The sequence below is a fragment of the Mytilus californianus genome, unplaced genomic scaffold, assembly GCF_021869535.1.
Source record: "Mytilus californianus isolate M0D057914Y unplaced genomic scaffold, xbMytCali1.0.p SCAF_8, whole genome shotgun sequence".
Taxonomy (NCBI): Eukaryota; Metazoa; Mollusca; class Bivalvia; order Mytilida; family Mytilidae; genus Mytilus; species Mytilus californianus.
This window is the reverse complement of record NW_026262734.1, coordinates 13,043,048-13,115,136: the sequence shown is the minus strand read 5'-3', so window position 1 is coordinate 13,115,136 and position 72,089 is coordinate 13,043,048. Positions and strand designations below refer to the sequence as shown.

General features: G+C 33.0%; 3 protein-coding genes across 3 annotated transcripts in view; 1 reads left to right on the top strand and 2 right to left on the bottom strand.

Moving 5' to 3' along the window:
- Nucleotides 1–21,181: 21,181 nt before the first annotated feature.
- On the top strand, nt 21,182–34,176 carry LOC127710646 (sodium/calcium exchanger regulatory protein 1-like). The gene is made up of 5 exons (XM_052216586.1): nt 21,182–21,599; nt 29,162–29,331; nt 30,987–31,097; nt 32,438–32,512; nt 33,925–34,176. The coding sequence occupies exons 1-4, from the start codon at nt 21,512–21,514 to the stop codon at nt 32,489–32,491; spliced, it is 423 nt and encodes a 140-aa protein (XP_052072546.1). The 5' UTR covers nt 21,182–21,511; the 3' UTR covers nt 32,492–32,512; nt 33,925–34,176.
- Nucleotides 34,177–49,597: 15,421 nt separating this feature from the next.
- On the bottom strand, nt 49,598–53,644 carry LOC127711172 (toll-like receptor 6). The gene has a single exon (XM_052217123.1). The coding sequence runs from the start codon at nt 53,610–53,612 to the stop codon at nt 51,528–51,530; it is 2,085 nt and encodes a 694-aa protein (XP_052073083.1). The 5' UTR covers nt 53,613–53,644; the 3' UTR covers nt 49,598–51,527.
- A 13,329-nt stretch (nt 53,645–66,973) lies between these two features.
- Nucleotides 66,974–72,089, bottom strand: part of LOC127710834 (fatty acid-binding protein, adipocyte-like) — a 19,587-nt gene continuing 14,471 nt past the window's right edge. The window contains exon 4 of the mRNA XM_052216794.1: nt 66,974–67,962. Within this exon, the coding sequence (XP_052072754.1) occupies nt 67,903–67,962 (60 nt within the window). The 3' untranslated portion in view covers nt 66,974–67,902. The remainder of the gene's footprint in view (nt 67,963–72,089) is intronic.

Sequence of the window (72,089 nt, the reverse complement as noted above, 5' to 3'; positions counted from 1 at the left end):
AGACCCCTCACAAATCTTGTACTTAGTATATAAGAATAACACGACGAATGTCACTAGTTGAGCAAGATCTACATACCCTTCCGGGCTCAAGAGATCATCCCCAGTTTTTGGAGAGGTTCGTGTTGCTCCAGATGTAGTTGTCTATGTATTGTTTAGCTTCCTTGTGTCAAGGAGTTTTGCAGTAATGGAAGTGTAAATAAACTTGTCGGTTTTAAGCGCAAGATATAACATATATAACCTGTATTATTAAAATATTCAGACACACCATTTTTATTGAGAGAGAAAATGAGTTGGATGCATATGTATAAATACGTAAACTTGTGAAGATGTAATAGTTATGATTAATGTATTATATCTGAAACGCGAAATGTAATGCTTTTTATGACTCTCTTCTTATCAGTATGCTTAAATTGTTTGTATTATATGACAGCAAAATAGTTTTGTTTAGATCTAATCATGAGTAGGATGCCGTCAAATCTTAATGCAATTCCACTTTCTAATTTCTGTTATTTTGTTCTAATTTCTGTTATTTTGTTCCTAAAATGGCTTTTATTGGAGTCATCTGGTTCAATGTTATTTTTTTTCGCATTTTGTGTTCAATGCGTATGCAGGCTCTTCAGTTTCTGATATCTCTTCTTAGCTGTTGGAGTTTCACTTTACTTCCGCTGATGTTAAATAATATTCAAAAGTCACTAACATTTTTTATCATAATACTTTTGTGAAAAGAGCCACTGGCTGTTCAAAAACAGATTGCATTAATCGTTTACTTTTGATGACATTTTTTTTTATTTCATTCAAGATATCATCATCAAATACATATGCATAAGTTTACATTTCACGCTTAATAATTTTTTTGTTATCTGAATTTCGTGGCGGTTCTTCTGTTTTTTTTGTTTTGTTTTTTTTTTTTTTTATATATATTGTTTCTCTATGTTTGCCTTTGGACAAGACAATAATCAATGTTTTTCGTTGTTCTTACTTTTCTCCGCTTGGGTTAGTCATTCTAATTATCTCTTTTAGTGTCATATTTGTCATAACACACGAAGATCAAATACATGGTACTGAACCGTATTCCGTTTTAACCTGAACTTGAATTTTTTTTTTCGCGATTATGATTTAGACTGATGGAAATTATGTGTCAATATTTGTTACACATAATATACACCCTAAAAAACAAACAAGTGAAATTGGAGCTTCTTATTTTTTGTTGTGATGTCTTCTACAATTCAGAATGTTTGGTTCTGTGGCCTCTGTGAAAACAGCGCCACCACCACTCCGTCCACATTAAGGATGTGTAAACAGCGCCACCACCACTCCGTCCACATTAAGGATGTGTAAACAGCGCCACCACCACTCCGTCCACATTAAGGATGTGTAAACAGCGCCACCACCACTCCGTCTACATTAAGGATGTGTAAACAGCGCCACCACCACTCCGTCAACATTAAGGATGTGTAAACAGCGCCACCACCACTCCGTCCACATTAAGGATGTGTAAACAGCGCCACCACCACTCCGTCCACATTAAGGATGTGTAAACAGCGCCACCACCACTCCGTCCACATTAAGGATGTGTAAACAGCGCCACCACCACTCCGTCCACATTAAGGACACACTGATTAATCGGTCTGGAATATGCTTGTCTACTTGGGCGATATACTCATGTGCAGGTGTTGCTGGCATATTGCTTAACAACTATGAAAGATCTCAGAAGAAAATTGAATTCATCTTTTTTTTTCTCGTTTTTCAACCAGTCTTAATTTTTCATTATAGATCAAAGTATAAAGAATAAGTATCGTTGATTCGCTTAACGTTTTTTGAATTTCAGCTAGATTGCATGGACATAATCACTGAACTTTAGAAGTTATTATTGAATAAATCTAGAAATAAATCATTGATAGGAACGAAACTTTATTTATGGATAATACTAACTGCTTTTTGTCATGCTTCTTGGAGTGACTTCAAATGACGTTTGTCTATAACAAAACAGGAAGCTTGGAGCAAGACGAGGAGTAAAATAGGATCCAATGAGACTGCCGTCTGTCTGCGCATAAACTAGTTGACAAAACGTAATGTATAATGTTAATGAAGTTGTTTTTATTTAATATATTAGTTGTGATTGTTTGGTTTAGTTTTCATTAAGATATTTCTATTCATAAGATAAGAATGTGTATCGGCATCGACTTTACTATATGAATCAGGTTGACATATATATATTTTTCACTAATCTTTGCTTTTATGACGAGGATAGCAAATGTGAGGTGTAGAGGAATCGAATGACTTATTTCTATGTTTTCCCTAAATCAATTTATAACTATGCAGTGAAGTAAAATAGGGGTTTGTCTATCAGAGTGCGAGTCAACATTTATAATATTTCTGCATAACCATCGAAGAGGTGTTTTCGATTAAATTAATGCGTCTGGGAGAAATCGTCCGTATTAGTAATATTTACATCAAATGATTAAGTACAGTTTTAACGAGATTCCGTAATTGAAGATTTTTATTGCATTAACCCTTTAGATAGACTTCTTTGTTCTTTATGACTATTCATGAAGCATTCATTTTGCATATTAAACACATGACACATACCACTTAGAAGTTGTGTAATCCATGATTATAATAAAGAAAAGTGCTGAAATCAATTGTTTGCACTAAATCAAACTTTCACCAAAAGTCTTGAGAGCGATGCATCTTTCCGATCTTTCAAACAGACTAGCTATAGAAACGAGATTTTTTGTTACACCAGACGCAATTCGTCTACAAAATAATCATTGATGAAGCCAGAATCAACATAGTTTAAAAGTCCAAACAAAGTATGAAGTTAAAGAGCATTGAGGACCCAAAATTCCTAAAGGTTTTGCCAAATACAGCTATGGTTATTCTATTCCTAAGATAGAAGGACCAGTCAATAAAATAGAGTTATGTCATATCGACGAGTCAGAAAAATGTACAGCGGTAATCTAGAACTGTTAAGACACTTTGGGTCTGATTCAGTCTGTTCTGTTTAGTATGTTCAGTAGCACCACGTGACACTTTGGATCTAATTCAGTATGTTCTGTTTAGAATGTCTAGTAGCCCCACGTGACACTTTGGATCTGATTCAGTCTGTTCTGTTTAGAATGTTCAGTAGCACCACGTGACACTTTGGATCTGATTCGACCAGTCTGTTCTGTTTAGAATGTCCAGTAGCACCACGCTACACTTTGGATCTGACTCAGTCTGTTCTATAATGACCAGTATCACCACGTGACACTTTGGATCTGATTCAGTCTGTTCTGTTTAAAATTTCCAGTAGCACCACAAAACACTTTGGATCTGATTCAGCCTTTGTTTAGAATGTCCAGTAGCACCACGTGACACTAGATCTGATTCAGTCTGTTCTGTTTAATATGTCCAGTAGTACCACGTGACACTGGATCTGATTCAGTCTGTTCTGTTAAGAATGTCCAGTAGCACCACGTGACTCCTTGGATCTGATTCAGTCTGTTATGTTTAGAATGTCCAGTAGCACCACGTGACACCTTGGATCTGATTCAGTCTGTTCTGTTAAGAATGTCTAGTAGCACCACGTGACACCTTTGACCTGATTCAGTCTGTTCTGTTTAGAATGTCGAGTAGTACAACGTGACAGCTTGGAACTGATTTAGTCTGTTCTGTTTAAAATGTCCAGTAGCACCACGTGACACTTTGGATCTGATTCAGTCTGTTCTGATTCGAATGTCCATTAGCACCAGCTGATACTGTGGATCTGATTCAGTCTGTTCTATAATGTCCAGTAGCACACTGTGACACTAGGTCTGTTTCAGTCTGTTCTGTTTAGAATGTCCAATAGCACCAGGTGGCACCTTGGATCTGATTCAGTCTGTTCTGTTTAGAATGTCCAGTAGCACCACGTGACACTTTGGATCTAATTCAGTTTGTTCTGTTTAGAATGTCCAGTAGCACCACGTGATACTTTGGATCTGATTCAGTCTGTTCTGTTTAGAATGTCCAGTAGCACCATGTGACACTTTGGATCTGATTCAGTATGTTCTGTTTAGAATGTCTAGTAGCCCCACGTGACACTTTGGATCTGATTCAGTCTGTTCTGTTTAGAATGTTCAGTAGCACCACGTGACACTTTGGATCTGATTCGACCAGTCTGTTCTGTTTAGAATGTCCAGTAGCACCACGCTACACTTTGGATCTGACTCAGTCTGTTCTATAATGACCAGTATCACCACGTGACACTTTGGATCTGATTCAGTCTGTTCTGTTTAAAATGTCCAGTAGCACCACGTGATACTTTGGATCTGATTCAGCCTTTGTTTAGAATGTCCAGTAGCACCACGTGACACTGGATCTGATTCAGTCTGTTCTGTTTAATATGTCCAGTAGTACCACGTGACACTGGATCTGATTAAGTCTGTTCTGTTAAGAATGTCCAGTAGCACCACGTGACTCCTTGGATCTGATTCAGTCTGTTATGTTTAGAATGTCCAGTAGCACCACGTGACACCTTGGATCTGATTCAGTCTGTTCTGTTAAGAATGTCTAGTAGCACCACGTGACACCTTTGATCTGATTCAGTCTGTTCTGTTTAGAATGTCGAGTAGTACAACGTGACACCTTGGAACTGATTTAGTCTGTTCTGTTTAAAATGTCCAGTAGCACCACGTGACACTTTGGATCTGATTCAGTCTGTTCTGATTAGAATGTCCATTAGCACCAGCTGATACTTAGGATCTGATTCAGTCTGTTCTATAATGTCCAGTAGCACACTGTGACACTAGGTCTGTTTCAGTCTGTTCTGTTTAGAATGTCCAATAGCACCAGGTGGTACCTTGGATCTGATTCAGTCTGTTCTGTTTAGAATGTACAGTAGCACCACGTGACACCTTGGATCTGATTCAGTCTGTTCTGTTTAGAATATCCAGTAGCACAACGTGACACCTTGGATCTGATTCAGTCTGTTCTGTTTAGAATGTCCAGTAGCACCACGTGACAGTTTGGATCCGATTCAGTCTGTTTTGTTTAGAATGTCCAGTAGCACCAAGTGACACCTTTGATCTGATTTAGTCTGTTCTGTTTTGAATGTCCAGTAGCACCACGTGACACTTTGGATCTGATTCAGTCTGTTCTGTTTAGAATGTCCATTAACACCAGTTGATACTTTGGATCTGATTCAGTCTGTTCTGTTTAGAATGTCCAGTAGCACAACGTGACACCTTGGATCTTATTTAGTCTGTTCTGTTTAGAATGTCCAGTAGCACCACGTGACACTTCGGATCTGATTCAGTCTGTTCTGTTTAGAATGTCCATTAGCACCAGTTGATACTTTGGATCTGATTAAGTCTGTTCTGTTTAGAATGTCCAGTAGCACCATGTGACACATTGGATCTGATTCAGCCTTTGTTCTGTTAAGAATGTTCAGTCGCACCACGTGACACTTTGGATCTGATTCAGCCTTTGTTCTGTTTAGAATGTTCAGTCGTACCACGTGACACTTTAGATCTGATTTAGTCTGTCCTGTTAAGAATGTCCACTAGCACCACGTGACACTTTGGATCTGATTCAGTCTGTTCTGTTTAGAATGTCCAGTAGCACCACGTGACACTTTGGATCTAATTCAGTTTGTTCTGTTTAGAATGTCCAGTAGCACCACGTGATACTTTGGATCTGATTCAGTCTGTTCTGTTTAGAATGTCCAGTAGCACCATGTGACACTTTGGATCTGATTCAATCTGTTCTGTTTAGAATGTCCAGTAGCACCACGTGACACCTTGGATCTGATTCAATCTGTTTTGTTTAAAATGTCCAGTAGCACCACGTGACACCTTGGATCTGATTCAGTCTGTCCTGTTCTGTTTAGAACGTTCAATAGTACCACGTTCCTGTGCAAACTAACGAACACTGACTTATCATAAAACTTCTTCATTGATTGCAATCGAAACATCAGAATAGTAACTGTTCACTCTTGTCGAAATATCAAAAAAAATTAAATGTATCAGTTAAAATCGCTGCTGCTAAAGCTCTTCGGACGCAACTTATTTGAAAATAGTCAATTTTATTTAAACTTTAAAAGACTTAGACTCAGTAAAACAATGTTTTGATTTTACGAGGATGCTTACGCTATAAGGAAATATTACATATATCATTAGCTAGATGAAAATGTTATAAAGAATGTACAAAGATTACATTAACTCGATTATTTTACGATAAAAATACATTGAGGTATATATTTTTTAAGAAACCTTGATGTAAAATAATTTATAATTCTTGCTTTTAGTCAATCTATCGACCAGTTAAGAATTACTGGGTTTCGTGAAAAAATGTAATGTCAATTCTACAAATTTTTTTACTTTGTACGGTACAACATCATTTTATGACACTTTGCACAGTGTTTTCGAAAACGTCCAGATTAGAACGTTGACACAAACTTCGAAAAACTTGTCATTACAGTTATTACATGATTGATACTCTTTACTTTGTCGGAAGTAAAGATTTATTGTCGGTTATATTTAACTTTTATTTTTGCAAAGATTATTCTAAAATAAATTTATGGTTACAGACAAAACGTAGTATAACTAGGTACCGATTATCAGGTTGTCTGCGTATTGATATTGTGAAATATCAGCTGCTAGTTACAATTTGAAGTTTTTTGTCGAGTGAGCGTAACGAACGAGTTCAAAAAGGATTTATATTGTGTCGAGCAGCTGATATTTTATAATATGAATATGCAGACAACCAGATAATCGATTTATCGGGTTGTATTTGCGTATTTTGTACTATAGAAACAAGCGTTTTTTTATTTCAACAGCAAACCGGAAGATGGATTAATAAGTTCGGTTCAAACTTATCCACGTCGGTTCATTCATTATAACGTCAGTGATATGTCCGGGTCAAAGTTATAAAGACCGGGTAGACGTATTTTACGTCACAAAGCCGTGATATGTACCGATTATCAGGTTATCTGCATATCGATATTGTAAAATATCAGCTGCGAGTCACAATATATATAGCTTTTTGTCGAGTGAGCACAGAGAACGAGTTCGAAAAGGCTTCATATTGTGTCGAGCAGCTGATATTTTACAATATGCAGACAACCAGATAATCGATTTATTGGGTTGTATTTGAGTATTTTCCATGACAGAAACAAATGTTTCTTTGTTTGACCAGCAAACCGGAAGATGACATGATAAGTTTGGGTCAAACTTATCAACGCCAGCTCATTCATTATGACGTCGGTGATATGTCCGGGTCAAAGTTATTAAGGCCAGGTCAACGTATTTGACGTCACAAAGCCATGATATGCAATTTATTTTAAGAGATGAGCAGAGTTATACAGACAGTGGGACGACCAATAAATCTCATTATCAGTTTGCGGTCCAATGAACTGCATATGCGTCCTTAGATGCGTTAAGGAGGTCATTACGTTACGAAAGGCTATTTTCGTCTATAATACTTAATCCTTTTGATCTTTTCTAGTGGCAAATAAAATATTCTTCAAATTGTTAACATATCGTTTATCTTTTCATTGTCCTCACAGATTATCTCTAAAACAAATATGTGCTGGACATGAATCAATCACCAATATATACAGGGATCACTATTTTTTTTTATTTTTGAAGTCGTTTTTTTTATATATATATATATATATATGTGTCCATTGGTGTTACCATTTTGATGTGTATATGCGAAATTTGACAGTGGATCGATACTATGACTGTTTAATTCGTAAGGATTTAGTGTATATTATCACATTATCGTGTTAAAATTTAAGTATTTCATTAACATTGACTTCTGCAACTGGGAACATAACAAGTTCTTTGATGTTTCGCAGACTACTTAAATGAATCTTGCAAAGTGGTAAGGGTAAACCAATTACCAAAGTAAATATAGTTTCAAGACATTGATATTCTGTTTCTGAGTTATTTAATTACACAATTAGTACACAATGTAGCACTACAACATATTTAGGTCTTTCCTCTTTTCCGTGGAAAGACCTTTTGATTTTGTTCTGATTATTATTCTTTTTATTACTTTTTCTTCTTATTTGTTGCAAAAGTATATAGTAATCATATATTTTTGGAATCAGCGTAAATTAAGCTATTACGTATCTGACAAAAAAATTGACATGTTAAACCAAAAGTAGGTATTTTCCTTTCGAATCATATGTATTTGGGTTTGAAAGACCTTCAGTTTGTTTTCTTGTTAATTATAACTTATGTGGTAAAATGATCTATTTTCTTAAATTTAATCTATTGATATAACTTTGCAAGATCAAAATGTATTGAAGCATAAAAACATCATTAAAAAGTGTTTGTCTTATTTAGAACGATATAACAGTATAAACGTGGGCAATACTAAATAAGTAGAACAGTTGAATGTTTTGTATTCGCAAGCATTTTAACAAAAGTGGTTTTCATCATCAAACTATGTATTATACGAGCATTTGTTTTTGTTGTATCGCCGATTTAAAATAAATCATCATTTTCCTTGGAAATGATTTTAAATATTCGACTAACATCTTTCTAAAGTTCATACTAACATTCTTTATATATTAAGAGATGGTCTTCCAAATAATGTGACGAGGTGTGCTTAACCTGCTTTGTCAATCTGATGTGGATTTTTAACGATTCTATAGATTAATGTCAAAATCGTCAGTCACAATCATTACAATTTGAGGTAAAGATAAACATTTAATTGTATGCACATGTCCTAAGTCAGGAGTTTGTTGTTCAGTAGTTGTCGTTTGTTGGTGTGGTTCATAAGTGTTTCTCGTTTCCCGTTTTTTATATAGATTAGACCGTTGGTTTTCTTGTTTCAATTGTTTCACACTAGTCATTTTGGAGCCCTTTATAGCATGCTGTTCGGTGTGAGCTAAGGCTCCGTGTTGAAGGACGTACTTTGACCTATAATTGTCTACTTTTATACATTGTGACTTGGATGGAGAGTTGTCTCATTGACACTCATACCACATCTTATTTATATTTAAGAATTGAAACACTCGAGCTCTTCACTACGATTCCCAAAGCTGTATTGATAGGTCAATATCATATAATCATTACACTTCATATAATTCCTTACGAAAAAACTCTTTGATTTATGACATTGAAAATCTATTTGTGTAGAACAAAAATGATTGATATTTCAGCACTATGAGGCCTTCATTACAAAAATTGCCCAAACAGATTTGAGGAAAAAAGACTGAAATCTAATCAACATACGTTTTACATTCACCATCATGAATGGGTTCGCCGATACGATGACTCGGTGTCTAAACTCACAAGCGACATGATTTTTGCTTTCTTAGCTCTGAAGATAAAAGTAAATATGGTGTCTTAATTTCATATTGTGATATTTTGACTAAAAGCGGTTTTGCTTTGAGGTAGATGCATACATTAGAAAAAGATGGTACTCAACCGACGCACCGGTAGCGCTCTTTTTGGAGTGTGTGCGATTACCTCAGGTTTTAATTTTTACCTTGATGTATATATTCAAAATGAACTTATTAGATATACAAGAATAAGAAGATGTGGAATAATTGCCAATGAGACAACTCTCCATCAGAGACCAAATTGCATAGAAGTTAACAACTATAGGTCATCGTACGGTCTTCAAGAATGAGCAAATCCATACCGCATAGTCAGCTATAAAAGGTCCGGAAATGACAAATGTAAAACAATTCAAAAGAGAAAAACTAACGACCAAATTTATAATGTACAAAACAATGAACGAAATACAAATATTATATACAGCAACAAACGACAAGCACTGAATTACAGACTCCTCACTTGGAACAGGCACATACAGAATGGTCGTCTCTAATTTACATAAAACATGACTTCAAATACATTTACAAGCAAGTGAAGGTTTAGTTCCATGTTCTATGCCCTTGCTTATAGATAATAAGCGTACTTAAATACTTTCCTGATTTAATAATCCTACTCTGCTTGAAGTTTTTATTGAATGCAAATATCCTACTGACCGTGTCAAATGCGCTACAATAGGTATACAGTTGGTACATGTATTAATGAAAGAATTACTATTTACATTGATTCAAATGTCGAACAATTATCGAAGGGTGGTCGAATAATATATTAAGTAATAAATGGCGTGTGCGTTAACGGTTTAGATATTGTTTGATATAAGTGTTCTTGTAGTTGTATTTTTGTTGTCACATTGACTTTTAATGTAATTTGAGTAGAAGATACTAATAATTTATTCCTTTTCTACGCGTTCTCACTTCGCTATGATTCTTTTTCGTTGAGAACACCCATCTTTCTATGCACCAGAAGAAGAAATTCAGAAACTATTTCACCAATGTGATATCTTATTTTCTTTGAATGAAAACCATGATATTTTATTATAACCAATGATATAAGCAGTGATCATGCACTAACAATCGCTGCTTAAAATGTCAAGGATGAATGTTTTATGATATAAGTATTTACCGTGTGGTCACTATAAAAAGCCAAGGAAAACAATCTTATAATGAACTATGCATGCAATTAACAAAAAATCTTATATATTATTAATTAATATATATTTCTTGCCAGTAACCTTTATGTACCAAAGTTGTCTGCAAAAGCTATACGGTTTTTAATACATTTGGGAGAATTTTCTGAAGTTTAACAGTAAATTGGCACCGTATTTTTGTGCGTATACACTTTCAAGCTTAAGTATATTATTTTGTTATTTCGTATTTTTGATACAATTATATTAAACCAAGTGCAATTCTAATACTTTGTTGCAAATTATTGTAACGGTTTTTATAAAATGAGCAAGTCAAACACCGTTTAAAAGTTTTGTAGATAGTGCCGATTTATTTTTTCTGATTCAGAACTACATTAAGCAATTTTAATTATTCTTTCTATACTTTTTTGCATCGTAGTTCCGAATCCGCTTTTGAATCTTTAACACAATAAATTCAGGTCGCAGATGCGCATAAAAGGTTGATCATTCTTACATTTTGATTGACAGCTAAATAGATTAGAAATACAAAAACTTTATATGTTTGATATAATGCAAGAGTTTGACAAAAAATGTTATCCAATCATAAGTTTGAAAAACAGAATTATTTACATTTTTTTATCATTTCGTTGATATTTCAGTGTGTATTATTTTAAAATGTATAATTATACTTTTGACATCCCAATAAAGTAATTGTTTAAATCAAAAATTCATTTTTTTTTCTTTGAGAATCAACTATAACTAATTGTAGCATGTATTGGTAGAAAGCTATAGACTTTAATATTATGATTAGTTACTATATACACTAATTAAAAAACAACTACCAGGCCGATATGATGTTAACGTTCTGCATTTAATTAAAAACAAGAGTTTTAACTATGTTTAAAGCTCATATTACGTTTTGTTAGGTTACTGTGATAAATACATGAAACGAGCTTTGATATACCATAGACTACTTAAACGTTATCATGCAACGCGTTCAGGGTAAACATATCATGCATATTATCGTCAGAAATCGTCTACAGTTTTGTACATAGATCTACATATATTATGTACACTATAATTAGCACTGGCTTATATTTGATTTCTTGAATATAGTGAAGTAATTCAAAAAGTTTTGCAATCATTTTCTTTTTGCTATAACATTGTTTGATTAAAATGTATTGTCACATACAGTTTCGGTCTTATTAATTAAAATAACAATTTATAAATTTGGTGCGTTTATCAGGAACGATCAAAGTCAATACAAAATGAAAGACGGGATGTATAAATACTTGAGAGCTATCCGACCAAAAGGATCTTAGCAGAATAGCAAAACAAATTAAAGTTTATATAAAAAATATATCACTAAAATTTAACTTATTTTAAACAGATATTCTCAAGCATATTAATATGCACTCACATACGCTCTGCCTTTGCATACAGAGGTGTAGGAAACTTAACTATGTGATTTATTATTAATATTATCGTCATTTACGTTTTAGTGGAATGTTTAATACTGCTTAAACATTTTTGTTCCCCTTAAACATGTTTGAAAGTATGAAATAGGTTTTGATATAAAACATTTACATATTGTAATCGCATCTGTTAAAAGATTCAAATATTAATGTTTGATGGATATACTTGTCTACGTGTGGTCACTATATAAAGCCAAGAAAAACAATCAAAATATGTAGAAATGAGTATAACAAGAATACCGAACTCCAATATAATGAGATATGAATGTTATACGTGATATGATTTTTGTTATTTTCCTGTCTGTTATTTTCCTGTCTGTTATTTTCATGTATTAAATTGATGTGACAGTAGTTTACCAATGTATAAATCTCGTAAATCGATTAGGTAGAATCAAATCAAGGTAAAAACAAGGTAAGAGTCACCTGCATAAATAAGAGTACACATGTAAAAGTGTCCGAGTTCTTATAGATTTGAAATATTTTTTCTCGAAGGTAATTTATCTGGCCTTCCAACCGTTTTGATTCAAGCGCCGCTAATTAGTATTTATACGATATTCAAGGGCTTGTATATTCTATCATGATTTCCTTGATGGAGGCTTGTTGCTCACAAGGAAGCTATTAAACCAATAGTTCTAACTGGTGAAGTTGAAATCATCCCTTCAAAAATTTAACGGACTACATCACGAGTTGAGCGTTATGGAATATCTGTTTCACAGATAACAATGGATATGTTCCAATCGTCTTGATTTCAATCTCGTCCCCTTTTCCCCGAATGTGACCTACCGAATTAGCCTTATTATCGGGTTTATACTAACACGAGAAACACAACGGGTACCACATGTTGGGCAGGATCTGCTTACACTTCCGGAGAACCTGAGATAACCCGCAGTTTTTGGTTGGGTTCGTGTTGCCCAGTCTTTAGTTTTCTATTATGTGTTTGTCTATTTGTCTTTTTGTTTAGCCATGACGTTGTCAGTTTATGTTCGACTTATGAGTTTGAATGTCAATTTGGTATCTTTCTCCTCTCTTTAATGGACGAAACTTGTTTTGGCATTATAACTTATAGTCTAGGTATCTTTGGTGACAGTATATTTAGACAATGTCTTTTTATGCATGAATATGTTTATTCAGCTAAGTGTATGATTATTCCGTATAATTTATACACTGAAATTCAACACTGTACCCTTTACATCAATATTATTACAAGTTTCAAGTGTCACATAAACAAAATAAAAGCGCATATTTTGATGCATTGACTGGCTCGGTTAAACGATATTGTGATTGTTTGACGAAAATAAAGATACGTTAAGTGGTATTAGTATTTTCTCTTTTCTGACTTATTTGTAATTCAGTTTTAATGGGTGTTTTCAATATCTCACGCAGACCATTCAGTTTAAAGTTAAAATGAGAATTTATCTCTCAGTAAATAAACCTATATCTTTTGGGTTTTAGCAACGTGCGACAGCTTGATATAGATTTGTTTTAAATTTTATATAATGTAATATTGAAAGAAATTTAAATTGATTTCTTAACTGCTTTTCAATACATATTTACTTTAAAAAAACAGATATATTTACAACTTTTGCTTATCAGTTCGAATACTTTAATTTTTTGTTTATTTTATCAACAAATCATGAATATGATATTAACATAAACTTAAATTTCGACATGTTTACTTATAATGTTACATTTACAAATCAGATATTGATTTGAAGAGTTATGAAAATTAAAGCATGTATTAGTAAAATGTTTTACAAATTTACTGAATGCGCTTTATTTGGATCAGAACTATCAAATTATGTACAAAAGTAATAAAAGGAGTCCCGGGGCATGTGTGCAACAAATCACCCTAAGTCACAAATAGCTTTCTGCAGCACAAAATATACTCTACACCAATCAAACGGTGTATATCAATGAAAAAAGTTTAACAAAAATACCGTAAAAAAGTCCATAAAAAACTGACAAATTCAAACGCTATCAATCAACTGAACAAGTGAAAAACAACTGGATATGTTTAAACTTCTTAATCGGTTCGAGTCTTAAAATGCGCTGAATAAATATGACAGTTGTTTTCCATTCGTTTGATGTGTTTGAGCTTTTGATTTTGCTAGTTGTTAGGTGACTTTCCATTTTGAATTTCCCTTGGAGTTAGGTATTTCTGTTATTTTACTTTTTACTAGTCACTTAACCAAATTGTTCATCATCATGATTTACAAAAACAACAGTTTGGCGGTTCCAAGGTACGGTTACCAAACAACACCAGTAAGGATTACATTTACGTAAGCCATAATAGACTTCGCTGCTTTTGTATTCGCTTTTTTTTAATTGTCATATTAATTTACTTATTATATTTATGTATATCAGATAGCTGCAAAGTTGTTTTTAATGATAAACAAGTTTCAAGCTCTGAATAGACTCTAGACAAGACAAGTATTTTTTTATTGAATAAGTCGTCTTAATCTGTTATAATCAAAATAAGCTGAACACATTGGTTGATTGTAACTTTAGCCTTCGCACGTTATCGTTAAGTAGGTGTCTACTATCTATTGTTTCATTTATATGTACTTATCCAACAAATGTTCATTTATATAACTGACATACTTCTGGTTTATTCTTTATCACAATAAGTATTCATGATCATACCGCATATGTAGAGAAACCGCAACATTAGTTTTTCTAAAATTTCAACATGAATTCATGACTTGGATTTCAATGCTCAAGTCTTCCTATGTGATAACATCTTAATCGGACGCGTTCGATATTAAATAATTGTAAATTTCTAAGGTATGCCAAAACATCATAACAACAAAAAAGCCTTTTTTTTTTACTCTTGACTTTTATATTTTTATATTTCAAAATTCTGCTATTATATGTGATATATGCACATTCTTTTTTAGGTGAAAGTCACTACTAAGACATTTTCCATTTCCAAAGACCTAACTTAGGCTTTTCTGATTTCTTTTCAATGATATGAACATTTTGCCGTGTCCATCACTGTCAGAAACAGGACTGCTATATAAATAACCATACTCTCATAATACGGACTGGTAGCATATCGCTCACTCGGAAACTAGGTTTTTAATTCCCCCATACTCTGCGCTGTTTGTACCCCTCACACTCGTAAACAAAGAGCCCACACCAAAAGATGCTGTTGTCAGTTCTTTTTTATTGTCATTTAAAAAAAACATACTGCATATAAAACATTATAACTCAACACCTTGGTGATACTAGGTGATATTTTGAATCAGCAATACTGATAAAAAACACGATCTGTGTACGGGAGATATCAATAATGTAATTATAGACTACAATGTGTGTGTCTAACTTGAATTAGATTATTTCTATGCCATATTGCCTTCAACCAAATATTTATAAACTAAAGTAATTATTTCCCTCTGAACCACCAAAGTGTCCATTTACTATTTTTAATGGATTACAGTGAAGAGTTTGAAGAAAAAAATATATATAAAAGTGGACGACGATTTCGAACTGAGATGTAAGATAATCGTGACGATTTCAACTTTCCAGTTATCAACTTCCCCTTTTCTCCGCAGACTCACCCTGTGTTCCATCATATAACGTATACATATCACAGTTGATAGCGTACACATTATACATACTTCTTTTATAGAATTGTGCTCCTGACAAAACCTCTTCCAACAGTGTGTGAACGACGAGTGAAATCAATACTTCATAGTTACGCCATCACGAACTGGATGACCTAAATGATGCGTCTGTGTCTCAACACACAAGCGACATGTTATCGCGGTCTGAGATTTTCTATATATATCTGTAAATTTACAGATTGTGTTCCGTTACCTATGTGACAATTTGACTGGTTACAGATTTGCACAGCGGGTGATACATGCATCACAGGAGAAGCTTACGCTTTCAACACACCCGTCACATATTACCAAAGCCATATTTGGCACATCTTTTTGAAATTTTTGGTTTAATGCTCTTCAATATTATAATTGATTTGTCTTTCCAAATGTTTTAATTTGCGCGCCACTTGTGAGTCTTATGTAGACGAAATGCGCGTTTTGTGTCGATAAGTTAGCAGTCACTTAAAAGCCCTGTTTTGATTTCTTACTGAAAAGATGTTAATCATTTTGATTGTTATTTTGTAGAACTTTACCGACAGTTGTTAAACTTTCTTTTCTTTTTCTTTTTTTTTTTTTCTTTTTTTTTTTTTTTTTTGGCTGCCGTTAGCGTCAAATTGATTAATTTGTTATCGTGATCGTGATTGCAACTGGACGACAGCAAACAACAATAAATCAAAATATTTATAGGCCTATTGTGATTCGTTGGAGGTCCCAAAGAATTATTTTTGGAAACATATACCCTGATCTGTCAAAGTTAGCCGATTGTTTTATCGTGAATTGAATAAAAAAAACGCAATTTTTTTATCGTTCGTACTATACCAAAACCTTCCAGATACCATCAAGGTCTGCAAACATAGCTCATATTGCGTAATATTAGTATGGACGTCAAAATACTGCTAAAACAAAACGAAATCTTGGAGACCCTTTAGATTATGTTATTTATATGATCGGTTATGAGTTTATAATGAAAGTGAATACAAATTATGTTGATAAAAAAGCGTTGTCATTACAGGCTGCACTTTGTAAATACATCTGTTTCACAAGCCACGCCACCTTTGGCGATATTATATAATCATTATATAATATTCATAGATAGTTTCTTTTGTTTACGTACTGGTTCCCAGATATGATCTCTGTGTTTCATCTCATAGAGACATAACTTGGGAATGTTACCAGTATAGAAACACTTAGTAGCGCCGAAAATTTAATTCTCAGGAAGACCAACAGTGAAGGTAGGAGTAGTACAGAATTTTAGTACAAGTTAAAACTCTTCTAAGTTCAGGGCATAAATGTTGAAAATATGCCGCACAGCCCTATATTTTGACCTTTGAATAAAATAGTAGTGCATATCAACTTTCCGTTCTAGGATATAATTTTTTATGTAACTTCATAGTAAAAGTGGCACAGTTTTAGCCGCAAAGGAAGTTCCTATGGAAAATTGCATTGTCAATATTTATAGAATTGCAACCTATATGGGAATATTAAATCAGCCACCTGTTTGCTGTTGAAGTTATTTCATTTTTTTTTTAAATAAAAAAAGCAATAGAAAGATATGGTAGTTAATATAATAGTTGATTTTGTAACGTAAAGGGACAAATATTTCATGCGTATTCAGGAAGAAAAAAAAACTTACATTCATTTAGGCTGTTGTTTCTGATTTTGTCAAACATTTTCTATGACTAACATTAACATTTTCACTGCGTCCAGATTCCTTGAAAAATATCTAATTCAACTGTATGTAACTTTCATCACTATATAAGGGCATTGATGTCATTAGGTAGCAGTTTTTTATTTTTTATTCTTTAGTCTTTGGACTCCAGCAGAAATCCGATGTTTTCAATCGAGTCACTTATCACTGCCGTACACATTATTGACTCCCACGTGACGTATTTGTGCTTTACATTTTGAGACGCGTTGGTGTCTTAAAGCAGACCCATTAGGGCTGATAGAAATTGTTGGACACGTTTTGGGGAGATAGAAATCGGACACTTTTTGGCAATTTGAAAATTTAAGTACACGTTTGAACAGAATAGGCGTGCTTCCACGAGGCGGACACGTTTGAGGGGATTGACACGAAAGAGTGTTACAAATATGACAGTCCCAATAGATTGATCGATATCGCCCTGGCTAAGATTGACTAAATAATGGAAAAAAATGAACACCCACTCTCCTTGTTATACTAGTTTCCCCAAGTGCAATACAGTTGTTAAACGTTAATGTCTTTCTAGTAAGAAGATTTGTTTCATTATCATATACATTACTCTACGTGTTTATTTCCGTCTTCTTTAATGCTAGAATAAAGTTAAACAATAAATGTAAAGTTGAACAAATGTGCATACTTATGTGATGCAAGGGACATATGCTTGTTATTACAATGGAAAGTAAAATATCAATAAATGCAACATTTGTATTTACATTAATTTGTTTTTTGACAATATCATTACTTACAGCTGGTGACAGTAGGAAACCAGCGTAATCTATATATAAATATAAGTAAATAACTAGTATGCGTAATTTGATAAATACGTTTTGTCGAATAAAAAATCAATCCATTAGATTTTTTACTTTCTCTTGACAAAACTTGTAGATAGCTGTTTAAAATTCGTCACTATGTAAATATTTATATAAATACTCATTAATCAGTGGTTGCCTAAGGCTTGATTGTTGCATTTTTTAGATATAAACTTCATTCGTGTAAGAACTGCAAATTTTAAATTCCACTCTGTGTACGTATTTTTCATTTCAGAATTGGATTGGAAGTTTCTGATGTTTTGCTAATTGGGCTGTTTAGTATCAGGAAGCACTTAGTGTTATGTAAAATCGTAAAAAAGCAGATAGGGTAATGATTTAAAATTAATTAAAATTATCTGTGTTCTATAATCATGTGATAATTATGAACAACAATGTTATAAAACGTGTTTATAATTAAAATCACGAATGAAAATGTACACATAGAAGGAAGGATTGATCTTAAAGATTTAATTGATAAAATTCCTTACTGTTTTAAGTGCGATGTTCACATCATTGATTACGGAAGCTGCAATAAATCGGTGGGGGCGATATAGTGTTAATAGCGATGTCTAAAGACCGCATCTAAAAACAGCATCATTGGCTTCAGGGATTTCACTATCATTATATATCATATCCTAGATAATACAGTTTTGTAACCTAGGAAACTGAAATAAAGGAACATTATCCATTTTTTCTGAAGAAGTGGGTTTTACTTTATGTACTTTTACAACGAGTAAAGAATTTGATAAGTTACCAACGCCAATTTGAAATTTGTTAAGGTATAACCCAAAACCTTTCAACAAAACTACCATTATAATGAAGTTTGTTTTATCTTATAATTAGTTTAACTTATACTAAGTCCTATATTCACCATGACTGCTTCTTCAAACATATGCTCATCGAGACAACACTGAAATGTAGGCTTAATAAAAACAAACAGAAGTATAGTAAAATAAGGCGATTGACAGAGAAAAGTCTTCATGTTTATTAAAAAATAGAAAATGTGATATGGCCACCGTTCAGTCATCTTTTGAAATCGAAAACACATCCACTAAATTCTTCTGATATTCATTTTTTGTGTTTTGTGTTTCAATTGTGTCTTATCATTTTGCTTAAAGCCTTCAAATTTATAGTACTAATAGAAGATGTGAAACTTCTCAATGTACATGCTGTATGATAGCTCCATTCTGGTATTCTGGTCATTTGATTCAGATATTAGCAACCGCCTCACCTATGAAGATATTAGAATACAAAGATGTCATTTGGAATGATGTATTAATGTGAATAAAAGATCTATATAGGTTGGTTATTGCTAAGTTTGTCTCGAAAACTATATGGGTTAAATGGTCAAATTTTTTTAACAGTGTCATATTTGACAGTAACATCATAAAAACGTGTCTGACTTTATGATAGAAAGTATCAACCTACTTGTATAAAGTTATCAATACAATCAGTGATAAAATAAATCAACTTCCTATTTGGTCATATAACTCTTCTTATATAACCTTGGCTTTCGAATATTCGGCTATGAGCGTTCCTGATGAAGGTAAATCCAGAAAAGCGCTTCGGACGCATGAAATGTATAAAGTGTTGTTTCCATTTTTTTGATTTTTTTTTAATGTGAAGCATTTTACTATTTTAACAATGTTTTGACTCTACTGGCTCTGAGAGTTCCTGAACAAATTTCCTTATACTTGATGCATAGGACAAACAGAATGAAACATCACTATATGAACTTTAATTCATGAAATTCAACTTTTTAAGAAAACGCACGTGTAGCTAGAAACGTAATATTGATGAACGTTCTGCATTATTTCAAGTCTCATCCTTTCTTTTCCAATTTACTACGCTCTGATAAAATTCCTAACATGCAAAAGAATTTTGCTTCCTTTTGACATGTTTCATCTTTCTTTTGATTCAATTATAAAGGTGCGAGATATTAAACTGCATTTCCTTGCAGATGTTGTACTAAATGTTATGTAATATATTTACTTCTCAACGATAACACAATTAGAGGTTGTCTGAATTCCGTCCCATGATACCGTGTTCCTTTTTTATTACTTTTCCCCCACAAATGAGTTGGGACTCTTAATTTGGACAATATATATATATATATGTGTGTGTAACTATGTGTGTTAAATCTGTAGAACATAGGAAAAATAAGTCTTTGTTTGGATCTGGTTGTTAATACATGTTTAAAATAAGGTTCACAATATAAAGGTGGGTTTTTTTGCAGGTTCATGTGTAAAGTCTCAAGCTTTCCTAATGAAATGAATTCTTTAGCTGGCAAGCGTCCTTTAATTAACCATGATGTGTTCGAAGTGTTTTGAAGCGAACAAAGTATAGTTGTATCCTCAACATCTCTTCTTCAACATACATTTGAACTCTAACTCAAGCGACTTTAGCATGACGGAAACACGACCTGAATAGAACCCATGTTTGAAACCTTTTTGACTCGGATTTTCTTTACAGTAATCAATGTAAATTGTATGAGACCGACTTGCGTGCGCGCTGCGCCATTGTCAACACATGATTCTTGAATATACTTCATTGGTTGCGCTCGAGTATAAAAGTTTGAAAAGTCAAAAATGTTTCATAGAATTTAAATCTAAAAGATCAGCGATCCTTCTTGTCTGAGATTATTTAGCCGATTTGTTTTAATTTGATTATATAATTGTTAATTGGAAACTTGCAAACAGTGAACTAAGGTCCATACATGTAGAATACATGTTACATAGAAAAAGGCAAAATACATGCTACATAGAAAAAAGTGGAATAAATGTCTGTTTTCATTGTAGCATATTTATATATTGTACAGCATACATCCATTCATACGTTACGTTCATTGACAATTCTTGTTAGGACAAATATATTGATTATTTGTAATCGTAAATCTCTCCTGAAAGTTTTATTTTCCACAACAAAGTAAATTTGCGTTGACATTTTATGTCATACACCCACTTGTCTGCATCTTAAAATAGAAAAATCATTAAATACAATAAATATTATGAGGAAATGTAATTCATTCTTTAGTAGAGAACATTATCCTAACTAAACAAAATACTCTCCCTGTAATAAATGTAAATAACCTGCACACAAAATATGACAAATGTAAACATATAAAAACTCATTCTTCCTTAAATTGTTATTTAACTTATAAAAGTTTAAATCGATCTGTAGTTGTATAACATGTCGATACATTGTTAACATATGTGTTATGTTAAATGAGGTACTGTGGTTATACATCAGTAGCGACTGAGGATAGTCAGTTAGTGCTATTTTGATGCTCGATCGATCTGTTCATTACAAAACAGTTAGATTGCGTTTTATATCTGTCTGATTGACACTTTCTGTTATTAACCATTTTAACACATACGTCATTTTATTACGGTGCGAATTTTGAGGAAATAGTTTGTAGTATTGTTTTAAGGAAAATATATTGGTATTTAGTTTTTTAAATTAAAAAAAACATTGGATTTTACAATGGCTTTGGAAGAAATAAAATCGGAATTAGGAGGTAAATGGAAATTAGACAGAAGTGAGAATTTCGACGAATTTCTTAAGGAATTGGGTGAGCATTTTTTTCTCTTATTTAAATGAATTTTTGTTCAAGCGAACTTATAAATCATAACGACGAAGAATATTTTTGTATTCAAAAAGTATAGAAATTTTCAGAAACTCTTTTGTTTGTGCTTCTATTTGAGAAAAGAACATTATTAAGGCCATTAGCTTTTTCAATTGGATTGTTTCAAGTCGGGGCCTTTTATAGCCGACTACACGGTTTGGGTTTTACTCAATGTTGAAGGCCGTACGGTTGTCTATAATTGCTTACATCCACTTCATTTGAACTTTGGTGGATAGTTGTCTCATTGGCAATCATACCACATCTCCTTTTTTATTATAAATAAAAAATATTTCGGTTGGCGACGAAAACTATAAGTAAAACATCTTTCATCTGAAAGAAATCATGTATTCAAATGTATATAAAATGATGTCACATACATAATGTATCATAACACGTAAATTTCACACCTTGTCCTCAATGTAAATATGTGAATAAACGGAGATGTATATGTAAATAACCAGAAGGCAGACATTGTTGGGAGATATTGTCTATACGGTGCAACAGAGTGGGGTTGTATTTGATGTGGAGGAGAATGGTGTCCTCCGCATGACTATAGATAGCCATAGCTTCGTTATGTAAATGTATTTATAAAAAAATTGATATCTCACTTTCAAGTGCTACAGTTCTAACATAATTTGAGCAAAGATGCTTGTAAAGACAACACAATAAATAATTTCATAAACTTTTAGAAAGGAAATGTTCAGAGGATTTAATTATATATGTCTGAGTCATAGAGAATGGTCTCCAGGTTCAACATATAGCCCGTTATCGTCAATGTAAATTTATACTTTTTTTTAAAACACGTAGACGATAACGGGTCTCTGACCTGAAACACAACCAGATGGTACGATAAAAGTCCTTACTTTTTATTCCTATGTTTTTATACATCACCATGCACCAATTTATTGTGTCTGGTTTTATCCACAGAAACAAATGAAAATGGGAAGCTAACAGCTATGAAAATTTTATTTATCTTTCTTTCTATTGATTGTTGTTGTTTGTTGTTGTTGTTGTTGTTGATTGTTGTTGTTGTTGTTGTTAGTTTTACATCCAGTGGAAACTATTTCATGAATGTTTAGAACGAGAGCAAATTAATAATTGATACAAAAGGTAGGTTCGGTAAGATTGAGGTAGACTGTGTTAAAGGTCAAGACATTTGGACTGTCACGGAAAATGACTGTACGTTGGATAGGGACAGATAGAAATTTCGCCTTGCAACATACCACGTACGGACCATTCTGATAATTGTTACAAGATCTATTTAGAATGCAGAGGCCGATACATTCTCTCTACACGATGCATCGGATTCAACATCTCTATTCGTACCGGACGTGCCTGCGTATTTATACATCCCGCAAAACAAAACGGACGTCCCACTTAAGCAAGGGTTTTACCGCCGGGACAAAGGGAGTCCGAGGGATAACTATATTTCTATATCCCAGTCAACCCTTGTGATACTTTTTCTATTAGAAAGTAAAATGGCGTTGTGACTTGTGGCCAAGGGTGCCATGTGACGTCTGAAGCTGAGAACGCAACTACGATTTTTTCTATATTCTGAGTTACATGTTGATCTGGAATTTTGATGTTATTTTATTTAACAAATCTTATTAGTTATCTAATGATTTAAAATTGATCTTGATCATATGTATTATAAAAATGCACAACAGAATAAATTGTATGCTCAGGTTGGAATTAAAATACTTTTCTTGTTATTTCCCCAAATTGAAATATACAATGATCGTTATTTCTTTTTAATGTTCATAAAAAGACAAGTTTCCAAATGTGAACACATCTGCTATATTCGTATACTTGAACAAGATTTTTAACAGCGTACAGTTGTCCGAGACGTAATACTAAACTGTCTTTGTAAAACGCCTGTTGAATAATCATTTGAAATTTTTTAATAACGACAATTAGATAACTTCGAAAGTTATGGGACGCTGTAATAAACTCGTTAAAATTATGATTACAGTAGAACAAACTGAGACTGACTGTAATTAAGTAAATATAATTGTTATTCCTCCGCATACTCCGCCTCATTCTCAAAGTTTGACGAATTCTTCTGACGGAATCTAATGGTAGTGAATTATGAAAACTGGTAAAACAAATAAAGGGGATTAAAAAGAAAAAAATTAATTTACAAACTTTTGAAACATTTATATTTGTACAATACTATCGTATAAATTACAGGTACAAATGTTCTGTCAAATCAAATTACATGTTGGTTTTTCTATTATTATTATGTGACTATCACCGCTAGTTAAAGTGCAAATTGTTGCGTGCAGTATTAACAGAAATAGTAACTTAAATTCGTGCAAACTGTGTTTATCAAACTTCAGTGTACTTTTAATCATTAAACTATTCACAAACTTTCAAAATAAAAAAAATAAAACCAAAAATAAATCAAAATAAATTTCTCTTTTAAATAAACGCTACAGTGCTATTGTATTGCAGTTCAATTTTATATATGTTAGTTCAAACGGAATATTTTATTATTTTATTCAATACATGCGGATGTTACATAATGAACACATTCATTGATATAAAAAATAATCAAAGTGAAATACACTCGGGTTCAAAAAGTGCATAATATTTTATCTATTTTCATAGCAGATTTCATTAAGGAAGTTGTTTAAGAATTAATCGACGGCATATGCAAGAAATGAAATAATAAATAAAGATTATGAAGTGCCATATACAGAAAAAAAATTCTTGACTATGATCACCTTCACAGTTTCCCTAAATGACTAATTTTTATTTGAATATCCTTGCATTAAAATGCATTGTCTTTCCCAGTTAAAACATTTAATAATAAACCTTTAACAGTTTAAAACGAATACAATACACAGTAAAGGGGCAATAAACACAAAAATAGATGACCATCTTCATAGTTTCCGCAACTTTCTTATTTTCATCTGTATATCATTGAGCACGGTTAAACGCGTTCATTTTCACAGTTAACATTTCAAATTTTTTACAAATAACAAACATTTTATAGTTTTAAACGGTATAGTGGTAACAAATAAAATAATATAAGATGTCAAAATGGTGCTTGCCCGAATGCTTAAATGGAAACGAAATACAAAGCTTAAACTTAGAATATAAAAGGACAGAGGTATGCTTTACTGAATGCATTTGTTATTTAAGGTGAGAACCACAAACATGGCCGAAGCGAAATCCTAATTTGTTTATTGTTGTCATGCTTCTGTCAATTTCGAATTTACAATTCATTTTTTAGTAATTACCTTTACTTCTATTTAAGTCAAATAATTACAGGTACAAGGGTCCGCAAGATTCTCAAGAGATGATACCTCTGCTGGTAGCCTATAGGTTCTCGAGGGTAACATCTACTTTAACAAAGGCACTACTTAAATGATACATTTTGTCTGGTAATTTGTCAGACCATGAGTTATGTATAGAAAAGTAGAAGGTATGATAAGGCTACTTTTTGGTCCCTTGACTTGGAAAATCAAAAAAAGATTATAAACAGACTATCAAATAACATTCTTCAGATTTTCATAATAGTAACATTAATTTGTCAAGTTTCATTAAAGTTTTGAATTTTGTTTTACATGCTTGCATTAGAGTTTCAAACTTCTTGAATGAATAAAATACGATAAATTTATTTTTAGATATAAGCAACAGTTTTTCCCAATATATATTTTGCTACATTTATCATTGAAATAAACATCCCCCCCTCCCCCCCCCCACACACACACACAGTAAACATGGTTTTGCATGCCTGAAGTTCCTCATCTCTTTCTTTCTCTTCATACTATTTTTTACTAATGGCTACAATTGATACCACGCTGTGTATTTTAAGAATTAAACGTTTAAAATTACTTGTGTAAACATGCACGTTCAGAGTAAAACAAAAGAAAAATAATAGCACGAATTCCATGAGTGTAAAAACTGAGTACTTTTCGGTATCATGACACAACAACGAGACTGGGAAATAAGGGTATAATGAAGTAACATTATATAACTACCCTCGGTTATCTCTTGATTTGTTGATAAAACGTGATTTTAAGAAAATTACGATGATCGTTAATATTTAGCAATAAACAAAAGATGTATTTAATAGTATTTTATTACTGACAATTAAATTGTAGCTAATATATAAATGTTCTGCAAAAAACGCATACTTTCGACTGATTTTTAACTATTTTTGAAAATTTAAGGTAGCACTATAGGTACCTTAGACTTAAGTGTAATCTTAGGCGTTTTCTAAGTATAAGGGGTTTTATGCATACCACTTAAGTTTTATGGGCGTGACTTTAAACAACTAAGATTTTCCTAAAGAAATACTTAGTTTAAGATTTTTTATGCATACCACTTAGGTAAAAAGGGCGGAGTTTCCTTAACTTAAGTAGCTTTATGCATACGGGCCCAGGCTAAAATAAAGCGTAGGTACATTCATTCAGTCACGAACCCGCGGGTGTGTTCTAGTGATTTTGTAAGACTTGAATAGTTTTACTCTTAGTGCAATTTCGAGGACAAAATAATGGCTCCTATCATACCTCCTCATTTTATCATGAGTTGTAACTCCCTTAGGTCCAGTGGGAGGCTTTGATTACTCTGTTTTCACTCATTAAAATTGGTTTGCTCTAAAAATGCTGTTTTAGACTTTCGATTTTTTTTTATCTCCAGTGGACATGATAAAATTTATTTAAGAAAAACTTTCTGCGCGCACGGAATTCGATATCAATACGTTTTTTACTACTACTCTTACTCTAATTTTAGCTCAAACATGCGCACTATTTTGATTTGCAACTAAACTCTATAATCAACTTCAATGCTAACTCGAACTTACACTCGGTGTATGACTCGAATAGGAACTCTGTTAACTCAAACTCGACTTTTACTATAAATCTAACAGAACGATATTAGAATGCACTATATTTTAAATTTGTCATTTTATGGAGTTGCTTGTGTATGCTTTACGTCCAGTGGCATATATTACGCAACATCATCACGTGTGTAAGACACGCGTCACACAAATCAAATAATGGCATAACACGCATCTATTCCTTTAATGATCAGTGTAATTGCAATTGGATTTTACAAATCTATATTCATTTGAAATGAAACAAAATTATAGCTTATTTTTAAATAGATCAAATCTTTTATTAGTTTTAAAAACGTATTGGGTATAATCACCAAAATCATTATCTTAATCGTATCATGCTTGCAGTCGCAATATGTACGTTGTGGCTGGAATTTTGAAAAAAATGCCCTCGCATATTATTCTAATTTGACCAATCCGTCATCTTGTAATTATTCAATAATTTGATAGTATGCTTGAAATTACAATATGTACGTTGTGGCTGGAATTGATATTTTATAAACATGTGGGGCAGATGCGAATACAGGATTTTGAAGAAAAAAAAGGGGGGGATTAGTCAACGTTAGGAGTTTGACATGTTAAGTCTATGCATTTATTATATATGTAGCCCCATAAGGGGGCCCGGAATCTGCCCATTCCCACCTCTGATGCCGTCGTGTGTTATTCTATATAGCTTGTTTGCCCAATCCGTCATCTAGAAATTACTCTCAACGAGAAGCCATCATATTAAATTATTTACAATAATATTACTAGCTGGTATAATTTCATAAAATTGGTTACTAGACATTTTATTCCAATTATTTTCCCATAGACATAATAGATTGTAAACATATTCTCAAATATTTTATATAAAATCAGTATATGGTTTAGAGATCATTAAGTCGATTTTGGTATCCCGATCTACACCCGTGTTTCCATGGATGTCAATATGACTTAGCACCCAAAATGTCATATTTCAAAATATTTAAACTTCTCATAATGTCGAAGACTTGAAAATTAACAGCTGTTAAACCTTGGTAGTTTCTATGACATAAAGGATAAATGAGAGTCAGACCATATTCATTTCGATCTGACTATCAGAAGCAGGTCTAACGTTATCTGTAGCAGCAATAGGTCGACAATATATGCAACAGAAGGCAAACGGAGGATTGTACCTCATTCTGAATAGACAGCAATACATGCAACTCTGTGCTAATTAATCAGTGTCTAGATATCTTTGAAAGACAGATTTACTGGAATTAATTTCAGCATCGTGTTATTGAAACACAAGAGGAGTAGATCAGCCATTTTGCATTTACGAAGATCATATATTATCTATTCTGATGTAGGAAATTCCTTTGGAGATTCTTAACAAAGGGAATAACTGATTTCTTGTCAAACGTACTGCGATGCAGTTTTAAACAAATTCCAAATTGATGAATTTTATTTTCATGTTTTCTTCTTTCAAAAATGTCATTAAAGAAAGAATTGAGAACACAGGTGTAGGGATTGTCCAGAAATGCTCTAAGCAAAAGGATCTTGAGGTCAATATACAATATAAAATAAAAATAACTATGTATCTTTGTCGTATACCAAGTTCTATATAATTAACACTAAGTAAACTTGTCTCATTTTAATCCCAAGGCCATGTTTCATACAGTACATTTAAGTTGAGGATTCACAAAGGAGCTTTACGAAAGAAAACATGAAACAAAGATGTCGTATTTTTGTATAATTGACTTCAAGTATTTATTTCGGTATGACACAACGATGATCAGGCAATATTATATTTGAAAAATGTTACCTGTGTTAAACAGCAGTAACTCTAATATTGACCAAAGTTTTATGATTTTTTTTTACTGTAATAAAACTAAGGTTGTAATTCATGCAAACTTGGCCCAAACTATTATAAGTAGGTTGATCTAATTGTAGCTTTTGGATTTTAGGTTCTCAAATATTTCATATGTGTGGCTTCCCAAACATTTGATCTCGATGAACTGGAAGTAGACTAGCCCAGAAATAGGCGCCGTATGCACTAAAATCAGTGTTTTGTTCGGAACACTTGGAATTGAATTCGTCAATGATAATATTAAACTTCAAAAACAGATATGATACATGTAACAGTATGTATAATACAAGCTGGTTTGGCCAGTGCACGACAGTTGTATAAGAGAGGCAGATAATACCAAAGAGACATTCAAACTCATAAGTCGATGACAAACTTACAACGCCAAGACAAAAAAACGAGAAACGGCGAAAGATAAAAAGAAGGTCCACAAAACGCAATATAGAAAACTAAAGACTGAGCAACAAGAGCTCAACCGAAATCCAGGCGTTATCTCAGTAGCTACAAAAGTGTAAACAGATCCACGTGTATCAAACAAATATGTTAACCGTCATGCGAAAACTTATTTCAGAAACTAGTGAAAATTCAAACGTAGCTGGACGACATATACATTGAGTTGTGCATATTAGCATTTGGCTTTTAGACTAGGTGCTTTTCAATCACACGATGAAACAAAGAGTATGGAAAACAAATTGTATTACTTAATTATTATTAAAAAAAAGTCTATATGCTTTTTTTTTTTATAGATAACAAATACATCTACATTCTATGTTCATATATATATCCACTGATGTGTACCATACTTTTTGAAAAAAAAAATGTGTTTTTTTTTTGTAGGTTTAAATATTGTGTTTAGAAAATTAGCTGGAGCGGCAACTCCAACAGTGGAATTTACAGTTGAAGATGGCATTATTAAAATGATTTCTAAAGTTAGCTTTTTCAACCAAGTATTAACATTTGACCTAGATAAAGAACATGTACAATCGTTTGAGGGATCTGAAATGAATGTAAGTGAACGAAATCGGATACACACATTTTTATATTACTTTATCTTAATTATTATTATTTTTTATTTGGACGGGGTAGTAGATTCTGTCAATGAATCTGTTCCCCCGAACAAATCCTTGTACACCGGTAAAATGAATTTCAATAAAGCTTTTTGGAATCTTAATCTGGACTTCCTGGAACTTTCCCTTCAAATCTATTTATAGATTGATAAGAAGCGAAATGTATTGTCATCTAGATGCGCATCTAGTGCAGAAAAGTACCGTTAATATGTTATTGATGATATTTTTACCAATAGATATAAGAAGATGTGGTACAAAATGTATGAGTGCCAATGAGACAACTCTCCATCCAAGTCAAAATTTACAAAAGTAAACCATTATAGGTCAAAGTACGGTCTTCGACACGGAGCCTTGGCTCACACCAAACAGTAAGTTATAAAGGGCCCCAAAAATTACTAGTGTAAAACCATTCAAACGGGAAAACCAACGGTCTAATCTATATAAAAAACGAGAAACGAGAAACACTTATGAACCACATTAACACCACATCAAACCTTTATTACAAAATGCGTTGTAGTATTATTATTAGGATAAGCCATATAGCAGAACATTGGATAAGCTGTTTCTGTTTAACAAATTCGTGATTTCGACTTAAACCAGAGAACTAACTTCATACAATTTTCATACCGTAATTCATTGCGTAATTCCAAAGCATTCCTGATTAAATGGTACCACTATTAATAAAATTTTACAACTGAAAGCGTTAGCTTAATTTAGTATTGCATTTTAACATTTACCCCAGTTGCTTTATATTATTTCCGCTCACACAAATTATATATTATAGATGGAAGAACTGGAAATTCCGAAAACTTTTAATCTCATTAGTCTACCTAGCGAAAATGTGAATAAAACGTAGAGATAAAGAATGGCAGAAATTGAAAGTATGTCCTGTTGGCCATCACACTTCGATCCTATGTCTGGTCTTTATTGTGTCTGTTCGTTCGACGTTTTCATCTCATCTATCTTTATTTTCTCCGGAGATGATTTGAAACCAACGACTGCATTCCAATGTAACTATAGAAAATTTGTCCATGCTTTATGCATGATACATGTATCTGAAAATGCAAAACGTGGAATGTTTACTGTTAAATATCCTTCATCGGGTAAGATCGTATCGAAAGATTTTGAAAATCTATGACATTTGTAAACGTTTTAAGCGTAAAATTGAACTGCAGACAAAACCCGATTTTGCACAGTGAAATGAATGTACCAGAGTGTATAAATCACCATATCAAAATTATAATACTATTCTATTGCAAATCCTACACCAATAACAGAGGGTCTGCGGAAAAGGGGGTGGCCGGGGGGAAGTCGGTCCTTCATTTCTGTAATCTTTAATTTAATAGGATATTTTTCTCTTTTCTTTATGTGTTTGTCCATTATTCTATATTTTTTATGTTTTAACTCCCCATTATTTTGTTTTCATCATCTTTCTTATGTCCTTTATTTCTGTATTCTCCTCTTTTGTTGGCCCATTTTTCTGCTATATTGGCCTATTATTTTCTATTCTGTAAACCCTATCCAGACTATCATAACAATATTGTACAGTGTGACAATTCATTGTGAAATCATTTTACTGATCAATTATACTGCAGTGTAAAACAAGGTGGGAAGAAAGTAAACTAATAACGGAAGCAACACCAATGAACGAGAAACAGAAACCACAGACGTTCCAACGACAGAAACTTAATGATGAACTAGTACAGGTTTGTGTATATCGTATAAACTTAGCCATTATACTTATTTGTCCTTCAACAGGAATCCATTCCAAGTATCTCATTATTTGTTATAATGACATTGAATCCATTCTTTGACACATTAAGTCTAGCTATGTGTTATATAATTGTTTGCTGTAATTACATCACGATAAGTTTGTCAAACAAAAACATATAAAAGATTAAATACCAATTATACCAAACAACAAACGGTAACAACAAAGGAACGAACATGTTGTTGTCACTATCCGTTCTTTCACACTGATCATGTATCTAAAGTAAATCTATACTGTCTATCATGGAATTATTGAAACTGACAAAACTGCATAATCACTATACTATACTTATATCGAAAACGTTGTTGATAAGCAAATATTCAGTTGTAATTACATATGGTGAAATTTTGTAAAGACAGTAATTAAATTCGTAAAAATAACAAATCAATCATGTTTAATACTACTTTGTAATTCCAAAACCCAATTGTCCAAATTCAGATTCAGCTTAATAGGATGAAAACAATTCACACATTAGGCAATTGACAAAAAGACAAATGAACGCCATTATAGTCAAAATTATTGCAGCAGAAAGATAAAATGGCAGGTTAAACATAGTTTTACTATGTAAAACCAACCGTTAGACGTCTTGTTTTCAGAGTTTACTTACTAATAGTTAAAAAATGCATATGAATAGATAGATGATAATCCGATAATTAATGAATAAGTATATAATTTAGTACATGCAATGGTGTTACATGTGGCATGATTACCAATGAGACAACTATCCACCAAAGTTCAAATGAAGTGGATGTAAGCAATTATAGACAACCGTACGGCCTTCAACAATGAGAAAAACCCATACCGTATAGTCGGCTATAAAAGGGCCCGACATGAAAAATATGAAAAAAATCAATTCAGAAAACTAACGGCCTAATTTATAACAAAATAATTTATAAAAACAAATATGACAGACATCAACCAACGACAATCACTGAACTACAGGCTCCTGACTTGGGACAGGCACATAGTATGTGGCTGGCGGAGTTAACATGATTGAAGGCGCCAACCCTATACCTAACCTCGGACAGTGGTGTAACAGTACAACTTAATATTAACAAACTATAAAAATCAGTTGAAAAGGGCTTACTTTTCAGATCAATACAAAACAGGAAAACATCTAACAAAAACACAGATCGGACGTGTCATGGTATTTATACATCCCAAACAACAACAAGGACACAACACACAGAACTTAGAGTACTTGCTGTTTGTGACAGCTGTAATTTTTTCAAAAAATACTCGGCGTTTGTAATCAAAACAAATATCTTATTTCAGACTATGTTGGTTGGAGAGGTTAAATGTATACGGTATTTCAAACCAGTTAATTGAGGCTGATTCAGATTATATATGGTAGGTTCATTTATAGAAAAGTGTCATTGAATGCCATCAAGTGGAATTCAATTATATCATGTGTTTCTCAGAGATCAATTGTAAATAAAAACAGCATATTACTGTTAATTTCTTGTTATATCACAAAGTGTCTTAAACGAGAAAAAAAAACACATCTTCTCAACCAGTCACCTCAATTAATTTAATATGATTGATTGATTGATTGATTGGTGTTTTACACCACTTTCACCACTTTTGTGCAATTTCGTGGCGGTCAATTTTTATTGGTGGAGGAAGCCGGAGAGAACCACAGACCTTCGGTAGGAAAATTGACAATCCTAGTCAATTAAGATTGTCAATGGAGTCAGGCGCACCTGCCACGTGCGGGATTCGAACTCACAACCTCAGATGAACTAATTTATTATTGTTTATTGTTCATACAAATTTCCTTGAAATATATTATATAAACTTGACGATGTTTACAACGATTCTTCGTAAGGCCCTTAAGTAAAAAACACCAGTCAATAAAATGATAAATAAGTACGCCAACATATATTAACTTAATGCACACAGCATATTTCAGGATCACCCTTTTACGGGTAAATTCGAGTTTTAGAAATGTATTTTTAAGCCGTTTCATATAAACCATTGAAGAGATGGAAAGTCAAAATCGATACAGTTACAAATGTATACTGAATAGGTGGAGACATTGCTGCCATAGTACTAAGCCGTTAGTTTCCTCGTTTGAATTGATTTACATTGTCATTTCAGGGCCTTTTATAGCTGACTGTGCGGTATGGGCTTTGCTCATTGTTGAAGGCCGTACGGTGACCTATAGTTGTTAATTTCTGTGTCATTTGGTCTCTTGGGGAGAGTTGTCTCATTGGCAATCATACCAGATCTTCTTTTTTATAAGTAATCATTTCAGCACCGAATTACCGACTACAGAGCAAATTCAACAACATTTGCTAGGAAGAATGAAGAAAAAAACATGAGAAATGTTAATGCGTAATGGCATTTTTTTTATTTATTATATTTCATGTTAAAATTCTCGATTTTGATTGCTTAATACGAGGGAGATAATTTACTCTATCCCGTGGCTAATATTATATTACCATTCACAGAGATTTTGGACCAATTGTGCGCTTTGTTAATTAAAATGCGGATGATTGTTGTGTACAAGACGTCTTATTTATGACTTTGGATTTGAAATTTAATAGACAGTTATAACAGAACACTCAGTATAATAAAGTAAGTAACTGAAAGGGTGATAGAGCAGATTTTTACCCCTTGATAAATATTGTCAACCTTGGCTTCACCTCGATTGACAATGTTTTCTCGGGATAATAATTTGCTTTATAACCCTCTCAGCTAAATTTTATTTATATTTGCACTGTATGCACATAAACATATTTGTTGTTTTTTTTTTACAGGGTAAGAATATGTGATATTATTGAAGACCAGTGAGCTGTTGTTATTTGTGGTATGGACACTGCTTCGTCTACAAAAATAGTATATACGTGTACATAAAGCTATATGACTTTATTGCTGTACAAATGATGCCTAATTTAGCCTTATTCCACAGAAATATTGTATTTTTGTTTATACTTGGGACAAATGTATGTATGTCTTGATATTTTCACTTCATACTTATGATGTATTAGAATAAATGACCATTCGATAAATTTAAGTAATTTATATGCAATGGATTTTATTATTTTTATCAAATTTGATTAATAATTATGGAACGCTAAGAATGAAATCATTATAAGTATGCAGATCCTATCACCACCATTGACGTTTAGAAGGCATCTCTTAAAACTAAAAATAAATCTTCATAATAAATGAGGCACCACCGTACTTTTAGTAATCTTCAATATACAAATAAGGAAATGCTGTATGATTGGCAATGTGAAAACTATCCATCAGAGCACACCTTATGTACAAATCGACGAAAAACGTTGTTAGAATATTTACGAAAAAAATATTAAATCTAAACCAATTCGATATGATATGTAACAAGTCATATAAAATGGAATCTTTTCTTAAGATGTTATATTTTTTCAACGTCACTGATCCACATACATGTATAAGTCTTTGTTTTCTGTATGTGTCAATTAAGACACAAAAACTTTAAATAGTTCGATAAAGTCTGCGCTGAAATAACACGCAGCAAGAGTAACTACCTACCTACCTGTTTAAGCTTTCGGATTCCATCATTTAAAACATTTCTCATTAATTATTTGAAATTTACAATCTGTTTTATTACCAAAATGGACATGTATTTTCCTGTATTTTAACAAATGAAGATGTAAATTTTTTTAAGCAGTTATTCTTTTATCCGTGCGAACTCCTTGTCCAGTACATAGTAGTATTCTTAGAATATGTGTAGTTTGTCATCCCATTTAGAGAACATATACACTGGCATCGACATCATACTCTTGCCTAGAGATCGTAGAGTACAAGTGTTGATTCCCATGTCTATACTTGTAATTACCCGACTATTTTGGTGTCTTATTCCTATGCATGCAGCTCCATAACCGGCAAGCATACCGCTATCTACACCACCTCCTCCCCCTCCTTATCCACAGCCGCTAATACCATCATTCCCGCACATACCACTCCCGCTTATGCCACCGATAAGACTATGGTGACCTATAGCGATCAGACTTTGTTGTAATTGAAGTAATTGGTGCAAACAGTATGTAAGTTCTGTCTGTTATCAAATTTTTAAGTATAGTTGTTATACAAGATTTTGCTCTTGTTGCCGACCGGGCACCATCACAAAGCTGCTCCATTTGAGACCGGTGGTTGATCATTTGTTGATATATTAATTTACTAATTATATGTCAGGTCTATTCTATCAATGTAATAACCAGAACACAATCCTTCGTTTATGGCTTCTGCAGGAAAATATGTTGATATCTGTTTAACCCAAGGATAAGTTTTTTACTCTACGATATCATGGTCACGTGCCTATGAGATTTAAACATCTTTAAACTACTTTTTTTACATTTTAAAGAACTACAAATAATTGATTTTTATCATTTTTCTTTTAAAGTTATCTGCCATTTTCATATTTTACATATAAAAAAAAATGAATACACTTCACTGTGTAAATAATATGATCGAAATGCAAATTTTAGTCTAGACATATTTTATTGCAGCAGCGACTGTTTTTAATTCGAAAATAACTTGATGAAATGGTTTACCCATAATTTCTCATTAATCATCATTCGTTATTTTTAATTTGATTACAGATTTTGTTTTTGGGGGTGAATATGTAATGCATTTTGCCTTAAAAGTCTTTTATTGGTTTCTTTTGTACAATTCAATACCATTAAAAACATATATGACGATTAGGAGACAAAACAAAAAAATAACGCACACACAAACACACACACACACACATAACGGAAAACCACCGTAGATAGAGAAAATGTGACGGAGAAAAATGTTCAGCATGGTAAGATCTACTTTTGTCTATTTACAACATATCTACAAATAAGTTTCTTAGGCCGAAATCATCAATTGGGTCCCTTATTGGAGATATTGCCTTTTAATGATGATTTTTACCATTCTTTCATTTGTGCCTACTATCTTGAAGACTATAAAAGATATATAGAAAATTTAAAAGGCAAAAATAATCCATCCAACAAGGTCTGCAACTGAGTAAAATTGTTACTCTAATTCTTACCAGATTTATCCTTTTTTCTGACTTGTTGATTATTTTTATCTAATCAACATGTGGTTTGTTTGATCTCAGTTCTTCATTGGTCAAAATTCGATTATGATGTCAATTTTCTTGCTTTCCTCTGAATTTCCTATTGTGACGACGATGCCTGATGACGTCGCATAGAAAGAACACATCTTTTTGCAGATCATTCGAAAAGAAGGAACACGATTATCTGTATACCGTCTAAAAATCATTAGAGAAACAGATTCCACTACCAAATCTCTTGCATTACGATAGTTGTCCACTATCGACAGTTAAATTATATATATATATAAACACTCGGCGAACCTCGCGTTTGAAATATGAAAATTTAACTGTCTCGAGTGGATCAATATCGTATCACACTTGATGGAGTGGTATGATCTATATGGAAATCCTCAGTTGGCTCCTTATAAGAATTAGCATCCTCAACTGACGATTTTTACCATTATTTTACGTTTTTGGCTAATACTTTTAAACTACATAGAAAACTAAAGACTGAGCAACACGAACCTCACTAAAAAACCGGGGGTGATCTCATGTGTTCTGGAATGATTTGCAGATCCTACTCCACAAGTGGCACCCGTCATTGATAGATTGAATTTTAGAGAGCAGAAATGATCCATGAGGCAAGATCTACAAATAAGTTAATACTTCTGAAACTGTTGGTCAACTCTTTATTTGAGTTAACATGTTTTGGAAAGTGTCAATTGATGAGATGTACACAGAACTAGACGAGCAACACAGGCACTTTAGAGCCTCTAGTTAAATTTAAGCGGAAGGAAGCTATGTGCAACTCTTTTATAAAAGCTCCCTTAAACAGTATTTAAACATTTATGTAAGTGTTAGTGGTTGTAATTATTTTCTTTAGATCGATACAGATATCAATTAACCTTGCCTAAGCTCCCTTGATTTGGATTGACTTTTTGTATTGTATACAGATCTACCAGAAAAATGTATTGGTGTATGCATATCGTTGTAGAGTATGTTTTTAGTTTGAAAAGATAAGCTTGAAGTCTTATCTCGACATCATGGTGCAAAGTTGGCATTTTAATTTGAATTAAATAGATAGATTTTGGTTAACTAATACACAATTAAGTTGAATATCATACTATATATATAGCTGGCCATTCACCTATGGCTAAGGATGGTTCTGTATGCGCGATATCAACTGAACTTCTGCTAAATGCATAATCCGTAAGGAAACACGAATAATCTCCAAAGTATAAATACACAATTAATAATGTCTCGTATTTGGTACATGTTTACATCGTAATTCAATTTCAATGTATTCGTTATCAAAACCCGAGAAACTATTTAAACTTGCAATTTGACAATGTGCCTCTATGTTAGATAAAAGAGAGATGAAAGATATCAAAGGGACATTCAAAGTCATAAGTCGAAAATAAACTGACAACATCATGTCAAAAAAGGAAAAGGATCAAACAACAGTATACAAAACACAACATATAAGACCTAAAGACAGAACAACACGAATCCGGTAATAAGTCTTATTCGGTAGGTAACATTCTTAGAAAAGAGGATGGGAATGTGGTTACGACAATTAAAACATATCCGTCGTCGTCTGTGAAACATATATTCCATAACGATCAACTAAATTCGTGAGAGCGAATAGCTTCCTTGCAATTGTAAGCAGCAACCTTTATCAAGGAAATCACGCTAGGAAATACAAGCCCTGGAATAATGTATGAACTTGGACATATACACTCCATATGAAGGCGCTGCTGGAATGTTACTACATAGAAATGAAAAGTTCAATATTGAGAAGCTGAAATCATCTCTTTTGTCCTAAGGTTTTGTTCCAAGATGCTATAAATTTGAACCCAATGATAACTTTGTTGACTCTACGATATCATGGTCACATATCTTTTTACCAAAGTTAAACTACTTCTACTGAATCTGTTCTAAATTTGACTCCTCTACTAAGTACATAATCGTTTATGGTAAACTCCAAACTGCAAAATACACGATTATAAATGTCTCAAATTTGGCACATGTTTACAATGTTATCATAATATCTTAATTGTATTATGCTGAAAGTGACACCGCAAAGATTTAATCTTGCAATTTAAAGTGTGACCCGATATTATATGAAAACAACAATTTATAAATTCCATGTGCCCAAAACGCTTTTCTAGATTAACCTTCACCAGGAAAGCCCAAAGCCGAATATTTAAAAGCCTAGGATGTGTTCTAACCGACACATTTGAAGAACTATATAACCAAAAAAGTCCTCTAAATACAAGATGTTATAATATTTAACAGAGGATGACTTTATTGACTCTACGTTATCATGGTCACGCTCCTATTGGAGTTTATGTATTTCCTTTTTTTTCTCTCGTTACATTGATTTGTTTCCTTCGTTGATTTATGAGATTTGAAGTTCGTTTTAAAATACCTGTTGCCTAAATTTACAAAACTGTGATTTATAGATTTTTACATTGTCATTTAAAAGTTATGTGTCATTTTCAATGATAAGCTGTGGTATATAAATATAAAATTTATATAATTTACAAACTTTCGTCATAAGGAGAAAGTATCTGTTTAGAAGTATTTTACATTGAATTTGCAGTGTAATAAAGGAAGCGATAGAATACCTGAAGGGCAGTCCGTGTACATGAAAGGTAAATACGCTGCATCATAAATAATGACATAAATAAAACAACAGTTTTTAATTCGAAAATAACGTGATGAAATGGTTCACTTACAATTTCTTGTTGATTATCATATATAATCTATATTTAGTTGACAGATTTTGGCTTTTCTTTTAAGTACATGTACATAGAGTGGATGTTATATTTAAAGTCTATTATTGGTTTTTGGGTGAAATACAATATTAAAGCAAACATAATTGACGATTAAGGGACATGAACATCAACAACAAAGAAAACCACCCACCCACACACACACAAACACAGGTTTTTGATTAAAGAGTAATTCATGTTTGTGTAATAACGCATCCGAATAATAGGAGGTGTGGGTACCACTGTTTCAAAGTTCGGTAGAATGCAGCAAATTGCCAAATTTTTCTGCAAGCTCCCTTCAGTGTCAGTGGTTTTATTTTTTTTTCTTTTGATCGTTTCAGATATCACTTTACCCTGACTAAACGTCTTTGATTTTAATTGACTTTTACAATTGAACATTTTTCTACTATGATATTTTTTTTTGTAAAGGCTATTGTTATACAGTCGATCTTACTCAAGAAAAACAATTTTGAAGTCATTTTTACAGCGGATGACTGTGAGGGCATCCCGGTGTTATGTTGCCACAGACATTTCTACCCACGTGACTTGCGTTTTTGACTGATAACCGAACGTATTTCGTATAATTATGCGGATATTATCGGGTGCAAATTAACATTCCTTATCACTTGTTATATATTAATTTCATCAATAAATATTCATGAACATAATTTTTAAGAACATAGATAAATGATATGAAAATGTTTTGTCGTGATATATAAATATATATATCAATAACAAATCAAGAATACCGAAAACTTTGGAGTAGGGGCAATAAGGCCCTAATTTGGCCCAAATATTAGGACAAAATAAAAAGTTACCAGACATATTCTTAACTTTGTTCAAACTACACTAAAATAAAAGGTGTTCAGAAAATGAAAACAAATTTCATATTTATCGAGTTACCATGGTACAGTAGCAAATTATGACGAAATGTGTATATTTTGTAAAATGTCTTGATTTTCCTTGTTTAACGTCAACCCTTAGGTATATATACGATTGGAAAAGTATGTGCGCACCCTAGAAACAACTTTATATTTGGTTAGAATATTTCAATAGTTATGATAAAGCTTCTCTTAAATTATTTTGTTGTTTCTTGTCTGCGCACGATGTTTCCTTAAAGGAAATAATGATTGAAAACTGCATAAACCTAGCAGTTTTCTATGTTTTATTTAAATGGGTGCATTTTATGACGTAATTGTGACGTCATAACATCAAAAATTTTGTATAATTCAATTATATTTTTTGTATTTATGTATTTCCAAACATTATGTGCAAATTTGGAATAGTTCTTAAAAATTTACTTTCTTGGGCCAAGACCGGGCCTTAATGCTCCTACTCCTTTGTGTGACGCATGCGGGAGAATATCTCAAGAACGTTTTGCAACAAACGCGGGAAAATATGAATGCTACTCAAATCAAATCTATTAGAAAAACGAATTATTACAGAAGAGTGTCCACCATGTACTTGCCCTGCACTATCATTAGAATAGTAGAATAGAATGATATTGAATTCCCTATCATTTATTCATCATCCACACAAGAACTTGTCTCAGAAAAAAATATATCTGTGTAACTTTCAGGTATAGAGATGTGATTTTTTTTCTGATACAAGCACCAGAACTTGCGGTCATCCAATGTTCAGTACTTTAGTACTTTGATTTTACATTATAGCGCAAGATTGTAGTGGGCATTTATATTTGAACTCAACATAGTTATATATATATATATATATATATATATATACATAATCATGCTCAACGCTTATGAAACGGTTTTAAGACGCTGGAAATATTTAATCTGGCAATTTACAGTATTTTCTAAATAAAATGTTATAATATAGAAGACGAGTGTATCTTTTTTGACTCAACGATCTTATTGTAAGTTTTCAAAACAATAGCATGTAATAATGTTAAGGCATTTTTTTTTCTTCTGATGGACATAGTTTGATGTAAATGGCTTTACTAACTTTGGTAAAAATACATGCCAGATAAAGGTTGTCCCAGAGACACGTGTATTTTGTTTTAAAAACACATATGTTAAATGACAGGACTTTAACCTTCTTATCTGTGCCGTTTAACCAATCTGGTCTATTGGAGAAAAAACACCACCTTTGAGTGCTACAGCTTGGATCCAAAGTTGTCAAAGGTCAACGGAAATTTGACGTTACGTCATAATCAATCTTACAACACATTCATAATGCCGAATTGCAAGACTTGGAACGAAAACTGTTGTTGACGCCTTTCCAACTCGTGTTTTACCATAAAAAATATAGAAAAGTTTTAAATCCCCGGGTGGTTTTAGTAAGAATGTAAAAAAAAAACTCTCCGCAAAATTGTTACCTTTTATTAACTCGTGTCATTAGAACTTATCAAAACGTTTGTAAGACACACACAGTTTTGTAACAGGAGGATGCTGCAATCCTCCAAATTTACCTATGTTCATCATCAACATTACCTTGTATGAATTTAAAACGTTTACATAATATAACGTAACAAAAGAGTTACAGAAAGACTTTATTCATTGTTCTATCTAAATGTTTACTCCTTACAATCTTTAGAAAATGTTATTTATAAATACATTTGTATATACATATATAACAATAATACGTATTAACAATACAATGCGACGTAATTTAATGACAAAAAGGGGGAAATTGGATCTACAGCATTAAAACACATGTCTACAGCTTTTTGTTTCGAATAGTTGTATGATTTCACAATATTTTTTATCGCATTTAGTCTTTATCTGAGGGACTTTCTGAAAGGCCTATAGATTAAGGAACACTCTACGAAAACTCGAGTGAAAATATATCTTAACTGGTATTTTTTTGGAAAAGTATTGAAAATGAAATATTTGTGTTTTTTTCATTAAACATGCAAATGTCAAACATATGTATTTAAAAAAGAAAGTCATGAAAGTACAAGCAAAACCATTACAAACTATACCAAATAAAATAATATTCGCAGGAATTGAAGGCAAGATCAAAGTATGACAAGGTGTTGATAATGATAGAACAGATTGTATATAATATCAAACTGGATAAGAATCAATGTACATTTGTAAATTCCACTGAATGTTTTTTTTTTTACATATTAATTATAATTCATTGGCATGTTTCTATCTGTTACAACAATTAAGGAAGCACATACCAAAGGGGGAAATAAAACCCATAAGTCAAAGACAGATAGAAACAAGTTAGATAAGTTGGATCAAAATTCATTTTTGTTGCCTTATAGATATTGAATATTGAAATAATAGTCTTGAAATCAAATATACTATATAAAGTTTACTTAATATTTTTTAATTCAAATATGTATAGTGTTGTCATTTTTCATTGTTATTATCATATGATATTTAGCACAATTCTATTTTTAAAATATGTTTTTTTCTATATTTAATATATTTTTATTTAAATTCCTTTCGTTATCCATACATGTTATTTTGTTGTAAACGGTTCAGTTACTAATATTTATGATATTGCAAACAATGTGGATTATGTAATTATGACAATACTTAACAAAACAACTTGGAAATTATTTAATTTCGATTCAATATTTGTTTAAGTGTTTCATCAGCATAATGTGCTGCTGATTATTCAATGAATTTTCTTTTGATTTATAATGTCATGTGTTTCTGTTAACAGTTCCGGCGATTAATGTGTTAACAGAAACACATGACATTATATGTGTTGTTTACAAAAATACAATTTACATGATTTTGTGTTGATAACATTTTACATGCAAGCTTCTTTCTAACATAGGAAAACATTAGTTCTCACAAATAAAGAATGTAAATGTTCAGAATTATCCAGTACGAGGTGATCAGCAATTTCAAAAGTAATGGTAAAATTTGCAATGAACCTTCATGTTATTTTTTTCGAGATGGCAAGTACGTCTTGCCGTGCAAACAGTTTACTTCATGAGCTACGTCTCCGTGACTATAAACAACATCATCATTATTATTATCCAAACCTACTATATTACTACCCTCCCTCCTCCGCCTGTTACGCTTTTGACACCTGGTATGGAATGATTTGGAAATATTTGTTGTTTAATTATTGGAAAACATGAATTGTTTGAAAAGCTGTTGCTACTGTAACTGTTGTTCAGCTTGTAGGCGAGATAACATATTGGCGCTTCATCATTGCAAACACTTCCTAGCGTAAGAAAATTTTAAGTAACGCAGGAATTGCCTTCGATTTCCCCATTTTGTAAATTTCTAACTATTTTGTCTTTCTATTTAATGAAAAGGTTGAACGTAAGATATCAAATGGATATTCAAACTCATAAATCAAAGTAAAACAACTGGCAACGCCATGTCAAAAACAAAACAACAAAAAACGAGTAAAAGTTAAACAATCTACAAAACATAACATAGAAAACTAAAGACTGACAAATAGAAACCAATTTAAAATTCGGGACTATCTCAGGTGCTCCGGAAAGTTAAGCAAATCCTGCTACATATGTGGCAAGCGTTGTGTTGCTCATGTAAGTACAAATTTGGTATTGTTACATTCGAGGAAAAGAGGACGGGATAATTGAATGGATAAAAAATGTTAGACAGGCATATAGAACGACGCTTGGTCAAATGTAAAACAAACTTTATGACGAACAAAACGCTGGTCTTATTTTATTAACCATGATGTCAGAATCACTTGAAAGAGCAAGTCAGTATGACGAATCGACGTTTCTCGCATTCTTTTTGATCATCTTTAAATGAAAAATGAATTTAATTTGCAAAGGTTATGCTAACTAATGCAGATTATTTTGAACAAAATATATATATTCAACAGAAAAGCTTGATGTCTACTTAGAGTATCAGCAAGGAGTATCTAATCCTGTTTATGTAAAACTAAGTGTAATACGATAGCAGTAAAACTTGATTTAATGAAAAGAACTGCGTAATAGATCGTTTTTGATTGACAATATTTGAGCTAGAGTTATTTCGATTTTGTCGCCATCTTGGGGTCAATGTGCAAAAAATCCTTTAAAACATCATATTATTATACTGACCGATAGAAACCAATTGTAACTTATCAATACGATCTAGTAAGCATCTTCTCGGATTTGCTTGTACCACATGTTTCAATTTAATAAGTAAAAAAGAAGAAAAATAATCCAGTTACACCTCCAACATGCCAACCAGGGGAAATAATTTAGACTCAAATTACGCCTTATTCCAGGTTCAACCCACCATTTTTTTCTTAAAATGTCCTGTACCAAGTCAGGAATATGGCAGTTGTTATCAAAAAGTTCGTTTCTATGTATGTTGGCGTTTGTTTTTGTTGCACTTCAGTGTTACTGTTGTTCCTTTGTTTTCCTCTTATAGTTGATGTGTTTCCCTCGGTTTTAGTTTGTAACCCGGATTTGATTTCCCTCAATCGATTTACGACTTTTGAACTCCGGTATACTACTGTTGCCTTTATTTATAGTAAACCTATCTTTAGAATGGAAAACCAAGTATCGTATTTTAATTGTTTATTGCGTTGTACAAGAAATACATAATGTTTTACATACCTTATTAAAGCATTAGTGTATGTCCATCCAGGCTTTATATGTCTACCTATGTCCGTAGTTGATTTCAATGTTTTATCGTACTATAATAACCCCTTATAACATTTCAAAATTTATGTTGGCCTTGGAGGTGCTTTAAAAGTTTTAATTAAAATTAAGCACATGAATTATATAAATAAAAGTAGATGATGGAAACAGATAATAACCCACTTACACGAAAATACATTTCAAATGAATCTTTTTCAATGAATCCCTTTATATTTGATAAAATAGAGTACACGATTCAACCAAATCATAATAACTCTTTCCGTGTTTTAATTTTCCATATTTATTCCTGCATATGGAGTATATACATGAAATATATTACTCCCAGTTGATACAATATTCCAGGGCTTGCGTTTCCTATCATGATTTCCTTAGAGTTGATGCTCACAATTAAGTTATTGAACCAAGTTCCGAGAGGTGAAGTTGAAATCATTCCTTCGAACATTTAACGGACGCCATCACGAGTTTGTTGACCGTTATGAAATATTTGTTTCACAGATGACGACAGATAGGATCCAATAGTCGTAACCACAACCTCGTCCTCCTTTGCCCTGAATGTGACATACCGAAAGGGTTTGTACTTACATGAGAAACACGACGGGTGCCACATATGGAACAGGATCTGCTCACCCTTCCGGAGCACTTGAGATCACCCCCGTTTGTGGTGGGGTTCGTCTTGCTCAGTCCAGGTTTTTGTCTTTTGGTCTTTGGCATCGTCCATTAATTTTCGTCTTATAAGTTTGAATGTCCCTTTTGTATCTTTTGCCACTCCTTTAGACACGTGTCTATACAATATGTGAATATGTCAAGCTATAATCGTACCGAGTATAAAAGAGTACGTGGTGGATGAATAGAACAGTAAATATCAAAGATATTTTATCAGCACATACTGATATTATAAAACAGCCACTGATGAGGTAACTAGGTTTTAGCCTACCCACTCACTTCCTTTTAATATCCTTTTAGCGGACTAACAAAAAGTACATTAGAGAGCATTCAACCAAAATATATATAGGAAAAGAATGCAAACAATGATAACGAGTATGAATTGCAATAAGACTAAATGCTATTGTACAATAAGATATGAAAAGAATATGTCTTATTCTAATGTAAATTGAAGCATATTTCCATAACATTTTCTGTCGTTGTTGTTGACGTCTTAGTACTGCGTGTTGTGTTGTGTCCCTCGTCGTTGTTAAGGGGATGTGTTTGTTTAGGTTTTCTTCCAAACGAGAGGAAATAAAATTAAATAATTATGTCATCATTTGCATTGCTTTGCTGTACTACATTAAACTAGGCAAGTCCATATAAACTTGATCATGATAAATTACTTCCTTGAATGTCATGATGTCACGAATCGTATAAAGGTGAACATAGCATTGAGGAGTGTTTACATTGTTTGCATATGGTTCCCGACTGTGCTATTATATTTTATACTGATATGTTGATGTTTTACAGAAAATTTGAAAAATCAGAAATTAAAGTAAAAATTGATTTGCATAGATAATTTGATCAATTTGGGGGAAAAAGCAACATCAGCGTGGCATGCGTGATTTGAAACAATGATGTAAATGTCAATACTCAAATAGTTATAACAGTATGTAATTGTGTCTTTCAAACCATATTGAAATGTATTTGAATATTCCTTAATTACCTTACATTTCTTTTCATAATTGTTATTACATAACCCTTTGTGATTTTTTTTACCTGGTTTGTCGTCATTTTATGCCTTAATTAACTGAAATATATTTTCAAATGGTTTATGACACTGCATGGTGACTCTATATATGATAGTAACTTTCTTTCGATTCAGTCATCAGATGGTACAGCTAGTCCTAAGGCACATCTTGCCGCTTTTAGAATGCACAAATTTGAATTGTCTTTCGAAGATCAATGATTTATCTTGAATATACCTACTTATCTAGATGTAGTCTTCTTAGATATCCTGTTGGAAACAATGTCGTGGAATAGGTCAGGTGTTTTCTCGTCATATTACAGAACATTGTGTCTTGGCGGGGTTCTCCATTACTGATCCATTGGGTTTTTTTTCAGTTTGAGATGATAGATTTTCCTCGTTCTTGTTAAGGGAGGGTTTCAAACGAGAGGACATACAATTAAACAATGAGTCAATATTTACATTTTATTTTACTACACAAAACAAATAGTAGAAATCTTTATAAAATTGATCAAGAGAGATTACTAACTTGAATGTCATGAAGTCACGAATTGAACATATAACATTGATTAGTATTTGCATTATAAAAGAAGCAGATGTGGTACATGTATAACTGCCAATTAGATAACTATCCACCAGAGACAAAATAACGTAGATATTAGTAACTGTCGGTGTGAATGTTTGTTTATAATTCCCGATTGTGCTATTATAAACTGATATGTTGATTAACAGAAGATTGATAATAAGTAGAAAATTAAAGTACAAATTGATTTGCGTAGATAATTTGATCAATTGTAATATATTAGAAATGGCATTTGTAATGTAATGTAATTGAGTCTTTAAAGTTACTTTAAAAAGTATTTTATATTTACTGAATTGCTTTACCCTTCTTTTCATAATTGTTGATATTACATTATCCATTTTGAATTATTATACTTGGATTGCTACCATTTTCGACCTTTATTAACTGACATATTGACGTGATTTTGTCTTCAGAAGGAATCCATCACAGCTAGTCATAAGGAACATTTTGCCCTATTTTGGCTTTCAAAATTTTGAATTGCTTATGAAAATTAATGATTCATCTTGAATATAACTATTTAACAAGATTAAGTAATCGTATTTGGAAAAAAAGAAGTCTTCTTATTAGAAACTCTTTCGAAAAAAAATATCATGGAAAGTATCAAGTGTGTTTTTGTCATGTTACACAATAGTGTGTTTTCTGTATATCCATTACTGCCTCTTTGCGATTGATTCTAAGGACTAAGCAACACGAACCCCACTAAAAACCGTGGTGATCTCATTTGCTCCGAAAGGGGAGCAGATCCTGCTCTACTTGTGGCACCCGTCGTGTTGCTAATGTAAGTTCACAACCGGTGATAGGTCTAATTCGGTAGGTTAGATTCGAGGAAAAGAGGACAGTATTGTGGGTACAACAATTGGAAACTATCCGTCGTCATCTATGAATAAAGGCAACAGTAGTATACCGCTGTTCGAAATTCATAAATCGATTAAGAAAAAACAAATCCGGGTTACAAACTAAAACTGAGGGAAACACATTAAATATAAGAGCAGAACTACGACACAACAGAAACACATCATTAAAATGTAACACACACAGAAACGAACTATAAAACAGATATTCCATAACGGTTAATTTGACTGCCAAATTGAGCTTCAACCTACCGATTGAAGCAGATGCACATTGGGGTATTCATAATTTAACAACTGACAGGAACAATGTAATATCAATTAATTAGAAAGCAAAACAAAGAAGAAAAAACCTTTTAAAAAGGACAATAAATATACGCCGGACGATCTGAATTTGGAAAACACACAGTTAGCACGGAACACTAAATACAGATAGATGATGCAAACAAAAGTCTGCTTAAAGATATGGAATAGTACATGTACAAGGAGGTGTGAAGACAAACAGATACAGTTTGAGAACCTAATACGAATGACAAAGATCTCATCTTAGATTAATTTAGACGACTGAATGGAACATTGATACATACTGCAACGAGTATAATCTGACATACTGTTGCTCAAATTAGTGGTCAAGAGTACTCACCGCTTGCTGAAGACTTAATTAAACATTTATTTTGACATTGAATAGATCTCCAGAAAATGGTTGATATCATTGACTGATTGTTCCCACATAGGCTTTTAGAACCGTAAACTATGTATTTGATGCGATTTTGAAAAAGATAACATGCTAGGAATAGAAACCAAAGCTATATGCAGCTTAATTGGATCAAACAGGCATGACAAATCTTATAAGGATATGTTAGATGCATTTCATCAAAACAATACCTATGAAAGTTGGATCTATGTCATTGCAATTATGGTTGCATTGGCATATTGGAAAAATACAAAAACTAAACAATACGATAGAAAAAAAGAAAATCCTTTTTGTACAATTTTTTTTAACAAAAAAATCGATGTCATTCCCTGTCCTTCCTTCGTAAAGAAAGATGAAAAATAGAGCAAAACGAAAACGCATTGTACAGTTGTTCTGTACAATGTAAGTTCTCTGACAATCATACATTTGATGTCATTTGCGATGATTGTGAACGGCAGTAGAATATAAGGTAACACAAAATATTATTAACCAAAAAAAAAAGGTAGGGTAGGAATCAAAATGCTAATCTTTGTTCACACTGCAATATCCATATTTAATACAATTCTTTGAAAACTGATTTACTTAAATCCTAATTTTTCGTCTCAAATGTATTATTACCTTTTATTACGAATAGTTTTTTTGTTCTGTGATATATATAAACCAATTTCTGCTGTTCTCAGGCAACTCGGACATCTTATTCGAAGTACATTTTTCTTGCTTTGTGTATAAAACAAACAAAATAAGAGAACTTTCGACAACCTGTTCCTTGAAAACAGATACCATGATCTATATTTTTTAATTGTGTATTTTAAGAAGTTTAAAATTATGAACTTCGCGTAATATATTTACAATCAGATCATTGTTAGAAAAAAACATTTTACACATCCATAAAACCTTGTGCTAAGAATCTAACCTCTTCTGCTGTTATTTTAATTCAATTATCGTCCTAGTCAGCACAAATACACAGACACATAAAATGTTCTCAATTAATAAAAACGTTCGTCAAAGATGAAGTCATATGTACGTCTTAATGTAAGTATAATATGAATTTCCTTTTGATAACGTCTACTATCTTTTTACGTTATCATTAAAGACTAAATCTAATAACATAACTTAGATCTACCTTTACAATAAAGTAAGTGAGCAAGTCTTGCGATACATTATAAGCGATCTCCTGACCTCCTGTAATAACAGTTGTAGTGGTTCAATTGTAACTGTAATTTCAAACCTAAAGATCCTCTTATTGAAGAAGAATACAAGAATGTAACGCATGTTTGTTCAGTTTAATTAACAAAGCAAGCAAATTGCCAAAACCTGTAATTTTTTTCTTTTTATAAAATATCGAAACACATAAATACACTCCTTTTTTTTAGTGGAAAATTTTACAAATCTTCTTGTTGGTCGGACAGATAGTAGTTTTCACTGAAAAACAGACTTAGGAAATTATGAAGGAAGTCATTCTCCTCGCCAACTATTAAATTGATATATTTGATTAATAGCACTTCATCTTATTTTAAAATATGTTGTCGATTGTTAGGAGCTGTAAAACTACAATGACTTTGATGTTATCTTTTTTTAATTCTTTCCTCTATACATTAGTATGTCAATGTATGATAGGATACTTTTGAAAGAATCAGACCAGGTTTTTACACGTATGAAGATATATAAATTTTACCTAAAGGATCCATTAAATGAGAGATGTTATAAAACCAGGATGTTAGCGCTCAAAAACATGACATTACAGCTAAAATTCAAACATTTTTTGTATTTTATTATCAATGAGCAAATGATTTTGGTGTTATGCTATGTCTAAACTATTATCATTACATAACTATAAAAATTCCACAGGCACCATCATGAAGTGTCTTATTTCATCAGTTGAGAGTAAAATAATGACGGTACGCATATGAAATCAGACTTTCCTGGGTGTTTGAATTGTTTTACACTAGTCATTTTGGGGCCCTTTATAGCTTGCTGCTCGATGTGAGCCAAGGCTTTGTGTTGAAGGCCGTACTTTGACCTGTAATTGTTAACTCTTTATACATTGTGACTTGGATGGAGAGTTGTCTTATTGACACTCATACGACATCTTCTTATTTATATTTGCATTAACACGTTTAGCAAAAGTAACCTCCATGGTGCTTAATATCACCATATATCATACACCATTCCTAATATCACCATACACCATTCCTATATATATATAGCTAATATCACCATACACCATTCCTATTATCACCATACACCATTCCTTATATCACATACATCATGCACCATTTTTATTATCACCATACACCCTTCTTAATATCTCATACATCATGCACCATTCCTATTATCACCATACATCATTTTCAATATCACATACATCATGCGCTATTCTTATTATCACCATACACTATTCCTAATATCACATACATCATACACCATTCCTATTATCACCATACACCGTTCCTTATATCACATACATCATGCACCATTCCTATTATCACCATACACCATTCTTAATATCACATCCATCATGCACCATTCCTAATATCACCATACACTATTCCTAATACCACATACATCATGCACCGTTCTTAATATCACATACATCATGCACCATTCCTAATATCACAAACCGCATGCACCATTCCTATTATCACCATACACCATTCTTTATATCACATACATCATGCACCATTCCTTTAATCACCATACACCATTCTTAATATCACATACATCATGCACCATTCCTAATATCACCATACACCGTTCTTGACATCACATACATCATGCACCATTCCTATATAATATCACCATACACCATACACGTTTTATAGGGAATTTTTAACAATTCAAGAACCGTAGTAGTCACATATGAAATAACTTTGGGGAAATAACACCATCTTAATATGTCACCGTATCGCTTTGGTAAAATTTACCGATGCACCCTAAGGCTGTAACGTACAATTGAAAATTAAGTTTGTTGAAAGAGTTACAATAACATGTCAACAGTGTTTGGTGAGATAATTCTTACAAAAAGTGGAGGAAAGGATGATAAATTCAAAAGCGTAATAGCTGTCGATATCACATTATATCAAATATCTTATCGATTTCTATCGAAACAAAAACTAAAAGTGATGTTTTTTTTTATTCCGAACAGTTTTTTTATCGAAAGGTCTTTCATCAATAGGTGGAAAGACTTAACAAAGAAAAATTATTTAATTGCTCTCCGAACTTTCTTCCAAAACTCCTCCTCTGCTACCAAATCGCTTGACCATCGTATATATGTTGATATTGTTAAAAGAGTATGCAAAGACTTTGGCATATCATCAGGTGACACGGTCTCTAACATTATAATTAAAAGTGAGTCTGCACGCTTTATAAACTTTTTATGGGCAAGACGCATTTCAAATAAACACCAATCACTTTTTATCATTGCTCGTGACAGAATAAGTATAACCTTTTTACTTCGGGCAATTCCGTTTGCGATATTGTCGATGATTAATTTTCCTCCAACAAAATCGCGATGATGAATACACAGTTTCCGGTCGTTTATTTCGACCATTTTGATAAATTTGTCCTTTACCCATTCTCTGTCTTCATCGCAATAAACGACAAATCCCGAATATAAGAAATTTGACACATCATCCATGCCTTCGTAGCCTTTTTGTCGTATATGAAAGAGGTATATTGCATGACGTATGTGCCATCGACCTTTATAGACCAAACTTGCAAGCATGACCACGAAAATGCCAATTGTTGATAACACTGTAAATGCTATCAGAAGTTCATTTATACTTTCACATTCTCTGTCAGACGGAAAGTAGCTTTTTAACAATGAACCATGTAGCTCGATAGGTGTGCTACATATATAATGCTCTGGGTATTGCTTAAATATCTCTGACTTGTCCTCTATCCACTTCCGTAGCCAAAGTAGTTTGCAGGTGCATGAAAAGGGATTGTTAGCTAGATATATACTTCTCAGATTCCTCCTAAAGACTGCTGGAAATAACGATTCTTTGAATACAGTGATGTAGTTCATATCCAGTCTAAGAATTTCGATGGATGACACATTCTTGAACACTGTTTTACCTTTCCACGTCTTAATATGATTTTGTGACAGGTCAAGGTATCTTAATTTCTCAAGTCTGAAAATCAGGTTCTTCGGTATTGTGGTCAATGCACAATGTCTTATAGTTAAATGTTGAAGATTTTTCAAAGGAATCAGCATTCTGAACAGTACATTATTGGTCACATTGAACTTGTTCTCACTTAAATCCAAAACTTCTAAATTGGGTAAATGATTCAAAATTTCATCCGGATTGAAGTAAAAACGTTCCGCACTTTCGGAAATGAAAGGAAAATAGTTTGCAGAAAAATTTAAGCTTTGTATAGTATCACTTCTGAATGCCAAGCTTTCAATCTTATATAAACGACCACCAGTATTACTTATACTTAATGTCCTCAATGAAGTCAAGTTATAAAAGGTGTTGTTGAGGATACGCTTCACCGGATTCCTACCTATTTTGAGCGTATGAACATTGTCAAGGCATGAGAAACGATTTTCAAAATATATAAGAAAGTTAGATTTCATTTGTAAAATTTCAAGGTTCGGAAAGAAACAATCATTAGGTGTTCCGAACATATTTTCTTTCAATTCGATGTAGTTGTAATCTAAATAAAGTCTTTTTAGAGACAAAGCATGATCCGTAATAAATATTTGTATACTATTGAACTTCACGCTTAAATGTTCCAATTTTGGAAGATGGCGATTAAGTGAAGTAAAATTCAATATATTTAATGTATTACCTTCAGATATCAGTGTTTTTATTTTGAATTGAGGTACCGATACGGCCTGGTATATAATTGACAGATCTTTGCGCCAATAAAAAGAATTTATTATAACAGTATGAAGATACGCAGAGTGTATTCCCCTTAATGTGTCAGCTACTTGGTGTATTGTAAGGTTTTTGTTTCCGGTCAGATCTATTTTTTCCAAAAATTTCAGCTCAGAAAGGGCATCTTTTGAGATATTTCGAATATGATTGTACCGTAAAACAAGAACAGTTAGTTTTAACCTTGTCAAATTTGACATTGTATGTCGTTCAATGAATGGAAGATAATTTCCAGAAAATATTAGACCTGTAGCGTCATCTGGTAGTTTTGGTATGTATCGCAGCTCTTCGTCATTGCGGCATGTTACAATAGTTTCGTTGCAGCTACACGCTCGAGGACAACCTTGTACAACGACATAATGAAACAACAACAACGATACCGTTCCATAAATGGTATTTTCCATGCTGGTGTATTTATCCTTCTCCAAAATTTAATCTGAAACTAATATATTGCATTATGTTTAATGTTAAAGTCTGCCAATATTGTTTTGACTCGTAAAGTTTAGAGGCAACGCAATTCAAGGGGTAGTAGAAGTAATAGTAGAGATTAACAATAACTGTCGAACTCTGAACCCGAGTAGGAATAGGACTATTTATCAAACTTACAGCCGTATTGTTTGCCTCTCTCATCAAAATACTTTAAATCGTCAACACTTTAAAACTAGAGCCTGTGTCGCTCACCTGATTCTACTTTGGTTTTGGAAATCATGTAAATATAAGTTAAAACCATAACAGATACCCTAATACTGATTGAAGCCAAATTTGGTTAAATATTGGCCCTGTAATTTAATAAAAAATTCTGGTGGCCATCTTGAACAATAAATCGGCAACAAAGTAGAAACACTTCATCAGTACCTCATAAGGAACATTTATGCCAAGTTTGGTTTCATTCCATTCAGTGCACCTCTAGAAGAAGCATTTGTATGTATTTTCCACAGGGTCTTATGTTAAACTAAGTCCCCTGCTGGCGGCAATCTTGGATGATGGTTCGGCTACAAAGTATCAAAACTTGGTCATCACCTCATTAGGAACATTCATGCCATGTTTGATTTCATTCTATTTAATGGTTTTCTAGAAGAAAACATTTGTATGTATTTCCCATAGGGTCCTATGTTAAACTTACTCCCCCCTGCTGGCAGCCATCTTCAAAAGAAACATTCATGCCATGTTTGGTTTCAATCCATAAAGCTGTTTTCTAGAAGAAGACATTTGTATATTTCCCATAGGGTCCTTGGTTAAACTAAGTCCCCCGTTGGCAGCCATCTTGGTTGATGGATTTGCTACAAAGTAACAACACTTGATCAGCACCTCATAAGGAACATTCATGCCATGTTTGGTTTCATTCCATTCAGTAGTTCTTCAAAAGAAGACATTTGTATATATTTCCCATAGGGTCCTTTGTTAAACTAAATTCCCTGTTGGCAGCCATCTTGGTTGAGTGATATGCTACAAAGTAAAAACACTTGGTCAGCACCTCATAAGGAATATTCATGCCATATTTGGTTTCATTCCATTCAATGGTTCTCTAAGAGAAGACATTCGTATGTATTGTCCATAGGGTCCTATGTTAAATTAAGTCCCCCCGCTGGCGGCCATCTTGGGTGATGGATCGGCTTCAAAGTAACAACACTTGGTCAGCATCTCATAAGGAACATTCATGCCATGTTTGGTTTCATTCCATTTAGTGGTTCTTCAAAAGAAGACATTTGTATATATTTCCCGTAGGGTCCTTTGTTAAACGAAGTCCCCTGCTGGCGGCCATCTTGGATGATGGATATGCTTCAAAGTAACATCACTTGGTTAGCACCTCATAAGAAACATTCATGCCATGTTTGGTTTCATTCCATTCAGATGTTCTCTAAAAGAAGACATTTGTATGTATTGTTCATAGGGTCCTATGTTAAACGAAGTCCCCCGCTGGCAGCCATCTTGGATGATGGATCGGCTTCAAAGTAACAACACTTGGTCAACACCTCATAAGGAACATTCATGCTATGTTTGGTTTTATTCCATTTAGTGGTTCTCTAAAAGAAGACATGTGTATGTATTGTCCATAGGGTCCTATGTTAAACGAAGTCCCGCGCTGGCGGCCATCTTGGATGATGGATAGGCTACAAAGTAACAACACTTGGTCAGCACCTCATAAGGAACATTTGTGCCATGTTTGGTTTCATTCCATTCAGTGGTTCTCTTAAAGAAGACATTTGTATGTATTGTCCATAGGGTCCTATGTTTAATCAAGTCCCCTGCTAGCGGCCATCTTGGATGATGGATCGGCTACAAAGTAACAACACTTGGTCAGCACCTCATAAGGAACATTCATGCCATGTTTGGTTTTATTACATTCAGTGGTTCTCTAAAAGAAGACATTTGTATGTATTGTCTATAGGATCCTATGTTAAACGATGTCCCCCGCTGGCGGCCATCTTGGATGATGGATCGGCTTCAAAGTAACAACACTTGGTCAACACCTCATAAGGAACATTCATGTCATGTTTGGTTTCATTCCATTTAGTGGTTCTCTAAAAGAAGAAATTTGTATGTATTGTCCATAGGGTCCTATGTTAAACGAAGTCCCGCGCTGGCGGCCATCTTGGATGATGGATAGGCTACAAAGTAACATCACTTGGTCAGCACCTCATAAGAAACATTCATGCCATGTTTGGTTTTATTCCATTCAGTGGTTCTCTAGAAGAAGTTCAAAATGTAAAAAGTTAACGACGAAGACGACGGACGACGACGACGGACGACGGACGACGACGACGGACGACGGACGCCAAGTGATGAGAAAAGCTCACTTGGCCCGAAGGGCCAAATGAGCTAAAAAGAACTTCTTTTTCAGGTTTAGTAATCCTTATTGATGTCTGTTTTTTTTTTGGGGGGGTGCATTTTTTCGCTTCGTTTTCTTTCTTGGATTATGGTTTAAAACTTCTAAAAGTTCAATGACAAATTTGACCCGACAGAGAACCACACGAATATTAATTTCTAAAATATCTATGCAGCAAGCAAGTTCGATGCGCGGTTGCATTCTTGAATATTTATCAACAAATCAAGTGAAAGGATGTCCAATGTGAGTATTCTTGTCCAGTTTTCAATCTCGGAACAAATGAAAATGTTTAAACTTAAACGTTGCTGATACAAACAGTGGTACAAAGGTAAAAAAGATAAAAAAAAGGGGAATACAAAAACAACCGATACTCTAATTCTAAGACGTACATCTAAATCGGAAGGCGACAGAAGTGTTTGGCAGGTAGGCGCACGCTTAAAAAGATTAATTACTTCAGTTAATAATACAAACAGTCAGGATTCTACTTTGTCAAAATTATCTCCCCCTTACGCCACCTAATTTTTATAATCGTAAAAATGGAAGCCATTGTAGTGATGACGCGCTGTCAATTTAGCTCTTGAAAACCGATAAATTTATCCACATAGTATCATTATGATCCTTATATGTCAGTTGTATTTTAAAAGACAAATGTATCTACTAGCTATTGAGCATCATTTAATGTACTTTTAGGCATTTGGTCAACTTAAAACTATTGTCTGATCCGTTGTCAGGGGGAATTTTCGAAAGTTCAAAAACTGTTTTTAAAAAAATCTAATTAAACATTTCGTGAAAGGGCAGACTTAAAATTTTCAGAGGTTGAAGACTAATTACCCTAGATAACACACACAAAAAATGAAGGTTTTTATTGAAGTTATGTATTTTTAAGATCCACCAAAAATGATTTCCGTCCAGTACTTTTAGTAAAAAAATTATTCAAACACACCTACTCTGTTGTTATGACTCATTAGAAAGGTATTTCACTTGACCCATATATTTCATCTTTTAGTACTGTAAATTTCTAATGTTTTTGTATCAAACTACAGCCTAAATATATAAAAATAATAGAATCTGAAGCGAGATGATGTATCAAATATTTTTCTTTTATAGTTTTCAAGACAGAATAGGCAACTCAAACATGCCTGAACCTAAAAAGGTGTACTCGACTTTCTCTTATCGATGAAATTATTGCCTATTTTTGGGATTTTTTCCCAAAAAACTGTCAGCGGGGGCAGAGATGCAAAGTGATGCTTTAAAAAGATAAATCTATTATCTTTTTCTAGAATTTTTTTAGGCGGAATTTATACTTATGCCCAAAAAAGATCCATGCGAATTTACACCTACCACAATGGCACAATCGATTGTTTTGTGAAAAATTGTCAATAATTTAAAAGTTTACAAATATCTCGACGCTCAATTCAATAATTTAAGTAAAAACACATACATAAGATGCATAAAATCCTAAATTAGGCACATTCATTAAACTTTTAAAGCCCATAGAAGCAGATGTAAATAATTCAAATTTACTAACTTCGCCTTTTTTACCTTCTATAACAAAGGGTTTCATTTCGTTTGTTTAATTTCAATTGGGTTTCCGCCTGCAAAGCCGTAGACAAGTTTTAAATGTTTGTATGATTGTTAGACACTTTTGCAATAAGTCTTCCCTCTCATAACAAAATGTAAAGTATGATGAAAATACAACACACGCAGTGCGTTAAGGATTAAATATAAATAAGAAGATGTGGTATGAGTGCCAATGAGACAACTCTCCGTCCAAGTCACAATGTATAAAAAGTAAAATGCAGATATACGATTTAAAGAGGAAGCATTTCTTTGATTTAAAAAAAAATTAAACCGTTATCGTGTTAATATATATATATATGATTATCAGAAAGCAGACAATCCGAAAGAAATAAATTTACAAAATTGATAAGGCTCATAACGGATTATCAAGTCTGCGTTGAAATTTTAATTGGGGAACTTAAATGCTAAACGCTCATGGGAACAACTTGGGGCATTCATATTAGATACCTAAAAGCCATAGAGAAAGTTTGTGGTACTATTGTTAAATTGCAAAACATAGTTATTCATTTAATAATATAATGAAATACAAAAGTATAATGTTATTATAGGATGAGATTACTGCCGTATTGTTTTCTGTCATTCGGAATGGCTCGGAGTCATACACTTATTGCAAATCTCTTCTTCTAGAGATTTACAATAAGTGTACGACTCCGATCCGTTTCCACAAATATGACTATGAACAAGATAAATGCGACTACATATCATAGAAAACTAATTTACGGAGCTCCAAAAGGTTAGAGAACAAAAAGAAAACGTACGTGTACAACAATACCTCCCACTCCATTAAATATATCAAACAGACATCAATAACGTTACGTTATGTTTTTTTTTTATTTTTCTCTTCTTGAACAAATATGAGGAAATGAAATAATCTGATAGTTCAGAAGACTAAAAATATCAGTGTAGGTTACGCGCGTCTACGAATAATGCAACCCTTCCATCCCCCACCACGAAAAAAACTACGCTTCGGGTTAAAAAGATTTAAAAAAAAACCTTCAAATAAAAGGATAATGTCCGGAATATCAACCAGTCCATACCGAGAAAAAAATTGACCATGATTATGTTTATTAGCGTCTGCGTTACTTTATGATCACCTCTTTAACTCGGCTGTATGATATGCAGCTGTATTCGTATTCTGATCCTGAGTCCAACAGTCATTGTACATCTCTACTGGCCGGAGCAGAACAACCATATACATAACAATCTAATTCGATTCACAAAAAGCGGCAAAATAGTTATAAATTCAATTTATACTCACTTTTTTTTGTCCAGTTGTATGTGTGAATTAACAGGAAGAATTATAAATAAACTACAAAATCCAAGTACATAGATGAACAAGGAAGATTTATGTTTTTTTATTAGTTATTTGTATGAAATTATGTTATTGTTGGTTTTTTTAAATGATCTTACCAAACTACAATGTAAATACGGAACTATTTGATAATTTTTCGTAAATAGCGCTAGCACGGCGAGAGAACGTAAATGCACTTGATTGAGTTGTGTTATTTAGGAAAATATATATAACGGCCTAATTAATAACAAAACAATTTACGAAAAACAAATATGACAGACATAAACCAACGACAACCACTGAACTACAGGCTCCTGACTTGGGACAGGCACATACAGAATGTGGCGGGGTTACAGGCTCCTAACTTGGGACAGGCACATACAGAATGTGGCGGGGTTAAACATGTTTGTGAACTCTAAGACTTTCAAGAAATGTGGCTATATATTTTTACTTTATTGGACGCAGTCGTTACTTTGCCATTTCGCTATAAAATACAATATTTGGACTCGCAAAGAAATATAAAAGCAATTTTTTTTCAATATAATATTTATGTTCACTTAAGAGATAATATATGCCGACAAGGGGGTCCTTTTTCTTTCATGTCGTTTTGTAGTCTACAGGTCGGGCTTGAAGGAGGAGGGGTTGAGATCTTTAATGGAACAAATATAACTCCGCAAAATTGTTGTGCCTGTTACAAACGCAAGTGGATTGTGAGAACAGGCTTCATTAAGACTGAATAACGGCATATTAGATAACTACAGTTTTGAATAACAAACTATAAATATACTAGATATACCTCCTGGATTGTGGTGAGATGCTTAAAGTTGTAAATTTTTCTTCCTGCAAACATTTATGTAAGTTTCGAAAATAAATTGTATCGACAGGTTGTAGGTATTCCTATGAGCACCTATTGTTCCCCTTTAATAACAGACTTGTTCCTGTACTGTTATGAATCACAGTTTATGGCCAAACTCAGTAAAAAACCGGTCTAAATTCCATTTGATTGATAAATTCAACAACAACACTTACCGTTATCTTAATGATATTTGTTCATTACATAATCAAGAATTCTCTAAATATACTGCCGGGATTTACCCAAAGGATTTACTTTAAATAAATTAACAGCAATAACTGTCCTTTCCGAGATTTAGATTTTTCAGTTTTACACGAGAAACGCAACATAAAAATGTACGACAAAAGGGACGATTTTTTCACTATAGTTAAGTTTCCTGTTTTGTTCCTTTGTCATCGTCTTACGGTATTTATATATCCAACTTGTTTGCTATGCCCGTGTCTGTAGTGACGTTTTGAATTTCAATAAGCGTAAAATATGTATTACTGGTAAATCATTAAGTCAGGGATTTCGTTACCGGAAACTACTTAAAACTTTAACAAAATTCTTCCATAGTTACAAAGATTTGGTTGGAATTTTGGCTATACATGTAGAAAACTTATTTCAAACGTATATACTAGTAACACATCCATGTTAGAAATCTCGCCCGTCGTATGTTTTTGTCTTTAAATGATTGTTTTCGTTGAATCTATTTATAACTTTTATAGACTTGGGACAATTAAGAGCCAGTCATATTGTATAGAAAACTGTTTACTTTTGAAGATTTGGATTTTACCTTTTAGAGGTTTGTTGCTCATTTTTGTCGTTTAGTTGCTGGCGCATTGACGTAAACCTCATGTCTCGGATTCTTGTATTGATATTTAATTCAGTTTCAATTCTATATCTGATATTTTTTTAGTACTACTACTTAGTAGATGTCACAGTTGATGGACTGTAAGTTCCACAATATCGCAGTTATGAAGCCAGTGGTTTTGAACAGGCATAATATTGCTTTCATATTGAAACTTGTGTGAAAATATTCGTTGACAAAAAAGGAGAGAATGTATTTGAACTGAAAGTTACCAGATGCAGATGGTGTAGTTCCTAATCTGCGTTTATTGGTCTGTTTGGTATTGTTTTTCAAATATTTGTATTTATGTGCGTTACTTTAGGATCACCATTATTTGTTTTAACCATCCCCGATGTGAAAATATTTACAAATGCACAGCCTGTATTGTGCATAAAAAATATTAAGGATTCTTGTAACTTTGTATTAGACGTGTTAGGAAAGGGATTTAAATACTGCGCTGATGTTAAATACCAATACCGATACAAGGTTTAAGTGTGGACTTTCTCAAAATACAATTGCATTGAAAAGTATCCCGGAGTAGTATAGTCTAGCTTTGTGGTGTGTTTGATATGAAGCGAACGGTTAAAGTCGACTCCAACTTTTTTAAGACATGCATTGGCCTTACGTAGATCTTCATACATTCATTTATATTTGTTTGATTTGGGAGTGCAAAACAAAACTTAAAAAAAATATATGTAAGGATCAAGAATGGGAATGGCGGATTTTACGGCCACAAGTCCAAATATATACATTAAATAATATGAGTAGAATATGTAAGGTTGTCTTGCTGCGCATCGTTTTTTAAAATGTTCAAGAAAACCACTTTCCACGAGCCGTATGTGATTCGTATTTTCTACTACTATCTCCGGTATGAATGCAATACAGAAAGAAAAACGAATGAATGGATGGACCCATCCAACCATCACTATATACCGTCCAATTTAGAAAGCGGAGAGTATAGTGAATATTAGGTAGAACAAAACAAAGGAAATCGAAAAAAAAATTGCCCGACATATAATTTAGCAAAGGCTTTGCAAGAGGTGAAAACGAATATTCCATTTTCAAAATATTCTTCAGACCCAAAGATAATAAAGTTAACTTCTCCATATGAAAGTTTAAATTGAAAAAGCTTTTGTTTCATTCTTTTATTTTATGCCCCACCTACGATAGTAGTGGGGCATTATGTTTTTCGGTCTGTGCGTCCGTCCGTTCGTTCGTTTGTTCGTTCATTCGTCCGTCCGTACATCCGTCTGTCCCGCTTCATGTTAAAGTTTTTGGTCAAGGTAGTTTTTGATGAAGTTTAAGTCCAATCAACTTGAAACTTGGTACACATGTTCCCTATGATATTATCTTTCTAATTTTAATGCCAAATTAAAGCTTTTACCCCAATTTCACGGTCCACTGAACATAGAAAATTATAGTGTGAGTGGGGCATCCTTGTTCTATGGACACATTCTTGTTTTTAATTGTCAAGTACACAAATTTCTAGGTTTTTTACTAGAATTTTAAGCTACACATTTCTCTAAACTAGAAAATGATATAAATTAAGGAGATGTGGTATAATTGCCAAAGTAGGCAACTATCTACCAGAGACCAAATGACGCAAATGTTTGCAACTATAGATCACCGTATATAGGTGACGTAGAGTAAAACATCGGATTCGGATGTGATTTGATTACAGTGTTTCTTTTATTCATTTATTTTGATCACTTTGCAGATTTTCCTTGTAGTCGTTCAACAAACATAGTAAGAAATGGGGGAACAACGATCTTAAACTTATTCGATCACTACTATGAACCAAGGCAATTTTATGATAATATTAATAATTATCGTGTTGTTTTGCTGGATCCTCCTCAGTGTAAATTGTTATTATCTAATTGTACAAAAATCATCTCAGAATTAGCAAACAAACCCATACTGGTAACTATAATGAATGACTACCTGGGCTTTTTGAGATGGTCCCCACAATAGCCTGTAGTGGTATTGGTATTTAACATCAGCGTCAAAATCGTATTGACTTTTCTAAAACGTCTTATAGTGGCATAGTTGTTTAACGAAGAACACACACAAGTTTTGAAACAAATTGTTTTATTGGACTTGTTCACAATAGATGCTTAAAATAATTCAACGTCAATGTTTTCAGTTGACAGTTTATAAAGATCGTAAAGTATGTCAAAACTCATTAATGTCATGCGGCTGAAGCGTAATTTTCGGATCCCTCAAATATCGCCGTCAGTTGTGTTCACTTACTCATTATCTTTGAGATTACATACACTGTGTTGATATGTTGTCTCCCTTTTTCTATGTAGGTCATGTTTTGTAATATTTCAATCAAAAATAATCATCACAATTATTTGTACACTTTACTTTAAACTGTAATTGTTCTGCTCCTCGGGGCGTCTTAATTGACAAATAAAAATTGTTGTTGTTGTTTTTGTTGTTTGTCGGTACTTAATATATTCGATTTGTATGGCCTATATTTATTTAGAAATGATAGATTTCATTGGTGGTTTACATTTGTACATCGAAATACTTGTTTAATAGTTGATAGCAGCAATTATATTAATAAAAAAATAAACCACAAAGTTCGTTCCGAACGGAAGACACGACCGGCCTCTGTACGTTTAAAAAGGAGTTTCATTTTTTTATTTTGTTTTCATTTTTTGTCAAAAATCATATAATACAATTTCACCATTCAAATGGTGGTGAGACGCGGTTTTGTCGTTTTCATCAACAATGGCCAAGCATCAAAGCTGTTTGCCATACTGAAAATCATCATGAACAAGTCTAGACGAATTGTGGATGAGGTAACCAGAATTGACCAAAGGTCTTACATTATCATCACAAAATTCATTAACAAAAAAGAAAGAATCAAAACAAGATAAACACATAGACAAGATTCCTGATTTGGCACCACAGGCGCTCGACTCTGAAAAAAATATTTATATACCTTAATATAACACAAGGTATCATCTCGCATTGCTGAGAAATGACATTCGATCGAACTTTTGTATTTGATTATAGATTATTCCGCAGTTGTCTATATTTTTTTTTTAGAGATAAGTGCCTGTGTTTGTAACAGGCAAACACATACTCGTTAATGAATCTAAAATAAATGCAATCTTTCTCACGCAATAGTGCAAAGAAAGATAACTGAATAATGATTTGAAGTATGTAATAATTGGACGGACAATATTTGATACTCGAGTGACTAATAGATTTGCATACTCCAGAATCCGTTTTGCTTTTTGTCTTTTCAACGTAGACCGACTGGTTGACTTTTTAAACTTTACTAAAACGACCGTTTACATCATATTTTAAAACTGTATATCAGTGGTCACTAGATAAAGCTGAAAACGAAACTAATTAAAAGGACAAATATGAGGACATTTATAAAATTTAAGTATGAAACTATATACATTTATATCCCGTGCCGGAGGGAGATATGAAGATTTGTTCACCCAAGAATATTCATATTTCACGAGGGCTCTGCAGTTTGTATTTTTCAACACAATACACCTATATGTGATAGTTGTTTGCATTTAAATTTAGTTATCGGACACCCAACACTATATATGAACAAAATTTATCGACCCATGTCGATATTACATGTATAACCCTCTCTAGGAGTGATTCTATAGTGCAGTCACCTTGTCTGTCCGTCCTTTCATCCGTTGGTTCAATAAATATTTTTGTAACTTTTCTTGGGTACTATAATAATTTCATCTTGAAATATGTGGAATTGTTCAACTAGACTACGTACTCGTCCTTTCCAAATTATTGTTTATCAGAGGAGGTAACAGAGATATATGTTTAAACTAATTTCAAGATACACTGGTCTTTATCAAATTATATATCCCACTCAACGTTTCCAATGTCTATATAAAAATAAGAAGATGTGGTATGATTGCCAATGAGACAACTCTCCACAAGAGCCCGAATGACACAGAAATTAACAACTATAGGTCACCGTACGGCCTTCAACAATGAGTAAAACCAATACCACATAGTCAGCTATAAAAGGCCCCGAAATGACAAATATAAAACAATTCAAACGAAAAAAACTAACGGCCTGATTTATGTACAAAATAATGAACGAAAAACAAATATGATATACAGCAACAAACGACAACCACTGAATTACCGACTCCTGACTTGGGACATGCACATTCAGAATGTGGCGGGGTTAAACTAGTTTGAAGGCGCGCCATCCTTTCTCTAACCTGGGACAGTGGTGTAACAGTACAACATAAGAACAAACTATAACTAGAGACTCTCAAGAGCCTGTGTCGCTCACCTGATTCTACTTTGGTTTTGGAAATCATGTAAAAATAAATTAAAAATCATAACAGATACCCTTATAATGATTGAGGCCAAATTTGGTTTAATATTGGCCCCGTAATTTAATCAAAAGCAGAACACTTTTGTAAGGTTTACAGAAATTACCAATAAGTTCATTGAAATTGTAGAAAATGACTTTACAAGGACAATATATATAACTCCAACAAGATGTAAATTGACAATTTTGTGTAGATCTTCTTTTCCTGATAGTTTTGCAGTTTACAGTATATCTCAATCTATAAAGATACATGTATTAAGGTCTTCATCTGCACCTAATAAGGAACATTTATGCCATGTTTGGTTTTATTCCATTCAGTGCTCCTCTAGAAGAAGCATTTGTATATATTTCCCATAAGGTCTTATGTTAAACTAAGTCCCCTGTTGGCAGCCATCTTGGATGATGGTTTGGCTACAAAGTAACAACACTTGGTCAGCACTTCATTAGGAACATTCATGCCATGTTTGGTTTCATTCTATTCAGTGGTTCTCTAGAAGAAAACATGTCTGTATTTCCAAAAGGGTCCTATGTTAAACTTACTACCCCTGCTTGCAGCCATCTTGGATGACAAATCAGCTACAAAGTAACAACGCTTGGTCAGCACCTTAAAAGAAACATTCATACCATGTTTTGTTTAAATCCATTAAGCGGTTTTCTAGAAGAAGACATTTGTATATATTTCCCATAGGTTCCTTTGTTAAACTAAGTCCCCCGTTGGCAGCCATCTTAATTGATGGATTTTCTACAAAATAACAACACTTGGTCAGCACCTCACAAGGAAAATTCATGCCATGTTTGGTTTCATTCCATTCAGTGGTTCTCTAAAAGAAGACATTTGTATGTATTGTCCATAGGGTCCTTTGTTAAACTAAGTTCCCCGCTGGCAGCCATCTTGGATGATTGATTGTATACAAAGTAACAACACTTGGCCAGCACCTCATTAGGAACATTCATGCCTTGTTTTTTATCATTCCATTCAGTGGTTCTCTAAAAGAAGACATTTGTATGTATTGTCCATAGGGTCCTATGTTAAACGAAGTCCCTCTCTGGCGGCCATCTTGGATGATTGATCGCCTACAAAGTTCCAACACTTGGTCAGCACCTCATAAGGAACATGCATGCCATTCAGTGGTTCTCTAGAAGAAGTTCAAAATGTAAAAAGTTAACGACGACGACGGACGACGACGACGGACCATTCAGTGGTTCTCTAGAAGAAGTTCAAAATGTAAAAAGTTAACGACGACGACGGACGACGACGACGGACCATTCAGTGGTTCTCTAGAAGAAGTTCAAAATGTAAAAAGTTAAGACGACGACGACGACGACGGACGACGGACGCCAAGTGATGAGAAAAGCTCACTTGGTCCTTTGGGCCAGGTTAGCTTAAAATTAGTTGAAATGGGCTTACCTCATCTGATCGATACAAAGCAGAAATAAATGTTACAAAAACTTAGAGTGGACATGGCAGGGTACTTATACATCCCCACAGCAAGAAGACACTAAGTACACATATGAGAGTACTCGCAGTTACTGACAGCTAGCTCAAAGCCAATAACAACTAATAAAAGAAATCATGCATCTAAGACTAAAATATCAATCAGTGCACATCCAACATCCAATGGATTTAGTATAAAGACGTCATTAACAGACAGAGAAAAACATGACCTTTTGCAATGCCAAGATACAGGTATTGACAGATTGTAGAGCAATGAATGTGCATACATATATAAAAATAATATTTAGTTTGATTTTAATTTACTGATAACAAATTCAATATTAATACCAATAAATCAATATTCAAATATCTAATTAAAGTGTTGAATGGTAACCTTTTAGAATAAGTTTATTTAAAGCATCGATAAGTTTACCCGGATCATATCTAAATTTCCGGGCTCGGTAAACAACATCTCCGTAAAAAATAGGATGTGCTATCCCATTAAAAATAATTTTCTACAGGTACAACCAAACTTCCAAATCAAATCTTTATATCTATGTAAGATAGTTTTGTTGAAAACAAGATGACAAACATAGTTAGATATTGGCTATTAAATCTATATATTTATTTGATATACGATACAGAAATATACGTACAAATGTAGCTAGCATCGTACAGACATAATACATATACGTAAGGAAATAAAAAATAATATAATAAATCTGACTTAAACTTTATAGTTCGTAACAATATAAATATTAACTGACTGAAACTAAATATTATGCTCTGAATATTTGAAATGAGTTCATTTCATGTAAAGGACCGCTGTGCATATTAAATCCATTTTAGCTGATATATTTGTTAGACAGAAAAAAATAATATATAAGTTCAGTAATAATAACGTATATTAAAACTAAGTCATTATGGTATATGATATATATGAAATACTATAAATATATAACATCTTTGTTAAACTGTTGAATCTTTTTCAAAGGCTATAATCATTTAAGAGGGTACATAACATATAAGGGAGTTAACTCTTTAAAAATCAGCTGAACATTTAAATCACATACTATAAGTGAAGAGAAATCAAGCTTCTCAATGATCAAAATTAGTGTTTGTCAAACTGCTATATATCCGATGAAATTATTTCTGTAAATTGTGCGGTTTAAATTTCTTGATTTTTTTTATATTTTTGTCAACAGGTCAAATTAAATAATTTATCAAGATTTTATGAAAATTAAACGAGCCAAATTCATTTTGGTAAAAGTGTTGGGTACTCCCTTAATATGAGTAAAATAAAAAAAATAATGTTGAAAGACTCAAATTCATGGTTTGACTTATTGCAAAGAAAACTGTTATCACGAAAAACGAATATCACTCATATTATGTATGAAATGCTTTATAGATTACACAATAGTAAATGAAGTTTTTTATTTTGTGATACAAATGCAAGCACCATTTTTCATAACAAATTGCGTAAATTAAATAACTTAAACGTTAGCTTCTACAACCATCAAATAACTCAAGCCTCAGGTCCTACAATCTTTTAAACCACCTCTTTGCTACTATATCTGGATCTTTATGTCGTATCATAGTCTGAAATAGTCCAACATCAATCTTACATGTAAGTCTTAAGGTACAAGTCAGATAAATAGGAAACATTCCGAGGAGAAAAATTTATATTTGAAAACCATATGAATACCTATCATGAAATATTCGTGGCACATAGAACATTTTTACAAGTAATACACAATATTTAAATAACAATATTTTCCCTTTTGGGATTGCCCTGACATTGGTGTTGGGTTAGATAATTAAAAAACTGTGTCTTTGACATGTTACTAGTAATATTTTCCTAGATGTGTGTCATAAGAATGTTTTCTTCTGAACAAACTATGTGTATGACGCCTTCACAAGCTTCATCTGCAACTCTTCAATAACTCATGTCATGGTTATTGCTAAATATCAAATACATGTAGTACCGCTGAAGTTGACTCCATAGAGTTTTATGACTTTTTTATGTAAGGTGTCAGCTGTTTAGTTGAACTTCGATGGCCTTCAAACAACTTTTAAGAAGAAGGACAGTTTGTATTTGAAATCATTATCTCGTGTATCCTGTTTTCTTTCTGACAAATTCCGGTTCCTATAATGCATTATCATATCTGAATTGATCAATGTTTGCCAGTTTTAAAGTTTAACATCGAACGAAACAAGTTCTCTTAAATAAATAAATAAATAAATAAATAAATAAATTATATATAAATGTACTAAATAAATAAATGATTTGGAAAATACGTTGAAGGTATAAAAAGTCATGAGAATTCTGAATGCAAAATACGTTGAAGGTATAAAAAGTCATGAGAATTCCGAATGCAATTAGGTAAATTTCCGTGAATGTAATTTTTATATACTAAATAAATAAATGATTTGGAAAATACGTTGAAGGTATAAAAAGTCATGAGAATTCTGAATGCAAAATACGTTGAAGGTATAAAAAGTCATGAGAATTCCGAATGCAATTTGGTAAATTTCCGTTAATATGTTAACATGTTGAACTTCGACCCCGGGTTCAATCGGGGTTAATAAACCAATTGACAAATAGAGATCTCCTTGCGCTCAAATGTAATTCTTAGAGAAGTATACTGGCAACTTTTTTTACAGAAATATATACACATTTTATCATTAATATATTGTCATGCTTCTGCATATTCACTTTTGTTTACGCTGAACTTTAGTTGAATTTGATTCTATACAAATTTTATTACGTGAAGCAATAGGAGTAAGAATATTTTTTCGCGCCAAAATAACCTGCATCACTGCCTGCATCAGTATTATATCGTAATCTGTCTGACATTTCATTTAAATAGCGTTTAATAATATAGAGTAATTTTGGTAAGTATTACTTATTAATGTTAAGGTTCTCCAGAGGTGGTTCTCTAAACCTTCGTGACGGTCAGTTTAATCCCATTTATCAATTATCCCCGATGACAGAAATGTTAACTCAGTCGATTTGTGTCATGAGTGAAAATCTTATCTATTTGATGAACTAATTTCTTCATTAACTGTACATGCGATATTTTTGTATTATTTGACAACCAATCACATTCACTTTACATGATAAATGGGTTATGTATGTGTGAATTGTGTAGTGTAATTTAAGGGCGATGCAAATTTGTGACGTCAGTGCGCGATCACGTGACATTATTATTTGTAAACAAACCGGCTCCCCATGTAACACGTGTGGGAATTATCCATACAAAGTGCAGTCAATCTTATATTTCACTATTTTATGATATTTTTGTGTCTGTTTGTAGGTTTGCAGATCAGTAGTCAAAGTAAAATAGACATAGTGTTATTGTTCCTGTTCTGAGTTGTGATTTTTTTTGGATACATTTTGTACATGTATATAGAATTAGAAGGTAAGTGCATTAGTCATTATTTAACTTAAGTCTGAAAAGATGACCCAACCTTCCCTGTAATTTTTCCTCAATTTTTGAAACACGCATAATTTAAATAGCATTTGCTTCCCTTGAACACTATTTGACCCCCTCAACTCCCCATTTCCCTCCAAATTTGCTCAAAAGTCATACTCATAGTCCAGCGGCTGTTTTGTGATTTTGACATTTTAACTATTATTTTCATATTGAACACATTCAACCATTCAGCTTCCATGTATTTGCATCTTATATGAACGAGGTGTTAGGTCATGTTTTCCTATACACCTTATTTTTATTTGTCTGCCATTACTGGACATCACCCAGGTTCCTGATGTCACAATACAAAATATCTGATGCCACAATTGAAAAATGATTATTGCATGACATCAATAGTTTAAGCAGGACAAATTATCAGTTCAGCTTTCATGTATTTGCATCTTATATGAACGAGGTGTTAGTTTAATAACATTAAACATTTCAGCATCGCCGGAAAATGAAGCTTTGAGGTAAATATCTTCTCATTTAAATTATTTTAACATTGGAAACTAGACAAAAATATAGAATCTTATGATATTTCCATCAACCTAGATATACAGTATATCGCACATTCTTTTCTTTTTAAATCAGACGGAAAGAAACTGTCAGTTTCATTTATTCTTTACCACACATCCCTTATTTCCGTCTATATTTTTCTAGAAGTTTTATCTGCACCAAATTAGGACATGGTAACTGGTTCAACATCCGGGTTGTTTGGTTATAGAAACCCAACTTCTTGGTTCTATCCGGGTTCTTTTCTAATATTCCCGTTGAACTTTGAGAAGATATCCGCAAGTATCCGAATAAAGAGATAAAGTAGGTCCAAGACGCTTACCTTGTTTTATATCATTTATACATTCCAGTATCGCTGGAAAATGAAGCTGTAAGGAAAATACCTTCTCATTTTAATTATTTAACATGGGAAACTGGACAAAAATATAACATCGTATGCATTTTAACCCAAATATACAGTATATCTAAAATCCGTTTTTAGAATCAGAGTCGTTCCGTTTTCATTTATTTTTCACTACTCATTCCTCATTTCCGTCAATATTTTTCTGAGAAGTTTTAAAAACACTGATTAGGACATGTCGTTAATTTGGCCAATGATATGTGCATATAGCACTTCGATACTTTTGTAGTAGCGGTGAGCATCTTGGACATCCATTTCCCTTTTCATATATTTTAAAAATATGTATCCTATCATGCAATGCGGGATTAAGCTGTTCCACAGAGAAATAAATAGATTTGACAAAAATCTAATGCACATGACACCCCACCAAGACTATGTCTCTAATTACGATTAACCACAAGCCCTACTGCCATGGCCAATATAAAAATCGGTCAGGTAAAATTCTGTTTCGCATGACAGTAAAATATAACAGAAATCTTCATCAGCTAAGGAACCAAGAAAAGCACTAAAAGTTATTGGTTTATACATAGTAACTCGCACCAGAATTCATCCCGAATGTCAGATAGGTAGTCACACGACGAAATTGCGTGAATACACGGGTCGGTGAAAAGTTTACCACATTTATCACATAAAATAATATCACTTTTCGTATTGTGGACCAAACAACACAGGGAAACTATATAATTTGCCTGTTTACGCAAATATGGAAAAACTAATGCAACAGTCCATGCAGGATGAGGCTGGAATATTTTATGTATCTTCTTGAATATGTTAAAGTCACTATCTATATTTATACGTTGCTGCCATTCCTTTAGTTCATATTCAAAAATAGATCTGTGAACTATTCGTTTCCATATACGCTGAGACGGAAAAGTTCCGCTAGTCATAAACTTTGTTAAATAGTTCGATAAATGGTATTTGTAGAGTAAATCTACACAGTCCTTTGAAAAATCTGATGCACAATTGATGTTCTGTTGATTATAATACTTTAGTTCGAAAAGTCTACGTACGAGAATACGGAATGAAATTGCTGTTTGTGGTAAATTACAAATTCGTCCGAAGAACAATAACTTACGTTCATTAATAAAACTGTCTAGGTTAAACCAACCAATAAGAGAAAGGCACATATCAGTTCTTGTACGTCTAGGCAATCCTTGAATGAACTTGCATACATAGCGATGCGTTCGTTCTAGCATAAGTGTTTCTGTTTTAGGCAGCTTGCCCCAGATCTCGCATCCGTAAAGAGCTTTCGGGTAGCATACTTGGCGAATAATCTTTGCACACACTATAGGGTTGAGTACAGCAGGATGAATACCGGAGCGAATCACGGACGCAGT

Coding starts and splice junctions, on each gene's coding strand:
- LOC127710646 (XM_052216586.1), top strand. CDS start 21,512: ATGGCTTTGGAAGAAATAAAATCGGAATTAGGAGGTAAATGGAAATTA. Junction 21,600..29,161: donor CGAATTTCTTAAGGAATTGG/GTGAGCATTTTT, acceptor TTTTTTTTGTAG/GTTTAAATATTGTGTTTAGA. Junction 31,098..32,437: donor TTAATGATGAACTAGTACAG/GTTTGTGTATAT, acceptor ATCTTATTTCAG/ACTATGTTGGTTGGAGAGGT.
- LOC127711172 (XM_052217123.1), bottom strand. CDS start 53,612: ATGGAAAATACCATTTATGGAACGGTATCGTTGTTGTTGTTTCATTAT.